The sequence below is a fragment of the Telopea speciosissima genome, chromosome 2 (assembly GCF_018873765.1).
Source record: "Telopea speciosissima isolate NSW1024214 ecotype Mountain lineage chromosome 2, Tspe_v1, whole genome shotgun sequence".
Taxonomy (NCBI): Eukaryota; Viridiplantae; Streptophyta; class Magnoliopsida; order Proteales; family Proteaceae; genus Telopea; species Telopea speciosissima.
In genome coordinates this window covers 21137735-21209823 of record NC_057917.1, presented here as the reverse complement: position 1 = coordinate 21209823, position 72089 = coordinate 21137735, and the positions used below count along the sequence as shown (strand labels likewise).

The following is a 72089-nucleotide window of genomic DNA, read 5'->3' as shown; positions in this document are numbered from 1 at the left end:
AAGGATCTAATTTCCAGTATCAGAAGTAAAACAATAGATCTAACAGAAAAAAAGTGTAAAGGCAGAAAAATGTTCTCCAGGAGGGTTAAAAAAACAAGTACATGGTCTCTCTTAAAAAACATGAAAATCAACAGCTCAATTCATGATTGTCCTTGAACAACAAATAAAAAACAGCACTGAGAACCTCAAACACAGAGATTCACAAATAAAGTTACTGAAAATCAAGTCCAAAGGGCAGGATCGCAGTCAAGCCCCAAATAAGTCAAGAACCCCAGTAGGAGTACATGTAAATAGTCTCTCTAAAAAAGTCACAATGAAATTACAAAGACCCATTGTACTTAAAAATGTTACAAACAATCTATGACCCTGCACCTTAATACGAGCCCAACCCCAAGACATAATTGTAAATCCGAAAGACATGGTTGCAGCATCTCTTTGAAGTTGGCTCCTCAGCTCAAGATCACCTCACCATACCTACAAGTGATGAAACAAATTCCAAGTGACCAACTATACTTAAATAAATGTTAAATGTTTGTTTTAAACAAATCAAGTTAATCAAGTTTTACACCCCATTGATAATTAGTAGGACTTATACCATTATTGTTGTGGGTTTGCTCTTCTGAATGCTATAACCTTTGCAGACTTGGCAGCCATTTTTCCCTTCACCTTCTCTTGTGCACACACAATGTCTGAAGTTGTAGTAGATTGCTGTGAGAACCTCTGTAAGGACCTGGTTACCCTCTGTGAAGAGGTAGCATCATCATCCTTGCTGTTTCTCTTTTTCTAAAAAAAGGCAAGAACAAAAACATTACATTCTACATAGTTTTATCATGCAAAACTAAATATGACATTGAGTATGTTATCATGCCATACCTTAGGAGCACTGCGAGAAGTGGATGGTCTCTTGTCTTTATACTTGCAAGTCCTCTTGTTATGATCAGTACCTCCACAGAGTTGACATTTGATACTCCTTGTCTTCTTCCTTAAATTTCATGGGGCTGCCTCATCTGGTTCTCTTCTCCTACTCATACAAGGTCTGTCAATCCCCCTCTTTAATATTGGAGGAAGCAAGTCAGTCTCTTGTAGTGTACTAAGATCACTCATTGGGTAAATGATTTCTTGATAGGCCATTAAATATCTTTCTGTGGTGTAAGCTGGATCACAATAGTCCTCTAAAGTTTCCCTATAATTTGGAATGTAAACTCCAGCATGTTTACAAGGTAACCCTGTTGCTACCCACACCCCACACTCACAAGTTGACTCAGTCATGTTAACAACATATCTTAGGCCAGATCCATCTTGTATCTCAAATAGCTCTCTACCTACTAAAATGGGTACATAGTGCCTCATACCCTTCCGTACTGCCTCCAATTTCTCACAAATTGTTAGAGTCAGCCTTGTGACACTGGTTAAGCCACTCTCATACCTTTTATGTAACCTTTTCATCATCTTTACTCTAAGACAATCCACCAAAGTAAGGATAGGCTTACTCCTCAAGGGTCCTACCCAGTGATTGAATGACTCAGTACAGTTGTTGGTGATGTGGTCACTTTTGGCTCTATGATCAAAAGCATGTCTTGCCCACATCGGTACTGGTGCCTTCATCAACCAATCATAGGCCCCTTCATTATCTTCCTTCATGTCATTCATAGCCTTTTGGAATCCATAGGCATTATATGATTTGCATGCAGCCTAGAACTGACTCCTCAGTTGAATGTCACTACCCCATCGTAACTTGAAGTTATTGTATAGGTGTCTGTAGCAATGCCTATGGTGTGCCTCAGAGAATAATTTTACAATAGCTTCAATAAGACCCTATTTATGAAAAGAATATTCACTAGTCAAAAACCTAAACATCATGTCATAAAATCACAAATATAATGCCAATGATATTAGTCATACCTTCTGTTTATCTGTCATAAATGTATATGGAAGTCCTGTAGGTGTGACTAGACCTATGGCATCACGTAAGCAACTGAGAAAGAATAACCAACTGTCAGTGGATTCATTCTCAAGCACACCGTAGGCAACTGGATGCATGCCATTGTTTCCATCCATTGAAATAGCAGATATAAGAACTCCACCATATATTCCCTTCAAATGATATCCATCAAGGCCCAAGAATGGCCTACATCCCTTCAAAAAACCTTGAACACAAGCATTAAAACATACAAATAAACGCCTGAACTAACGATCTACTCTGTATTCATCTCTGAATAATTCACTCTCTACCAGTCCATGTTGGAATCCATTCTGATATTCTATCGCTACTTGATTCCCAACATTTGCTCTCATTATCATGTCTGCATAACTTTCCAATCTCCTAAATGCTTTTTTATGACTTGAACTATCTTACCCTAGGGCAATCCATTTAGCCCTATACAATTGCATATTACAGGTGTCCAATGAATACTGATCACTCAACAGTTGTTCCATGGTTTTCAGACTCATATCTGGGTCTGATCTAATTTTGGACCCAATCTTTCCTGCTATCCAACGTGCACTTTCTTCCTTATTTCTAACCAATTTCATATACGTGTGAGTGGGAGTAAATGTCTTGATAGCAAATGTAATGCCATCTTTTAAACGTGAAGCATATATCTTCTATGGATACCTTTTTCCTGCACAAATTGCACTCACCATTTTGCCCTCATTTTTTATCTTCAATGTCTTAAAATATTCTTGCACTTCATAATCCTTCAGAACTTCTCTGAAGTGCTGCCCATTCCTGAACAATTGCCCAACTGTCAAATGGATCCTATTGCTTGGATCCCTCACTGTATCAGACTGAGTGTCATAATCCTCTTACCATTTGATCCCTCTTTACTGTTCTCTTCCTCGTCTACATCACTTCCAAATTCTTTATAGTCTTCATCACAACTCTCTGAACTGTCACTTAAATCATCAGATTCTCCAGCTAAATAATCAGAATCTGATGTGTCATTGTTCACTTCCTATTCCTCACCCTCAAGTACCCTGCTAGCTGATCGATTGGTTGGATCAGGTGATGGAATGATTGCATCATTACTTCCCAAATCTATAGTGGTAGTAGTAGTTGTAGTAGATCTCACAATACTAGCTCTCCTACACCTACTAGACATACCAACTTCAGCAAAAGCAACCCCACTATCATGCATAATTGCAGAACTCCTATTGTCAAATGTGACTCGGTTATGAGATGCACTAGTTGACCCAAGAACAGCAGTCTGACTGCTATTATGCATCAGAATAGCACCACCCTTCTGAACATTCATGTCACCATCCCTTTGAATGTTTTTGCCACCATCCCTTTGAGGATTACTGAGGTCACCCCTTCTTATATTAGCTTTTAGCCTAGTACTTGTAGACATATCAGTAAGGGGAACAACTGGATATGGTGCTCCAATCTCTAGTCTATTTCTTGCAGTATCACCCACAAACTTGACATGGTGTCCATTGATGGTAACATTATCAGTGTTGTTACCAACTTGGACATTGTAGACATACATGTAGATACAATCCACCTAAGTACCAAGCATATCTACCATTTCCATCACATCTTTATCTGTCTTCACTACCATATCTTTCATCTTGTCAACTGTCAAACATTTGATATTGAAGTCCACAGATCTCCCTTTGGGAACAGTACTCAAAAGTGAGTTATATATGTCAGATATCATATCTAGGTAACCATATCGTTCAACATCAATAATCTTTATAAATGTGCCTTGAAGATAGTGGTAATGTACTTCAGTCGTTGACATCTTGAAGATTAGAAACTGTTTTGCTGCATGGTATATGGATTTTATAGAAAAGTGGGAGAAGCAACAATTAATCACATTAGTCAAGAACAGTCATTAAAATTCAAGTTTGACAAATTACATCCAAGTATCAATATTATTTGATAAACTTCTCAACTAAAGAAACAAATATAAGATTATCCATTAAGTCAGGTACAAATTTATATAAAGTTCTTCACAACACTAAATGGAAAAGAAGGGAAGACGTCAGGGCCATTTATAAGTCACACGAATGGTATATTTAGGTTGTGGTAATGTAGGACAGATTTGATTATTGGGCGTAATTGCATCTGAGATCCAAATCTGGATTTTGAGATTGCATTACATGTTCTTAAAGACCATGGAACAACCTTACTGAAGGCCATGTTGGCATTTTCCTGACCCACTAATTACATGATGAGAAAAATGCATCTTTCTACAAACTGTAAGATGCATCAGCATAAGAGAAAGACCAAGAGAGAAAAAAAAAAAGAGCATTTATCTACTTACAAAGCACACAATCTATGCACACTCATGCAGTCCAATGTGTAAATTATCATACTAGTAACCAAGTTGTAGACTTCCTCTCAAGATCACATACATGATTCCAGGGAGACTCAATAGAAAAACAAAACAACAATCCTAAACACAACAAAATGCAACATTCAGAAAATTTATCATTGCAATTATCTCTTATCATTACTGTGTTAAACACACAGTAATCTTCCAATCATTCTTAGTCATGTCCACAAAGAGAATCAACAACTAGATTAGCTTCTATTTTCATTTCTATAATTCTAATAACCTGTAGTGCAACAAGGAAAGTAAAATTCCCCTCCCCCAATGGGAACTTGGTGGAAGATGCAAGATGAAAGGGAAATAAGTGTTATAAAAAAGAATTGCCAGTAATACTTGCATATTTGGGTGCAACCAAAAAAGCTAGAAGAAAAAGGAAAAGAGTAAGCAAGTCCTAATCGCGCAGCCACATCAAGCTCCAAATAAATTTCATTCATTCCATTCCAAATGAGAATCATTGGCTTACATGCTGTAATATAGAATCAAACAAAAGAAGTCCTAATCCTATCCTAAAACTGAAAACAAAAGTTAAAATCTCAACTCCTACGGTATCCAAGTTTCTAATTGCAATTACAAAATAACTAATCTATCTCCTACAATTCTATCAACAAGAATATAATAATAAAATTAAATTTACAAAAATCTCTAATTAATCCATCGTGTAACTACATCTCTTATCTTTGTATTTCAGTTCAATTAAAGTTTCAGGGTAGTTCCTTCTTGCGCACCATTTTTTTTTATTTCTGATTTAGTTCATTCAAGTTTAATAGTCTTGTTGCTATTTTGTTTTAAACATCATCTAGTTTCTGTTATGGTTATGATCTTTAATCACTGATTTGTTGACGGTAAAAAATTCCTATTTTCTTGGTGTGATTTCAGGTTTCGTAGCTGAGATCAAACTCTTCTAGAAATCTTAGATTCTGGTTCTGTTTTAAGATCTATTTTCTGACTTCATTTGCAGATCAGATCTTAGGAACGGAAGCAACCAGTCGGTGACAATTCATTGAAAAATCTATATTTACTGTAACATAAATACATAATAACTCAGGCGCTGCGGGCCATCTGTAATCTAGTGGTTCACACCCACTAACCGAATAAAGGTCCCAGAAGAATGGAAAATCAAAGTGACAGAACATTAAAGTTATCCATTGAACCATTCTCATCATCCTGGGTTCCTTTTCAAGTCCAACTTCTATTCGATCAGCTCACCTTGAACAGAGGCTATTAAATTGGGGTTTACAAAATAGAACAAGACTACTCCCAAATAAAGCAACAGCGAGACTTCTACAGAGTAACAGATCACCTCAATTGACAATAAATCTTTTCAAAAAATTCAAAACAAATAGAAATTTCAGTCGAAAAACCTTAGTTCTTAGCGAGTTTGAGCCGAAAAATATACCTTTGTCCTTGCTCACTTCTCTCTTCCCTTCTCAGAGAGCAATCAAGTGCGTTTTTTCCTTCTGTCCTGCTCCGAGAGCTTTAACGGTGGCACCTCTCTATCCTTTTATACTCCTGAAGAAATCATGGCCTGAGAAGAGGGTTGAGACGAACTCCTTCTTCTTCCTCCGGTTTGTAGTAGCAGGTGAAGCGCAGAGGATGAAGTGAAGAAAAAGTGAAGATATCCTTCGAAATAGGGTTTATTTCACTACTAAGGGCATTTTAGTCCTAACAAATCTGTGACAATGGTTTATTTCACTGGTAAGGGTATTTTGATCCTAATAAAATCGTGACAACGGCAAACCGTCACGACTAACCCCCACCATTACGGGTCTGTAATGGCAGGGGCCAGTTGGTTATTAGTATGCAACACGGGGGGGTAACAGTTGTTTCAAAGTTTTGGGGGGGGGGGGTAACGGTAGATAGTAAAATTTTTGTGATGGTAATTGTAAAAAACCCTATAGTTTTTAGCATGTTTCTATTCTAAAAACACTTAAAAAGAATGGCAACGCTTCTATTTTTTTTTTTTTAGTGTTTTTGGGTTCGACATAGCTTTATGTGTTTCTGTGTTTTTTAAACGTTTCTAGGTCCTGAAATGCTATATGGCAATACTGAAAAAAATACATTTCTAAAACTTAGAAGAGACAGAAATATGTTTGGGTCGTACATACGACTTAACAGAATCATTTTTGTTGTTCAAAAATTACGTGATTGCCACCTACACCATGGCTTTTATACTTATGGTTTTTTAAGCAAAAAATAAATACAAACATCACAATTAAAAACTACTTAAATTGTTTTGGTAGTTCATGAGTTTAAACAAGGTATTACAGCTGAATTCTAGAAGTGAAATAAAACACAAAAAAGAACAATTGATATGATCAAGTTCCATATCAACAAAAAGGTTGCAACATAGAATACAAAATACTTCGATCGATTTCCTCTTGGTGGATAAGTATGAATGTCAGTCTTGAGAACATTATCATGGATGCGCTCATCAATATCCTCCTTGGGATTGTGAGCGTCTACCCACTTGAAATGTCCTATATGATCTTCATTTGCGGGGTATTTGAAAAACCATTATCCTAGTTCTGTCTATGCGAGACATCTTTAACACCACTAGACCCTGACCACAAGGATACATAGGACCTTCCCCTTTCATCTCTCCGTATGATAATTAAAGTTAAAGATATGGAATTTTGGATTACTCTATAAAAAGCGAAAATTGTACATAATTGAAATATGAATTTTCAAATAAAGGCTTTTTAATAAAAAGAAAAACAACAAACAATCAAAATGATAGCATAAAGTAGACATCAATGTCCTTTAATCTCCAAAATTATCACAAACTATGAGTAAAGTAATGTGGTGCAATCCATGCTTTGTTGCTAACTCGTTTGCAATCTGTTTGAGTTAAAATAAAACTGCAAGCGTACAAGTCAATCTTAGCTACGGGTTGCACACGAGGAGATATACGCCACTCTATTTAACTAACTTAAAAGTAATGCAAAGTGAACCAAATTAAAGTGTTAAATTAAACTAATTAAACTAACGAAAATCAATGCATCCTAACTCATAAGCATCTAACAAAATTAAGGGATTAAATCGGCGTCCTAACACATGAGCATCTAACCTATCAAACTAAAGCAAATTGAAATGAACAAAAATACAACCACACATACTAACCACATAAAAAGAAATAAGGGAATAAAAATGCATCCACAAACCACAACCATATAAATTAAAATAAAAGAAATAGAGGGAGAAGAAGAAAAAGATAGAGACAGAGGTTAGATAGTAAAACCTGGATGTGCTTGCATGAATGTAATTGAAAAGCTTGAATACTTGTATAAACTTACCATGGCCTTCTCTTTTAAATTTTCAAGTCTTGTCATCAACTTAAGAACTTAGACTAGAAGGCTTAAAACCTAAACTAGAATTCAGAAATTACAACCCAATTGAAGATTTAAATTGAAATTAAAGCATAAACTAAACCTATTATAACCATTAAATGAAAATCAAAAAAGCAAACTAGAACTTTATAAAGCCAAAAATCACAAATTAGAAGGAGAAGAAGAGAAGAAATTTCTCTAAACGAATGAGCTAAAAACTACTCTAAAAATTGAATTAAAATTGAACTAGAAACTAACTAAAAACTGAACTAAAAACTAACTTCTTACAACCCAAAGAGCAAGGGGTATTTATAGGGGAAAGAGAGGAGAAGAGGAGAAGAGAGAAGAGGGAAGTGTAGGAGAAATATTCCCTAAGAAAAAAGAATATTCTCTTCTCCTTCCTCCTTTACATTGCCTTGAATCCCAAGAAAAAGGAAAAAAAATAGAAAGAGGGAGAGAAAAGAATCCTAAATACTTAAACCTTCTATTTATTAAAAAGTAACTTTCTAATTCTGACTTGTGCTTCCTTTTCTTTGTAGATATCTTCTCCAAGCAATGAGAATAAGGCATCTTTGACTTTTCAACTTTCCATAGGTGAGAGAATATCTTTCAAAATAAATCTATCCCAAGTAGAATTTCAAAAGTGCCCTTGGAAAGTTGGAGGAGAGAGAGAGAAAGGGTGATGAATAGGATTTTCACTCAATCAAATAACACAATGCCCATCATGTCCTCAAGTAAAATCGTGGAGCACTGGGTGTAGCCCAATAAAAATCGTGGACAGTAATGGGCCTTAAAAAATAATGGAATCTAGTGGCAGTGTGGGTCCCTCCATATGGGTAGCAGTCCTTTTGTCTCTTCAAAAATGAGAAATTATCGTAACGGTCCTGTATTTGTAATAGATCTCCACCATTGCTTAGAAATATCTTCTATAATGTTAAAAATGCCCTTGAGCAGTGGTAGAATGACTATGGGCTTGCACTACAACTCCTTTCTGACCCATTATCCTTTCTTGGGCTGAAAAGAATAATCAACTGCATGGAGGCCTAAACAAATGCGTACTTACATTCCGTCACATCCATCTTGCTCCAAATTTAATCCTCTTTACCGCCATGGAAAGAAAAATGATAACTTTACGTGTAACTTGGGACATGCAGCTCCCGATAGTCTAGAATAGCCCAAAATAGCCCAAAACCTGAAAAGCACAAGAAAGCACCAAAGTAACTCTATCCAATGTGGTAAAATGTATGCTTTATGCCCAAGATTTCACACATAAATGTGTTCATCACAATCCTCTACCTAAGTAATCCCATCTCTGTTGCCCTAATACGTTGACTGGTAGAAGTACTCTCAGGTGGGATAACATCATCTTTCGGTTATCTTTTCGGTTCCTAATCTTCATCTCCATACTCTTCAAATAGTTTGTCTTTCTCTTATTCGTCAAGAATGAAGTTGTGAATAGCACAACATGCAATGACGATGGCGCTTTGAGTTATTATAGGATACCCACATGGCATTTTGCTCAGTATAGAAAATCTTTTTTTCAAAGATTCAAAGCTTCATTCGATGACATTCCTAACTGAAGAGTTCCTATGGTTGAATAGTTCCACTACTGTCCTTTGTTGTCTACCGCTACCTCTAAAATCTTGCAGATGATATCTCTGACCCTTGAATAGTGTTAAGAATCAAGTTGTAGATGGGTATCCAGAGTCAACACATAATACTTGTTTAACATTTATTGCACAAACAAACAATCAATACAAGTATACACCATAGTTGGAAAACTAGGTTTTGACTTGGCCGAGTCACCCAAATCGAGTCAAAAAATTAGAAAACCTGGTCAAGAGTCATGGAGACTCGCCACGCTTAAAAATGACCAGACTCGGTCTCAGTCCAATTTTTGTTTGACTAGGTATTTTTACCCGAGTCATGCATCAACCACGGAGTTAGGTCATTTTTAATTTACCATTTTTGACAGTTAATCAGTCCACAGGTTCAAATTTCTTTGTGGCAACTCATCAAACACATTTCTTACAAAGAACGAGAGAGATTCAAAGAAAGAAAGATGTTAGATTTAAGTTAATCGTCGGAGATGGATGCAGAGAAAATAAATGGAGGAGATGGGAAAACAAATATTACAGTGGGATTTCATGAAACTTGTCAGATCTATGAAATTAGGGATACAAAGGAAAAGCATATACGAAGATTGAGAAGGAGAATAGAATAACCAGGGTACAAAAATTTTGGATGTAGTCGTCTATAGTTAGGAGACCAACATGCACAGCTCGATGAAGACCTATTGTTGGGGGAGATGGATCACTTTGAGTTACTGCCTTACTTGGCTTTCATGTGAAAGTCTTCATTGAGAGATTTAGGTAAGATTTGAGTTACCAGTCTGTGAGAGAAGAAGAAGAAGAAGAAGAAATAGTCATAAAATAGGAATTGAATGATCAATGAAGGGCCTTGGTGGGAAATTGGAGCCTGGCAGTTTAAGTATTTAAGAAGTAAATCAAGTAATGATGAGACCTGGTGCCATCATTGCAATTTGCTCCTTATTGAAATTTGAAACACCACAAACGATTTTCTATAATCAGAAGAAGTTTTTGTTTTTAATGGAAAAAAAAAAATAGAATACTCATATTTACCCTCAATTCTAATATTTAGCAAAGCTTAATAGTAGGTGCAATACTAGTAATTCACCTAAATCATTTCAAAAAAAAAAAAATGTGACTCACCTTGACTAGGTTTGACCAGGCCAAGTCACCAGGCTTTCTAATAGGTGAGTCAAGTCACAAAACCTAGTTTTTCAACTATGGTATACACAACTAAACAATTAGAATAAAAAATTAAAGCGACCTTGTATTTACCTGGAGGAAGGTGAGAAAATCCTAGGCTTGAATCTGCCAAGGCCATAGCAAATATCCGACAATCATTTGCGGAGCCCTCCCAATCACTATATACAAATGTGAATTTCATGTCATGTGCACATGCACACATGACATTTTATCTAGTGTCTTATTTTCTGCATCTATGGGGTATTTGTTTCTTAACTGATACAGTGACATGACTATGAGTGTCATCAATGGCATCGATACAATCCTAATATAATTCATAGAAACAATATCATCAAATCAAACTACCTATAAGATTGATTAACTAATAAATATAAATTTGTAATTTGTTAAGCATACCTTAAAAAATGGATAGTTTTTTTGGATTTTCATATATCTTTTTTACAACACAAGTCAAGTTTGGAGGTCTCATATTCTCTTCTGCCAGCTTTGAGAATGTCTTCAACACTGTTAAACACTATGCTTATGGTCTTTGGAGGATGTTGGAAATCTTCCGCTATGTCTCTATACCGATCATTATGACAAACTATAGACATAAACATAGCTAATTGATCATCAACTCTAACAAATCTAGTATTTTTTAATCATCCGCGCTCTTGCATTAAAGATTTAAGATTGAGGAAGACATATCGTTCCATCTTATATTGTTCAAAACATCGATCTACATGCCCATTTAACATTTCACTGACATGTTCTGGTCCTGTTAAAGCAATATCTCAAATAGGTTCCCTAGCATAGATTGACTCATGTGTATGCATTAAAAGAACCATAGACAACATCACTTCTTCTTCTGCCTTCTTTTTCTAATTCTTCTAAGTACTCACTAGACACACAACCATTATGAGCCATTCCTAAATATAGATATCAAATGAAGAGGTAAAAATAAAAAAGAGAGATTAAAATTAAATTAAAAAATCATTCAAAATCCAAAGCATCATACCATCCAAAGCATTAGAAAAAAAAAAAAAATAAATAACATCACAAGTTCCACCATTGTTTTCCATCACCATGAGCAAATAAAAGAAAAAAAAATTATCCTTAACATACATCTTTCAAAACCATCCATAGAAAAAACTGTTATCATTTTAGAGTACGAAGGAGTATGGACTTCCTATGTGTGGGGGCATGAAATCAAAGCTTCTCTCCATTGCAGGTCAGACATCACCCTTTTAGGTGTCTTCTCATATGTAATCTCATCCAGTTCATACACTGTCTCAAGCACTTCCAAGGCCCTTGTAACACTATAAAAGTCTGTTGTATGTTGGGTTGATGCACTAGATAGGGATGCATCTCTCTTTATCCTTGATCTACTCATGTCTTACCTTCATAGCCAGTGCCCAATCACCGAATCTGCTCTTCCTTCTTTTCAAATTAGGAGTCCTATCATGCCTGTGGGTTGGAGGCTGGCTTCAAGCCGGTGTGTGAGTAGGTTCAGGTTGAGTGTTGGGTATCTCATCTATCCCATCAGCTGAGCTAGATCATCAATAGACTCATGGTCATCCCTATCCATCTCAATTGCCTATATATGACCAAATGCATTTTGAGGAACCATCCCTCCATCACCACTTGCGTATATATCTCCAAAAATCATGTATAACTCTGGCCACTGTGGAAGTCCATGTTTCTTAAACTTAACCCATGTAGGGTTTGCCTAACATACATTAGTATTCAAAATCAGCTACATAATAGTAAGGCATATCAAGCCATTCTATTTTTCTTTAAATATTGATTTAATAGTAAAGTTATAATCATACCTTTATATGCCTATCCCATATCGAGTTATCATCTGTAATGACGCAGCCCCTCTATTGGCATGATATTATCCTCTCTGGGCCAATGGGCCTCAAGGCTTTAAAACGCATCATACCAAGTAGAGGAGGCTACTCTAACGGAATGGGGGCATGTGTTAATTTAAGAACCTCAGGGTGGCATGTAGAATTTTTCAAAATTGAGGGGTGTTTTTGTAACTACGTGATACCTCACGAAGGTACATGAAAAAAAAAAAATCAAAACTTAAAGAAGAAAAGACACACAAAAACCCTCCTTGAACCCTAGCCTCCCTACTGCACCATTCCATTCATCTTCATCTTTGCATATATCGGTTTTGGCTCATCCACCACCTACTCCTCCACCTCCTCTCTTCATTCCAGAATCCATTGCCATCATAGGTTCGTCAACCTTCTCTTTCTGTTTCTTCCACTTTTCTTTTAATTTCTTATATTTTTTTTCTACTGCATTTTTGGTTTTGGTATTTGGTTTTGGGAATAACAGCTTGGATCAACTTTATGTGATTGATTATATTTGCTTCTGAGTAAATGGTTAATGTTTGGCGATTCTTTAATTCTACCACTAAAGAAGATGGAATATCTTATTTTGTGTTTGTACGTTGTAGCACTTTGTTCTACTTCATTCTAGTTTTGAAAGGAAGAATCAGTATTTCTTTTCCCTAAACCAATTGACGAATGAATTAAGAATAGGTAAGGTCTCCTCTCAAACACCTCTCTCTTCACTCTTCGGCATCTTAAATCGAACTTGGTGATTTTCTATTTGATCCATCTCTGTAACAATGAATTACCACTATTTCTTAGTTATTCACTTATTCCTCTTCTATACTTTGGTTTGTTTCTTTGAACTTGAGTTTCCCGAAAATGGTTTGGTTTTAGCAAGAATGTTCTCTTTCTTGTTATCCAGCATTGGTTGTTGATTTTAATGAGAAAAAGGGTGATATGAGGGTATTATTGTGTTTTTTGTTGATTTTGATATAACAGTGACATCTTCATTTGGATGGTACTTCCACAACAAGAAAGGAACAATTTTATTCCTTGGATGCTAAAATTTTGATACTTTGATATAACAGTATGAATGCATCTGTTTCTGTGTTCTTTGTTTCCTTTGAGTTTATTGGTCATTCTCCCTCTACCTCGTTGGTAAAGCCCGTCCTTCACAATTTTATTCCTTGGATGCTATTAACTAGGATTCTGTTGTAACATGTGCTCTACTTAACTAGTTTTGCTGATCTTTTTAATAGGACTTTGATATGTTAAATGATAATCTTATGAGAAGTAATAGGGTTTCTTTTTGATAAAATCATTGTCTATAGCTATTATTTTGTTTATTAGGTGGTGAATGTTTGTTATATAGTGAATATATGCCCGTATTTTTGCTTATAAAGCGGCCGTATTAAATATGTACCGTATCATTGCCATACACATTTTATTATGCCGGATTTTTAAAAAGTATTATTGTCGTTTGGTCCATTTAATTCCCGTACATATCCGTACCCATTTGATTGCCGTTCTTGAACTTACTGACTAAGCATGTGATTGGCTCTGAGATGTACGTTCACCTGCACGTACGTGAAGACGATCCATGACTCGAACCCCCTGATGTAGAAGCCAAGCTATTTGGCCAGAAATACAAGAAGGGGACTCATGGGAGAAGGGCTGGTTCACTTCACCAATCGATGGACCCAACCCCATGGATCATAGGGCCAACCAACTTTAAGTTGAGCCAGCCCAACTGGGTTGGGAGTTGTTGGGTCTCTCAAACTCAGAATTGTGAGGGTATACTTGTCAATTTATTAATAAGAATTTTGTAACTTCAAGTAGGGTCAAATTGCACTTGTAGTGGTCCCCACTTGAAGGTATGAGCATCTTTTATGTTCTTAAATTAGATAAGTCAAGTAATGAGAAAAGGTTCTATTTTCTAGATTGAAGTTAATTAGTTAAGTTTCTATTTTCTTCGTTCTTGAGGAGCAAGCTTTGCCCTCTATATATTTGTAATGGCTTTTAGAAGCCCCCCATGATTTTTGAAGATGAATTAAATTTACTTTGCTTTGTTGCAAGTGACCTTTCTTTCTCAAGTTGAGTGTTAACTTGAAGGGCTACAGGAGCCTTACTGGGAGAGCTGAATCCTTTTATCCCTTTACCTTCTATTTTCCTATTCCTTTCTTCCAACTGCCTCCTTCATCCAATCGAGCCTACTGTAGCTGTGTTGCTGAAGATTAGAAGAGTACCACCATTCAATCAATTGATTGCTGCTGTGATTGGGTCTTTATCCTCTCAATTTACCTGCCTCTCAATTTCCTCAGTTCCATCTAATAGGGGGTGGAAATGACCACCCTACCCCTTGCCCGAACACACTGCCTGGGTGGGTCCCCTCCCTCTATTAGAGGGAATTGAGGAAATTGACGGGCAGGCAAATTGAGGTGATAATTTTCCGCTGTGATCACCACTAGAAGAAGAATCGAGGGCCACCTCTACAGGTCCTTTTCTGCTCCTGCGGTCCAGTCTGGCTGCTGTAACTTTTGAGTGTGATAACTCCTTATCCCTCCATCAAACCCTACTGGGTTTTTGAACACCATACCATCCCACCATCCACTCCATTCCACTGGTTGGATCTGGCCTGCACCTTAACCTTCTAGTTTGGGATCAACCTATAGATCTCTCAATCACACCATCAGAATTGGCTGGGATCTTCTGCAGAGCTCCTTTCCTATACAAGCACTACTCGACTTGAATTTGGCTCTCTTCTACTGGCTGATTTGACTCCTATAGATAAATTCCTTTTACTTTCTGATTTGGTGTCCTGCTGGTAACTTGTGATCAAGCCACCCTATTTCAATCCTGTTTGGAGGGCTGGGCTTACTGGTTATCCTAAGACTCACACTCGACTGTGATATTAGCCCCATTGAGTGGCTAGATTTGGTTATTTAACTAGGTCTTATTTTTGAATTTCGGCCTTTGTGCTAGCCTGCTGTTGAGGGTCATTTTAAGTTGAGTGCATCCAAAAATGTATGTAAATAAGAAAGACAAGGGGTGAGAGAAAGAGCCTCAAAGATCTTGGTGGATAAGAATCATTGAGGTTGGCAAACCCCATCAAGAGTAGCAAGGGTCGTTTTAAGTTGACTGCTGAGTATTCTTGGGTTATTTGGAACTAAATCTAACTTAGATCGGTCATTCACAATATCAATAGATGGCTTAAGGACTTGAATAGTCATCCCCCTCATATACACCCATTACCTAACCATACCACTGAGCGCACACATCACCTCCCCATCTACAATTTGTCACCTACTAACTGTAATCCCCACTTACCTGGTTTACTGATCGCAGGAATTTTTGAACCCGCATCTAAATTAGCTCAGTGGGCTGTTTACCTTTTGATAGATGGATATCGTATGCTAATAGATGCAGGTTGCTTACGAACCACTGATTGTCTAGAGGCAGATCTCTATGGTCTTTCCAAGGGGTGGCAGATGGCAAATGAGGAATGTGTCCAATTGCGAATCATTTGGACTACCAATCAAAGTCTTTATGATTTGCTTAAAGCTCCTTTCTCTATCCCCATCCCCTGGACTTCGATAGGTGTTTATTGTGACTTACTTGACCACTTCATGAACTTTTCTAGACTAGGTATGCATCACATAATTTTAACACCGCACACTCTATGCCCAGGTAAAGTTCCTTAAGCTATGTACTTTGTACCTCCTTAAGCTATGTCCTTTCCTTTTGCATTCTAATATATTCTATTTTCGTATAAAAAAAAATATATATAACTTAGATTAGTTTTACATTATTCTCCCGAAAAAAAAAAAAAAAAAAAAAAAAGGCACAAACCCTCGGCCTCCCCTATTTGCATCTCGCAAGAGCAAAAACTCTTGTGCGAACTCTAGGAGACCTAGTTGCCGCCCCCTACTTCTTCTCTGCCTCCATTCTCGTTTGAGTTTTCTGGCGGCCGGCGAGTCTTTATCCAAGGCTTAATACCCCTGTTTCCTACTTCTTCTCCGTCTCCGCTCCCGATTGATTGCAACGACGGAAAAACAGTATTCGAAGCCGATTGCAGCGGCGGAGTAGTGCGGACACACTCTGTTCCTCTTCTTCTTCTTCTCCGTCTATGTTGGGCCAGCGATTGTAGCGGCGGAAAAACGATATTCCAAGGCGATTGCAGCAGCGGACACACTTTGTTCCTCTTCTTCTCCGTCTCCATTCGGCCAGCGTTTGCAGGGGTGAGTCTCTTTCTTCTCCGTTTCCATCTGTAAGTCTTTTCTCAGAGAATGCCAAGTTATACATTGGTTTGTGTCTATTTGCCTGTATTTTATTTTTAGGTTCAAGACTGTTGTGGATTTTGATATGACTATTTTTACGATGACATTTCATGGGTTTTTTTCCGATTAAATTTTACCATATAGTTGTTGGAAGGTTCTAATTTTGCTTAAAAAATATCGCCTTCCTGTGCATTCTCCTGTGATGAATTCAAGTCAGTTCTAGGCTTTGGTTCTCGAGGGGCAGAGATTGTGTTGAACAAATTGAATACTGCTTATATTTCTGAATTAGAACCTGTGCAGTCTTCTAATTTTGCTTAAAAAAATATCCCCTTCCACCTGTGCATTCTCCTTGAAGGTTTTAATTTTGCTTATATTTCTCTTTCCTGATTAAAAGAAGTTGGTCAGTTTTTGAATTCAACCTATTCAATACAGCTGTATTATCTTTATCAAGTACTGAATAGGTAGACCTGAACTTGTCCTACAAAATTGCCGAACGGTTTTCCTGTTTCTGAATTCCACCTATTGAATACGGTTGTCAAATAACATTTAAAGAATAAACAAGGAGATGTAAAACAGTACTGATTTTAGACAAAACATACAGGTAAATATACAGTATCTATTGGGATTTGGGACCTGAACTTTTTATAATATCCCCTATGATAATCTTATAAGATGTAATAGTGGATATTATAATGTGTTTATTTTAGTTTTCAGGTTTGCTATTATTTTGTTAGTTGGTCAATGTCTGTTACATAATGAATATATACCTCTGTATTTATGCTTATGCGTATCGTATCATTGCCGTACATGTTTTATTATGCAGGATTTTTGAAAAGCATTATTGCCGTCTGACCCGTATAATTGCCATACGTATCTGTATTATTGCTGTTCCCGAAATTAGTAAGGTCTGGACTCTGAATTGCCTTAACCTGCCTCTCTCTCTCTCTCTCTCTAATAAGATTTGGTTTTTGGGTAGAGATTCCATGGCAGACGAAGAGAAAGTATCTCAGAACATGCAGTCCCTGTCGGTGAATTCAGCGGCTCAAGAGCCATCTTCAAGCAATTCGAATCAAGGGACTGGGTAAGGAGCTGAAGTTGATATGGGTTGCATTTTATTTTATTTTATCTTTTTAGGTGAGGTTGGAGATTACTTATTTTGATGCCAAATATTGATTACAAAGTTTGAGATTTCTGTGTTTCATTTGCTCAGGATGACATTAGAGGAGAGATTTCAGATTATAAGGAGTATTGGAGAAGAATGTATACAAGAGGATGAGTTGTTGAATCTGCTCGCCAAGAAGCCAGGAATTATTTGCTATGATGGCTTTGAACCCTCTGGGAGAATGCACATTGCTCAGGTTTTTTTTTTTTTTTTTATCTTTTTTATAGATTTACTCATTTAGTTGTTTCTTTTAAATGTGTTTATCAGAATCAAACTCAGTTCTATTGGTATTTATTTTTTTGGTCTTCTGATTGCTGTGGAGTTTCCCTTACTTTCTTTTTGTGTTACTGACTTTTTATATTACAATGGATGGATGTGTTTAGCAGTTAGATTTAGAATTTTTTCCCCCTGATTGTAGTTCTTGTAGAATTCTTTTAACCCATCGAACAAGTCCTCGTAATTCAAGTTGAATCAGTTAATTAGCTGCCTGAACTGCAATTGCTTTACTAATTTAGTTAGTAGTTTACCCATCTATTTATGCCAGTAGTTACCCATTTGCTTTGCTAGAAAGTCGAATGGGTCTGAGTCATTTTCTAGAATTCCCATTATCATCGTGAAATCCAGAAGAGAGACCTTTAGGAAGTGTTTGGTTCGGCGAACCAATTGGTGGTTGCATTGATATTGGTGAGGAACCAATTGGTGCTGCACCAATAGATCCATTGTCCTGACAGATTAACTGTTTGGTTACCCTGAGTCTGTTAGTTGAATCTTTCTGAAAACTGTTTGGTTACCCTGAGTTTGTCAGTTGGATTCTACTTGAATTTATATGAAAAACTGTTTGGTTTCCCTGATTCTGTCAATAGGATTCTGATTGAATCTGTATGAAAACTGTTTGGTTTAGATAGATCCTATCATCACATTGGCTACTCTATGGTTAGAAAATGAAACAATTATGAAGAAATTTGCATACAACTAATGTTTAAACTTGAATTAAAATGACAGTTAATAGAGTTCATATCCAATAACTGTCATTGTCATCCATTATATGAATAAAATATAATTAAAAAGAATCCTATAATAAGAAATGGTCCCAATATTTTGTAGCAAAGGAGTTTGGGCCTTGGTGGATTTGAACCACCATTACCCTTGGAACATGCTCATGTTCCAAGTGCTCTACCAATTTGAGCTAAAGACCCATCAAGTAGAGATTGGAATTTACAAAATAATGAAACCATCAAGGCTTATTGTGGGTGAGGTGTAAAGAAGCCATCAAGGCTTGGAAATCTGAAAGTGAACAATTTCAATATTTCTGTTTCACAAACAGTCTCCCCTTGTTGTTCTCTTCAGTACTGATTTTATTTTGTTTTTGTTTTGTGAATATCAGTTGCAGCTAAGACAATTATTTTCCTGCGTTTCTGGTAAGCCTCATCGTTCCATTGCTCATTATCCATATATTCGCGGATCTACATGTTCACAAATATCCCAATTAGTGACTCCGAAAAACCCAACCTCTGTAATACCACCACCATATGCTGTTCCTAACTCATAATCTAAACTCTAAGCTAAGAAAATAAAAGTAAATAAATAGGAAACCTAAAATAATCCATCTTCCACAAAGCATTCAATTACTTCAATTTCACGCTCAAATAAAACAAAGATACGTGATCAAAATTTATCCACATCAACTTTATGAAGGAAGCAACTGCCAGACGAAAGTAACTGATCAAGTAAATGCCAACTATAGGTATTCTTAATGAGAAGTACAATAATATTCATCCTAACAATATGAAAACTGAATTGAATTATCAATAGCAACAAGAAACTGAAGGTTTTCAGATTTATAGCATAACATGAACTTAAGAACTGACTTGTTGCAGGAATTAAACAGTGAATAAGAAGGATATGACTTGAGATTCATGCCGAAGCCACCGACCCACTTAGCATCCCACTAGGTAGCAGCTGCATGACAGCATCCCACAACATTAATCGAAGTCTCAGAGTATTGAGCAGCAAAACCACGTTTTTTTCATAATAAAATCTGTATGCCTTAATGGCTGGTTACAAAAGTATATATAGACCCTCCAAATATAACTCATAACATGACTAGAAATAGCCTAAACCTACTAGTATTCAAATTGGCTACTTAATTGACCATTAAAAGACTTAAAACAACTCCTAAACTGACTAAAAAACCTCCAGCTGTGTTAGAGGTCCTAAAAACCAACTAGGACTTGACATAATAAAAAAAAATTCAACTCTCACTAATACTACCTGCTGATACACAATTTGTAATCCCAGTAGGTACAGGTTTGGGACCACTGGATAATCCTTCTATTATGGAACCAAGGGCATTCCAACACCAGCTTGTTCCTTGTCCTATCAACCACCTGAAATAATGGATTGTAGAATCCTTACCAACTCCTACCTCATCTAAGATTTCCCCTCTTCTTTATCAAATTCTTGGAATCATTCAGGCTCAATTGTGACTCAGGCTAAGGTAAGTCATTAAGCTAACAAATCCTAATAAAATCTTTTAAGGGTATTAGGTTTTAAGCTACCTCGACCAAACTTAAAGGGACTAGTTTTTTTTTTTTGTGAAGTGCAACTGCAAGAGTAGGCTTGAGTCATTGGTAACACTTGAGTCAAGCCATAGACTTAGCAAAGCCTTCTTAAACATAAGTCAACATGCTAGGAAGAAATTCAACTAGGACATTGAGTTGAATCTAAGTCGGAAATCTGAGTTCTCACATTAACGAAGATTGAAGGAAAAGTAAGTAGGTATACCACACAAACCCATTTGCAAATAAAGTTATAAGGAGGCACAAGTAGGCACATCATCTTTTCATTCCCTTATTAGCAGAATATATGGTAGTTGAAACTACAATTAAAATAACCAATAGAGAACAAGTTACCAATAGAGAACAAGTTATATCCCTAACAAATGAAATATTCACCAAACCATTCCACATACGTTATCATAAGAATTTCTGTATCTTATATTTTTAAAGATTTATCTAGTTTCAAATATTCAAAAATTATGCCTATAGAAGCACAAAGTGCATGTGATATTGGAATGAAAAAAAACAGAAGCAAACATATGATTTGAATTTACAACAGATCACTAACAAGTGTTACCACAGATCACTAACAAGTCTACCAGTGTCAAAAACACGGCTACAACATAAAGCCCACCCCCCCTCTCAGGCCCTAAATGCATGCAGCCATACTACAAGCAAATATAGGCCGACAGATGTTAATAATTCATATGTTCTAGGGTTTTATAATACCTCTGGTATGGAGAACTCAAGACTGAAAATAGACTAAGCAAGAACACACATCACATTAACCTCTAAGCCTACAATAAATCTATCATAATATGTAGACTTTACAAAGTAATTAAAATATAATAAATAAATTAATAATACAATGTGATAAAGTAGAATCAGAAATAAAGAACTAGAATAAAAAAATAGCAATCGACTAGCCAGAATGACCTAAAACTCTGGTCGGGTGCTCTTCTTGAAGGGTAAATTCAGCTTGCAAAAAATCTCAGAAATTGCAACTGATGTATCTAAGATACAATCCTGGTAAAAGCTAGCAGTAAAAAAGAAGGTTGAGGAGATAACATGCCATACGAAGTGAACAAGCATGTGTATAGTGCACAATAGTTGGGGAAACAACAACAGTTTATCTACCTCTTCTTGAGCTTCTAATAATCCTAGTCTTATCAACAACCCAGATTTGACCTGCAATCCCAAAAAGCGAAACTCAGATCTACATGGGTTAAACCCTAGTTAATAAAATCAAAGAGAAGGCGAGAGAGAGAGAGAGAGAGAGAGAGAGAGAGAGAGAGAGATGACCCTCTTCATCTCTCGAGCTCATTAGAAGCGATCTTTCTCCTCTGAGAGAGAGAGAGAGAGAGAGAGAGAGAGAGAGAGAGTGAGAGAGAGAGAATCAGAGTGAGAGATCTACCTCAGTTGCAGGTTCCACAGCCTTTGTTCTCCCTTCGGCAACGACGAATAGCTGTCGCGAGTCGAGGACTTTCGTTCTTCGGCTCGATAGGTTGGGATCAAGATAGATGCATGAAATAGAAAGGATATTTATACTAGGGTAAAATTTCCTTGAATCAAATATGGGTCCACCTCTATAGGTGGAAATAATTCACATTTACATAGAAAAAGGTGAATCATGTTGATTCATGAACCCGGATCAGTTCACCAACATTTTTAACCAAGCGGATTTTTTAATTCAAAATCATGAATCCGTTAATACAACACCAATTGGTTCGCCGAACCAAACACTTCCTTAGATTTTTCATAGGACGAGATTCTTCTAGGAAGTAGTATTGATTTTCTTCTCCGTTTCTCCTTGAATCAACAGAGTAATCAGTTCATTTTCTCCCAGCCATCTAAGGAAGTGTTTGGTTCGGCGAACCAATTGGTGCTGTATCAACGGATTCATGATTTCGAATTAAAAAATCCGTTTGGTTGCAATTGTTGGTGAACTGATCCGGGTTCATGAATCCACATGATTCACCTTTTTCTATGTAAATGTGAATTATTTTTGTAAGTGGACCCATATTTGATTCAAGGAAATTTTACCCTAGTATAAATATCCTTTCTATTTCGTGCATCTATCTTGATCCCAGCCTGTCGAGCCGAAAAACGAAGGTCCTCGATTCGCGATTGCTGTTCGTCGTTGCCGAAGGGAGAACAAAGGCCGTGGAACCTACAACTGAGGTAGATCTCTCACTCAGATCTCTCTCTCTCTCTCACTCTCTCTCTCGTTATCTCTCTCTGTCTCTCTCTGCCAGAGGAGAAAGATCGCCTTCTCGATGAGCTCAGAGAGATGAAGAGGGTTGCATCTCTGTATCTCTCTCTCTCTCTCTCTCTCTCTCTCGTCTTCTCTTTGATTTTATTAACTAGGGTTTAACCCATGTAGATCTGAGTTTCGATTTTTGGGATTGCAGGTCAGATCTGGGTTGTTGATAAGACTAGGATTAGTAACAGCTCAAGAAGAGGTAGATAAACTGCTGTAGTTTCCCCCACTGTTGTGCACTATACACATGCTTGTTCACTTCGTATGGCATGTTATCTCCTCAACCTTCATTTTGACTGCTAGCTTTTACCAGGATTGTATCTTAGATACATCAGTTGCAATTTCTGAGATTTTTTGCAAGCTGAATTTACCCTTCAAGAAGAGCACTCGACCTGAGTTTTAGGTCATTTTGACTAGTCGATTGCTATTTTTTTTTCTAGTTCTTTATTTCTGATTCTACTTTATCACATTGTATTGTTAATTTATTTATTATATTTTAATTACTTTGTAAAGTCTGCATATTATGATAAATTTATTGTAGGCTTAGAGGTTAATGTGATGTGTGTTCTTGCTTAGTCTGTTTTCAGTCTTGAGCTCTCCATAGTCCATACCAGAGGTATTATAAAACCCTAGACCATATGAATTATTAACATCTGTCTGCCTATATTTGCTTGTAGTATGGCTGCATGCATTTGGGGCCTGAGAGGGGGTGGTGGGCTTTATGTTGTAGCCGTGTTTTTGACATTGGTAGACTTGTTAGTGATCTGTGGTAACACTTGTTAGTGATCTGTTGTAAATTCGAATCGTATGTTTGCTTTTTTTTTTTTGCATTTCAATATCACATGCACTTTGTGCTTCTACAGGTATAATTTTTGAATATTTGAAACTAGATAAATCTGTAAGAATATAAGATATAGAAATTCTTATGATAACATATGTGGAATGGTTTGGTGGATATTTCATTTGTTAGGGATATAACTTGTTCTCTGTTGGTTATTTTAATTGTAGTTTCAGCTAGTATGTATTCTGCTAATAAGGGAATGAAAAGATGATGTGCCTCCTTATAACTTTATTTGCAAATGGGTTTGTGTGGTATACCTACTTACTTTTCCTTCAATCTTCGTTAATGTGAGAACTCAGATTTCCGACTTAGATTCAATTCAATGTCCTAGTTGAATTTCTTCCTAGCATGTTGACTTATGTTTAAGAAGGCTTTGCTAAGTCTATGGCTTGACTCAAGTGTTACCAGTGACTCAAGCCTACTCTTGCAGTTGCACTTTAAAAAAAATAAAAATAGTCCCTTCAAGTTTGGTCGAGGTAGCTTAAAATCTAAAACCCTTAAAAGATTTTATTAGGATTTGTTAGCTTAATGACTTCACCTTAGCCCGAGTCACAATTGAGCCTGAATGATTCCAAGAATTTGATAAAGAAGAGAGGAAATCTTAGATGAGGTAGGATTTGGTAAGGATTCTACAATCTATTATTTCTGGTGGTTGACAGGACAAGGAACAAGCTGGTGCTGGAATGCCCTTGGTTCCATAATAGAAGGATTACCCAGTGGTCCCAAACCTGTACCTACTGGGATTACAAATTGTGTATTAGCAGGTAGTATTAGTGAGAGTTGATTTTTTTTTATTATGTCAAGTCCTAGTTGGTTTTTAGGACTTCTAACACAGCTGGAGGTTTTTTAGTTAGTTTAGGAGTTGTTTTAAGTCTTTTAATGGTCATTTAAGTAGCCAATTTGATTACTAGTGGGTTTAGGCTATTTCTAGTCATGTTATGAGTTATATTTGGAGGGTCTATATATACTTTTGTAACCAGCCATTAAGGCATACAGATTTTATTATGAAAAAAATGTGGTTTTGCTGCTCAATACTCTGAGACTTCGATTAATGCTGTGGGATGCAGTCATGCAGCTGCTGCCTAGTGGGATGCTAGGTGGATCAGTGGCTTCGGCATGAATCTCAAGTCATAGCTTCTTATTCTAATCTTCTTCTTCACTGTTTAATTCCTGCAACAGGTCAATTCTTAAGTTCATGTTATGCTATAAATCTGAAAACCTTCAGTTTCTTGTTGCTATTGATAATTCAATTCAGTTTTCATATTGTTAGGATGAATATTATTGTACTTCTCATTAAGAATACCTATAGTTGGCATTTACTTGATCAGTTACTTTTGTCTGGTAGTTGCTTCCTTCATAAAGTTGATGTGGATAAATTTTGATCACATATCTTTGTTTTATTTAAGCGTGAAATTGAAGTAATAGAATGCTTTGTGGAAGATGGATTATTTTAGGTTTCCTATTTATTTACTTTTATTTTCTTAGCTTAGAGTTTAGATTATGAGTTAGGAATAGTATATAGTGGTGGTGTTACAGAGGTTGGGTTTTTTGGAGTCACTAATTGGGATATTTGTGAATATGTAGATCCGTGAATACATGGATAATGAGCAATGGAACGATGAGGCTTACCGGAAACGTAGGAAAATAATTGTCTTAGCTGCAACTGCTTGTGCTATAGTAGTTGATATTCACAAAACAAAAACAAAATAAAATCAGTACTGAAGAGAACGACAAGGGGAGAATGTTTGTGAAACAGAAATATTGAAATTGTTGTCACTTTCAAATTTCCAAGCCTTGATGGCTTCTTTACACCTCACCCACAATAAGCCTTGATGGTTCCATGTTTTTGTAAATTCCAATCTCTACTTGATGGGCCTTTAGCTCAAATTGGTAGAGCACTTGGAACATGAGCATGTTCCAAGGGTATGGTGGTTCGAATCCACCGAGGCCCAAACTCCTTTGCTACATATTGGGACCATTTCTTATGTTATAGGATTCTTTTTAATTATATTTTATTCATGTAATGGATGACAATGACAGTTATTGGATATGAACTCTATTAACTGTCATTTTAATTCAAGTTTAAACATTAGTTGTATGCAAATTTCTTCATAATTGTTTCATTTTTTAGCTGGGCATAGAGTAGCCAATGTGATGATAGGATCTATCTGAACCAAACAGTTTTTCATACAGATTTAATATGAATCCTACTGACAGAATCAGGGAAACCAAACAGTTTTTCATATAATTCTAAGTAGAATCCAATTGACAGACTCAGGGTAACCAAACAGTTAATCTGTCAGGACAATGGATCCATTGGTGCAGCACCAATTGGTTCCTCACCAATATCAATGCAACCACCAATTGGTTCGCCGAACCAAACACTTCCTAAGACAAGGGATTTAGCATGTATCTTATTTATTTTGCCCTTGGAGTTTGGTGCTGGTTGGTATAAGGTCTGGTCTTCTATTAAAGCACAATGGATTAAGGTTTTGGGAATTACTAAATTAGTTCCAAAAGTTTAATTAGGGGAATGGGACACAATACTGTCTGAATCTTTGTTCTGATTCCTGAATGGAGCCTTTTCTCTTTGGTTTTTATTTATCAGGGGGTTATGAAGGCAATAAATGTGAACAAACTAACATCTGCTGGATGCAAAGTAAAGATATGGGTTGCAGATTGGTTTGCACAGCTAAACAACAAAATGGGAGGTGATATGAAGAAAATTAAAGCTGTTGGAGATTACTTGATTGAGATTTGGAAATCTGTGGGAATGGATCTCGAAGGAGATAAGGTGGAATTTTTGTGGTCGTCAAAAGAAATTAATGCGCGGGCAGATGAGTACTGGCCTCTTGTGATGGATATAGCTCGGAGGAACAAGCTTCCAAGGATATTAAGGTATATGAAAATCTCTGGTTATCTTTGTTAGCTGGATCATCTCCTAAATTAAAACCTTATGCATGGCAATGTTATGCCCCATTTGCAGGTGTTCTCAAATTATGGGTCGTAATGAGCAGGAAGAATTGACAGCTGCACAGATTTTTTATCCATGCATGCAGTGTGCCGACATATTCTTCCTGAAGGTGCCCACACCCTCCTCTTCTATTTGGATCATGTAATGTATGAATGCAGTTCTGCTGCTTAGGATGTGTAAGGCTATACGTGGCACTTTCTTATTGGGTTCAAATATATGTACATTTCTTAAGTTGTTGTTGGTAGTATTAACAACACCTTCAGAGGCAGAATATGGGGTTGTTCTGCCTAGTTTTTTCTCAACTGGGTGAACTGCCCACCAGAAGAAAATCTGTTTATTAACTTGGTCTTGATATTAATACTTGTTTTATTTTTGTCACTATTTTCTCTGTTTTTTATGAATAATTTCTCTTTTTCATTTTACAAAAATAGTAAATTTTAACAGTCTGACCAAAGTGTGCTGATTTTTCTTCTACAAATTATTATTTCTTGAACAGGCTGACATCTGCCAGTTGGGCATGGATCAGCGGAAGGTAAACATGCTTGCCAGAGAATATTGTGATGACATCAAAAGGAAGAACAAGCCTATCATCTTGTCACACCGTATGCTTCTACTTGGCCAAACTTTGTGTTTCTGTATTATTCTCTGCCTCTGATTATTTAGCTTTTGTTGTTGGTGACTCGCAGACATGCTGCCTGGTTTGCAACAAGGGCAAGAGAAGATGTCCAAAAGTGATCCATCATCTTCAATCTTTATGGAGGATGAAGCGGTATGTGATTTTAGTATACAAGGGAAACTTGAACATGTAGTCAAGTTTAGTAAAGAAAGCGATCTCTGTTAGTCCTAGGCAAATAAAAATGTTATTATGTTGAAAGCATCGGAAAGTTAACCCTGGCGCAGTCGTAGATGCACCAACTTGTAATTCAGCTCATCTTCATTGTTTTTATTGACGAGTAAGCCTAAAGCTAGAGCCAACATTAGGCGATTTTATGGGGCCGAAAGCAGCAGCATTCATCTTCCACTCCACCCGTGGCTCGGACTTCCCAATCAAACACGGACAACGGCTACCAATATGTGTATGATATTGGTGTACCCGCTATAGAGAGAGTTTAGTCATGGAATTCCAACAATTTCTCCCGCTCCTCAGAAGCCCACAGGGACGGAGTTGATGCTCGGAGAGTGCTTTGATTTCGCTATTCACAGTCTGTTATTTTTTACTGCACGTAGAATCTCTAAATCTGATGGCATTCATACTTGATTTTGCAGGCAGAAGTCAATCTGAAGATAAAAAAAGCTTACTGCCCCCCGATGGTCGTTGAAGGGAATCCTTGTTTAGAGTACATTAAGTACATAATCTTGCCATGTTTTGGTGAGTTTACAGTAGAGCGAGATGCAGCAAATGGTGGGGGCAAGTAAGTATATTAAGTTTGTCAGTCATCTACCTTACATTTTGTTTTAGATCCTTCCGTGAATGCTAATTCTAGTTGGTTGGAAAGACAAATATAATGGCAGAAATTGTAACATTTAAAATAGCAGTCGAAAACAAGGGGAAAAATCCTTATTCATTTCTGCAAAAATCTAAGGGTATTTGGTTGAAAATTGTCACAATTTTGTAGTGGCCACTGCAAATTTTTTTTTAAAATTTTTGTTAAACTTTAGTCCCTCCATCCTAAAAAGGACTGTCTAATTTGGAGTCCTTCAAAGCCTCAATTCATCCATTAGAATATTAAATGCTTTGAAATTTTCTTGCTTTTCCATATTACTCTTAACATGTAGTGGCCGCTACAAATTTGTGCATTAAATATTTAATGAGTTAGTGAGGAAGGAGATTTAACATAGTTGGCATAAATTTATGAAGGGTAATTTTGAAATTAGTCAAAATACTAGGTTATTAATGTAATGACAAATTCTTCTTTAAAAGTTAAATTTATCAAACTTGACAATCATTGCGGGACGGGGGGTTTTACACCACCATTTTACATTTAATCAGATGGACCCGAACGTAAATCAGCCTATAGGTTTAGAAGGAACTCATGCCTCTGTTTTTTCACACATCTGAAGCCTAAAAGAATTCTGAGACATTACTACTTATGCAACTTCAATCATAGTGGATTATGTTTCATTACCATTTTTCTCAGGACCTTCAAAAGCTATGAAGAAATTGCTACTGACTATGAAAAAGGAGAACTACATCCAGCAGACCTCAAACCTGCTCTATCAAAGTCTTTAAATAAAATTTTGCAGGTGAGCTCATTTCTTTCACTCTTTTCCAGTTCTTAGACATGCTTACTCCTAGTTATGAGTACTGGTGTAATACTACAATGTACCCCTTTAATATCTTTGCAAAGAAAGAGAAGCATGCTTACTGGCTATCCTTTATTTTATTTTTTTTTTAATGTCATTCTAAATACACTTATCCCCTTTCGTTCTTTCCCTTTTGTATTTACTGGCATTTTTTCTTTCTTTCTTTATCCCTAAGCCTCCTTTTGTTTCAATGGAAAAGTATACTGGGAAATCAATTTATACTTATAAATTTATTTTGTTTTCACTGTCATTTGGGAAAGAATGATTGACCCAAAAAAGAAAAAAAAAAAATCATTTGATTGGGGGGTAGTGTCCTTCAGTGGCAATTGCATGATTGACCAAGATGCTGTAACTTTTTTTTTAACAGCATCCTGAAAATTATATTGGAAGTTGCTTTCCGAATTTTTACGTTCTATTTCAGTAGAATAATGTCTGTTTTTTCATTTGTATACAATTTTCTGTTGTTTTTAAGGCATTCCTGGAAAATATTTTCCTATGAAACAAATAATCTAGGAGAATGGCTTAGTTATACTGTTTTGAGTCATCTGAAGAAATAATGTTTCGAGTCATCTGAAGACCAAGTTCTAGAAGGCATAAATATGACCTAAAAATGGTATGGCTATCTATAATTAGTGCACGTATAGATAGTGGTGATTGGGTCATTGGATCCTATTATTTTGACATCTCCAGTATGCGCTTCTTCTACAAGAACATGGACATGATTTGGTGGTGTTGATCATCTGATCTCTCACTTTATTTTTGAAGTCTTAGAACAAGTCGTGACTAGGAAGTTCATAACAAATCTTGATGTCTAAATAATTCAGCCTTGGGCTCCTTATGTTGGATCTGTCTCCTGTACTTGATTGAAATGTATATTAACAATAATGTACAAATACTATGAGTAATTTAGAAGTCCTTTATATTTATTTAATGCAGAAACAATTTGGAACGTCATTCTGAAGCGCTATCTGTAGTTGAGGTCCTCATTGAAATATAAACTTCTTCAGTTACTGGCTCTTTGAAAGCCTTTATCTAAAGGGTGCATCTGTTTGTAATCAAGAAGGTTACAAACAGAATTTGTAACCGGACTATTTTCCCCTCCGCATAATAATGTGGTGATATAATAGGAGGGTTAATTATATGATTTTGCGAGAGAGAGAGAGAGAGAGAGAGAGATGCAGGAAGTTGCAAACGAGGGTGGAGCCGGGGCAGGGTATTTGCAGTGGAGAGAATCTTCAGAACCTTTTCTTCCTTCTTTCTGGAAGAACAAATGATAATGTAGAAGAAAAGTAATGTAATTCCAGATGGATATAAATCCAACTAAAACCAGAACTAGAATCTGCTTGGGTTTAATGCAATCGGCTAGGGCTGAATGGAGGATTAGATGAAATTAGGGTTAGGGTTTAATGGAGTTAGGATTTGATGGTACGGATAGGAGAAGAAGGGTTTGGGGGGGATTGGGGTTAATAGGCTTACTTCTTGTTGAATGGATCCTTGAACTGATAGCAGATCTGAATAACTGATCTATGAACCTTCACACAATCGGCAGTAGCAACTTGACAAACTTGAATGCACTCGAAGGAGAGAAGCAGTGAACCAGTGAAGGCTATCTCAGCCTCACCTTCACAGCCTATTTCAGGACAGTGGAATGCATTAAAGCAATATTCTTCTTCATTAAATCGCGGGGGAGGGGGGGGGGGGGGAGGGTGCTCAATGGAGCTCTTACATTATATAGCCTTTAAGGCTGGACAGAAAATAAATCCTAACTATGACTAGGACTCAAAATAGAAATAGGAATGCCAACTAGGACTAGGACTCAAAATAGGAATGCTAACTAGGACTAGGACTTCTAATTAGGATTCAAATTTGCACTAGGAATCCTAATTAGAATTACAACTCAATAAAGAATAATAAAAACATAATAAAAACAAATACTAATTTAAATCTCCACGACTGCTGCTGGTGTAGGGAAGAATCCCTACACCTACCTGATGGTTACTTATGCTGGTGTAGGGAAGAACCCTTACACCTGCGGCTGGTTTTAGACAGCCAGTTTACATCAACTCCCTCCTCAAAAACATTCGTCTCCGACGAATGGATGAAAGACATATAGCGCTCATAGAGATCAGGATCAGGGTGCCTGAAGTCGTCGGCGTGAATTCAGGTACTGTCACTATCAGGACGATCCTTCCATTTAACAAGGAAAGAGTAATAGCCACGACCACTCCGCATAGTAGTAAACTTGTTATCAAGCACATTTTCAATGACATCAGCAGTAGGAGTGGTAAACTGTGGGAGGCAGAGAGCATGTGCAGTATCACCGTCGTCCGAATGGTGGCCGACATAGAGAGTGAGATCGCCCACGTTGAAAACATTGCTAATCTTCATGGGCGGAGGAAGCTTGAGCATATAGGCATTGGTCCCAATGCGTTGTTGCACCTTGAAAGGACCCATTTTGCGAGGGTGGAGCTTATGATTGGTTCTAGGAGGAAGTCGCTCAGGAGAAATACGGACCATCACCAAATCACCAGGTTGGAATTCCACGTATCGGCAATGACGATCAGCTGCGGCCTTGTAACCTTCATTGTTAATAGCAATGCGTCGGCGAACGTCGGTATGGACCTCGGTAATGTGGCGGAGGAACTCATCGGTGTCCACACTAACACGAACATGAGGAGGAAGAGGAAGCAAGTCCACGGGGCGCTTGGGTTGCATACCTAAAACAATCTCAAATGGTGTACGGCCAGTGGTCGATTGACAGAACTATTATATGCGAACTCGGCAATGTTAAGGATAGAAGACCAATCTTTCTCATGATCACGAACAAGACAACGGAGGAGGTTGCCCAAATTGCGATTAACCACTTCAGTCTGCCCATCTGTCTGAGGATGAAAGGCGGTGGAGAACTTCAGCTTGGTATTGGCTTTCATCCACAGGGTCTTCCAAAAATAGCTAGTGAATTTTACATCACGATCAGAAAAAATAGACTTGGGTAGCCCATGAATACGTACTACCTCTTTGAAGAAGAGTTTGGCTATGTGACTTGCATCAAATGTCTTCCGACAGGGAATGAAATGAGCCATTTTTGAAAACCTGTCCACCACCACAAATATAGAGTCATGACGCTCCCGTGTAGATGGTAGACCCAGAACGAAATCTATGCTGATATGTAACCAGGGTGCATGAGGCACGGGAAGAGGTGTAGAGGCCCGTGTTTTGCTTATCACCCTTGGCAAGCTGACAATCTCGACAACGCTGTATCACCAGTTGGACGTTGCGCTGAAGATGTGGCCAATAATACAAATCAGCAACTGCAGCATATGTCTTGCTAATGCCAAAATGCCCTCCCATGCCACCGCCATGCAGTTCCCTAATGAGGTGTTGCCGAAGGGATGTGTTAGGGATACATAGGCGTGCCCCGAAGAAGAGATATCCATCACGTAGGGAGTATTTGGCATCAGTTCCGCCTTGCTGTAATGTAGTATGAATGGGAGAAAAATCAACTTCAGCTGTGTACTCATCTCTGATATGTTCGATGCCTGTACTGTGAATAGAAGAGGTGGACATGGTGAGTACTTTCCTACTTAGCGCATCAGTGACCTGGTTCTCTTTGCCTGCTTTGTACTTTAGAACGAAATTAAACTCTTGGAGATAGGCGATCCATTTAGCATGGCGGTTGCTTATGGATCGTTGAGAATGGAGATACTTAAGGGCTTCATGGTCAGAGTATAGAATAAATTCTTTGCCCACAAGGTAGTGTCTCCAATGCTTTATAATCTGGATCACTGCATAAAGCTCCAAATCATAGGTAGAATAACGCCGCTTAGCATCGTTGAGTTTCTCACTATAGAAGGCAATGGGATGATTTGATTGCATGAGAACTCCTCCAATCCCAACATGGGGATGCATCTGTAGCCACCTCAAATATGACATCAAAGTTTGGGAGCTGTAGAACAAGTGCCTTGGTCATCTTTTGCTTGATCAAGGCAAACGCTTTGGTAGCAGCCGGTGTCCACTGGAATTTGCCCTTACTTTCTCTCATGCATTCAGTAATGGGTGCCATGATGCCGCTGAAGTTCCAAATAAAACGCCGATTAAAAGATGCTAGGCCGTGGAAACTCCTAACCTCTGTCAAGGTGTGTGGCACTTGCCAGTCGACTATGCTTTGCACTTTCTCCGGATCAGCTTCAACCCCGGCTGAAGATATAATAAACCCAAGGAAGATAACCTTAGGTAACATAAAAGAACACTTTTTGAGGTTGATGAAGAGTTTCTCCATACGTAACACTCTCATCACTTGCTTCAGATGATCGAGATGCTCCTCGGGGGTGTGGCTGTAGATAAGAATTTCATCAAAGTAAAGCACAAGAAACTTACCGATGAATGGACGACGTACCTGTGTCATTACACGCATGAAGGTGCTTGGAGCATTTGTGAGACCGAAAGGCATCACCTTCCATTCATATAGACCATCCTTTGTCTTGAAAGCAGTCTTCCACTCATCCCCTTGGCGGACCTAGATCTGATGATATCCGCTCTTTAAGTCAAGCTTTGAAAAGATGGAAGCACCCGTAAGCATGTTTAACATGTCGTCAAGTCTTGGAATAGGAAACCTGTACTTGACGGTGATCTTGTTTATTGCCTTGCTATCAATACACATCCTCCATGTACCATCTTTCTTTGGAGTAAGTAATGCTGGGACAGCACATGGGCTCATGCTCTCAACAATGAACCCCTTGCGAATCAGGTCATCCACTTGTCTCTGAAGCTCGCCATGCTTAGTAGGGCTGAGACGATAAGTGGGTAGATTTGGTAGCACCGAACTTGGTACTAGATCAATGGCATGCTGAATATCCCTCATAGGAGGTAGCTCATCCGGAAGATCGTCTGGTACTAGATCTGAGAAGTCATCAAGCAGATCTTTTATGGGCTTGGGATGAATAGTAGTAGGGGTTGGTGACACTACTCTCATGACCAAGGCTAATATCAACCCTGTCTCTTCACTAGTAGTAAGGAATTCTCGATGGGGCAGGGACAGAATTCGTTGCTCCATGGGTTGTGCTTTAGTAGTACTAGTACTAGCATGTGGTACCTTGCTGCTTGATCCTCCTTTCATTGGCTGTTTATTGTCAATAGTCTTCAAAACCTGTTGTCGCTTCAGCTGGGCAGCTCTAAGCCTTGGCTTCATCAATGGTACATTGAGTGGGTTGAGAACCAGTGGTTTCCCTTTGAAGTTAAAGAAACACTGATTTTTTGTACCTCCCGTCAATACATTGTTATCATACATCCATGGTCTCCCAAGTAAGACATCAGTCAGAATCATAGGAATTATATCACACCAGACATTCTCCTCGTAACCAGAAATCTTGAGTGGCACTGAGCATCGCTGATTAACCTCTAAAGTATCATTATTAAGTAAGGATATCTTGTATGGTTGTGGGTGAGGTTCAGCTTTAAGCTTCTCTTCAATGACAAAAGCTTTAGAAACCATGTTGACACAACTACCGCTGTCCACGATCACTTGTGCTGTTGCTGGCCCACTATCCATCAATGTATAAAAGATGCAATGTCGACGCCAGTCCTCTCCTTTAGATTCAGCAACCAGAATGCGGGTTACTACATTTACCTCATAACTTTCATCTTCCAAAGTGTCATCATAGTCTTCTCCCTCAAGGCCAGCATTAATGGCCCAATTGTCATTAAACTGTGGGTCACAAACTTGGACATCTGGACTAGTTTCCATGGCTGCAATCACTGAATTGGACTTCCCTCTTTGTGGGCAGTGCCTTGCATAATGACCATCTTGTTGGCAATGGAAACACTTGTTAGGTGTTTGACTACCCATGGGTGCCTTACCCTTTTCCTCTGTAGTTGGTGGAGCTCGGGTAGGGAAACCACTAGATCTATTAGGAGTAAAGGTCCTCCTAATATCACTGGACTGTGGTGTGAACCTTCTTGGGGCAGCTTGATTAAATCTTCAGCATCCATAGCCTTTTCAAAACAGTGATTCAGATTATATATTTCAACCACGCCTATCTTGTCTTTAATGTCTACCCTCAACCCCGACTTGAAACGGGATATAAGCTGATCATCATTCTCATCTACACTCGTACGTGAGAGCAAGTCATTGAATTTATCAATATACTCTTCAACTGTTAAGGTACCTTGTCGTATAGTGTTCAGTTGATCATGCAAATGCCTCTGACAAGTAGGTAAGTACTTCTCTTTGAGAATCTCTTTCATAGCTGCCCAAGTAATTGGTTCCATGTGACGACGGATCAACCTGTCTTCATGTGTACACCACCAATGTCTAGCTCCTTCAGTTAACTTAGTCGTGGCCAGCTACATCTTTCGGTCTTCAGACAACCGAAACCACTTGAAGTAGTCATCTAGAGTACTTAACCAGTCATGGAATGCAATAGGGTCATGTTTCCAATTATATTCCTTTAGATCCAGTTTTACGTTATGCTTATCATCACGGTAATACTGATTTCCATCGTGATCTGCATCCTCTTCATTGGCAGAATTGTTGTTGATCCTATGTGTCTGTTGTGTGGGAACCCTCTGTGGTAACCTACGTGGATGTCGGTTGTTAGTGTATGAAGCAGCAGCTTCAATTTGTGATATTTGTTGTGGAGGTGCAGTAGGACCTTGTTGTGACAATACATCAACCTGTTGCTTGATGGTCTTCACATCTTCAGATAAAACCTTGACTATCTCAGCCAGTTGCTGTAGAGTGGTTGGATCACGTGATTTTGGAGAACCCATAGCTAGGCTCTGATACCAAATAATGTAATTCCAAATGGATATAAATCCAACTAAAACCAGAACCAGAATCTGCTTGGGTTTAATGCAATCGGCTAGGGCTGAACGGAGGATTAGATGAAATTAGGGTTAGGGTTTGATGGTACGGATAGGAGAAGAAGGGTTTAGGGGGATTGGGGGTAATAGGCTTACTTCTTGTTGAATGGATCCTTGAACTGATAGCAGATCTGAATAATTGATCTATGAACCTTCACACAATCGGCAGTAGCAAACTTGACAAACTTGAATGCACTCGAAGGAGAGAAGCAGTGAACCAGTGAAGGCTATCACAGCCTCACCTTCACAGCCTATCTCAGGATAGTGGAATGTATTAAAGCAATATTCTTCTTCATTAAATCGTTTTTTTTATGGGGGGGGGGGGGGGGCAATGGAGCTCTTACATTATATAGCCTTTAAGGCTGGACAGAAAATAAATCCTAATTATGCCTAGGACTCAAAATAGAAATAGGAATGCCAACTAGGACTAGGACTCAAAATAGGAATGCAAACTAGGACTAGGACTTCTAATTAGGATTCAAATTTGCACTAGGAATCCTAATTAGAAATACAACTCAATAAAGAATAATAAAAACATAATAAAAACATATACTAATTTAACTCTCCACGACTGCTGCTGGTGTAGGGAAGAATCCCTACACCTACCCGATGGTTACTTATGCTGGTGTAGGGAAGAACCCCTGCGGCTGGTTTTAGACAGCCAGTTTACATAAAAAAGGATAGCGAATGAGAGTGGAACTCCCTGGAAGCTTGATTTGCCTGACAGAGAGAGAGACCCTGATCGGTGGAGTTGCAGTGGAGAGAGAGTCTTCTGAACCGTTTCTTCCTCTTTTCTGGAAGAACAAATGATAATGTAGAAGAAAAGGATATGCGAATGAGAGTGGAACTCCCTGGAAGCTTGATTTGCCTGATAAGGTAGGGACTAGGGACACCATAATTATGGTTACAACAGCGAGGGAGGATTGAAGGGGGAAGGAATTACAGGGGCACATCTCGACATCAGCATTCTGTCGTAGGCTCTTTGCTCATCGGTTGTGTTGAGACTCTGAGAAGAGAGACTTTGAATAGGTAAACAAAGCAATTTGTTGTAGGTGAGATTGATAGTGAGAAGGCCATCTGTCGAGATGTCAATATAAGTCTCCAATCGAAGAAAGCTTGGAACCTGCGACTCGCTATTTGTCTTTGTCAGTTGCTACACTTCTCTGGGTTTTCCTATTCAAATTTCCAGTGTCTATTCCAGCAAGGATGGGGAAGGCACAGGACAGAGGCAGGGGGTGGGGGCAGGGGAGGTTGTGTTGGGGCCTTGAGAGAGTTATTTTTATTGTGTGAAGGGATGCCACTCTGATCATTTGATATAATGACTTCAATTTTGTCCATTGTCAAATTTTGTTGTCTGCATCAAATTTCATGTCTACACAGTCTTAATCTTTGAAACAAAAAATTGATTTTTCCATACAATCTTGTAGGCATCAAATGGCATAGTTGATGTTGTAAGTAAATTGGGGAAACGATGACTCAAACTGTACCCAGAATTTGTTCCTGGAATAATTTCTCAATCGAAGAAGCCTGCCCAATAGTCCGTCTCCTCTTTCAATTTCTCTCGTGTCTGAAACGCCAGCGATGGAGCAGTGGTAGCATCGTGAACTTAGCATAAAAGCAGCTAAATGTTTATATTTTGTTTTATTAATGTATGGGTTTTCTAAACCCTGCCCCTGTTCTTTTGCAATCGGACTGCAATCACTGGGTGGGTACTTGGGAACAGGGTCAAGGACCGGACAAGCAAGGAGACCGTGCTTCGAGGTCATGTCTTCATGGCGTCCAGATGGTTATCATGTATCGTGAGCAACAAATTTTGTCCGAGGGATTCATCTGCTGCACAGTGGGGAGAGGCATTGGGTCGCTGCCCATGGGGGCGGAGGAGTTGCTGAGTGGAGTGCGGGTGCGGGGAGAGGGAGAGGAAAACTACAAAAAGACCCTATCTAACAGAGGTTGGAAGTAATGTACCTAGGGCAAAAAAGAGAGGTTACAATAGACTTTTGTAACCTGGTTAGTTACAAACAGATTAATCTTTATCTAAATTATATATTTTTTCCTGACATTAAGTGGCAGGTAAAGATGCCAATGAGCTAATTTATGCTTATAATGGACAATGGACTATCCTGTGATCAAGCAAAAGGTCTTGTTCTATTTACTAGTACCAACTGCATTCTAAATTGTATAATCCTATACCTTTTCACAGCCTGTGAGAGATCATTTTGCAAATGATGCTACTGCCAGGGATCTACTGAAAAAAGTTAAAGTAAGTGTTAATTTTGTTTCCATTCCATCACTCCTGTGGCAAATACCTTGTTTGTCCTTAGTTACTGATTTTTGTGGCTGAGAACTCACTGAATTTCCTATAATTTGCAGTCTTACAGAGTAAGCAGGTGATGAAGTTGAGAGTCGAGATACTTGTTTGGGTTGTTGCTCCAAATTCAAAACTTATGATTTAACCAGCCAGACATTTGAATTCCAAATTTCCATAGAACTTGAGTTTAATTTTTGTAAAAACTGGAGATATTAAACATATATTGACAAGCCAGGTGCATTCTAGATTAATGCAAAGGGAGAATTGAAGTTCAGGTTCTATTTCAATTGTGATCCTAGATTCTTGGTTGTAACTTATGTTGCTTTGTCCAAAAAGAGAGGTGGTTTCCCTGATAAACTGTAGTTATTCATCTTTCCCAAACAAGCAGAGAACAAGTTGTAAACTAAAATTGTGTTTAATATGCATTCTCAGAATAGATTTTCGGTCTAGAGTGCATTCTGAACACGATTTTTTTCTATTTTTTCGCTTCAGAATGCATTCTAAACCCAAAATCTATTCCTACAAGGCATACCAATCACATCCTAAGACAGCTCCTGCCATTGCATTCTATTTCGGCAAAGCCATGCGTTTCTGGTTACTTAGCATGGCGCAAGTATGGATAGTGATCAATCCTACCACAAATAGCATAAACTTGAACACTACTTGCATTGTTGATGGCATTCAGATCATTGTATTGTGCCGTTTTGGTGTTGTGCATTGATTACCCTAAATCAAAGTTCACATAGATTAGCTTTGATATGAAAACAAAAGGCAATGCTTTGTGTTTTGAACTTTTTAAATAGTCATATAGAATAGATCCATTAATAGCAGGAGAAACTAGTGATTCTGGTTGCATCATTTTGACACACTAATACGGAATGTGGATAGAACAGACTCATTAATAGCAATGGTTTTTGTGATTTTGTCCGGTGCACTCAAATTTAACCTGCAGGACTTGGATCTCACTGTCATTCTGGCAAGATCCAGCCTCCAAATCAGATTGCTTAACCGTTCAAATATAGACAACAGGTTATGAGTTAATTTGACTTGTTTAACAGTGACAAGGTCACCAAACTGAATTGAGAGGCAATTTAGTCCTCATAAGATTGATTAAGTTAAGGCAGTGTTTTTCATGAAAACAAAGTTCTAAAGGGGTGAACCATTTGAGTGAAGTGGGTTCAACAATAAGAAGATTTGAAGTGATTTGGGATTGGGACTAATGAATGATGAATGTATTGGGATTAGCATAATCAATCTTCAGCTTCCTAGTCCTCCTCACATCATCATCATTCTTTGCTCAAGATCGAGGGGAAGGACAAGCAAGTCAAGTATGCTTGGCAGTGGATTTCCTAAGAAGCTTAAGCGTTCGGACTTGAATAGGAAAGTATTGAATTATTTATTTTTTTATGAAAGTGTAACCACACAAACCACACACAAATCCTAAAAAGTTAAAACCGACTTGATTGAATTGATGATGAGAATACTGGGGAGGATATGGCGGAAATGGAGATCATTCATCAATTTGCATCTTATATCACACTAGTAAATTGGTTAAGTCTCTCTACCAAAAAATAAAAAAGAAAAAAAGAATTTGTCAAGTCTCCAACTGAATTATCTGAGAAGCTTTGGGCATGGGTTTGTGAGCTTAAATAGAAATGCTGGAATTTTTATTTGTTTTTAAAATTAAAGATTTCAAATATTTTTTGAGGATTATGTTGTTTCTTCATAGATATCAATAAACACCTAAATAACCAATAGGTGTGACTATTGGACAATTTGTTTGAATGGTCAACAAACAAGTATTTTGGGAAAATACATCATGTTAGGGCATGTTTCTTGGAGATACCTCTTGGTGGCGTTTCTTCCTCTGTATTGCCCAAATCTCTAACATTTTTTATGGAGACAATCTCGCTTTAGTATGCTCTTGGATTTCTCTATTATTTCTGATTTTTCGGTTGCATTAAAATCATTCTTCAAAACCGTTTAGTAGGTCTAGCCTTGCTCTCTCATATCAGTCAGAGTCTCTGTGCAAAAGACATTCGATTATTGTTTGAGTTATCTTGGAGGTAAAGCGCAAGAAACCCTTCTTGCACTTATATAGGGAGCGTTTCAGACCTTAAGGACAACATCTACTTTGGTGCATCTCAACCAGTTTTTTACTATTCATGTGCTACTACAACTTCGCAGTGTTGTCTTGCTCAAGAGGTCAAGTATCTTTGCATCTTTCATTGCATATTCACAATTGCATTTGCAAGAAGTAAGTTGGGACACTTCTTGCCTTGGTATCTTCTACCTCAATCTCTTTTGTTAATTGCTTTCCTACTCTTGAGTCAGGTTAACTCTAGATGAGTAAGGTTGATCTTACACTTCCTTCGATTGTACTTAGGTTCTATAAGAGATTCTCTTATCCTTAAAAGATTGTAGGATCCTCTTATCCTGGTAAAAAGATTTGTAACTGTGTGTTTCCCCACCTATTGTATTGAAAGGGAAAAGAGTAATGGAATTCTGTCAAGGTTAAGGAGTGGATGTAGACTCAAGGTTGAGTCGAACCACTATACATGCTTGTGTCTCTCTTACTTCAATTTATCTCATATTACATTGGCTTGGTAATTTAGTATAAAATTTAAAAAGACTTAAATTCTGCTAAGGTAATCTATTCATTTTCCTCTAGGTTATCTAACACTTGATATCAAAGCGAGAGCTCAATTTTAGAGACTGAAAGATCAATGGGATCTCAATACTCCACTCCCTTTGAGGGGTTGAATGTATCAATATCCACCTCTGTTGAATGGAGATAATTTTTCATACTGAAAAATTAGATTTAGGAACTTCATATGTGCCCACAATCTTAATGTATGGCATGTGATTGAAAACGGATCATATAGTTACACCAAAATAGTAGATGGTGAGACTGTTCTAAAAGACACATCCGAACTCACTTCCCTGGAAAAGGAGAAGGTTCAACATAACTACAAAGCTATTACTTTTTGCAGTACTCTTTAAGTGATTCTGAATTCAATAAGATAGCTATGTGTGAAACAGCAAAGAAAATTTGGGATACACTTGTAGTTTCATATGAGAGAACCTCACACGTGAAAGAATCCAAGATAGACAAATTTGTCCATAAATATGAACTATTTAAGATGTTAGAAAATGAGAATATTGCTAATATGTTTTTAAGATTTACTAACATTATTAACAAGCTGAAGGGGTTTGGAAAAACCTACACCAAATCAAAAAATGTTCGAAAGATTCTTAGATCACTTTCTCCTAAATGGAGACCAAAGATTACTGCAATAAAGGAAGCTAAAGATCTTGGAAAAGTAAGTATAAATGAATTATTAGGATCATTACTAACTCATGAAGTTGAATTGAATGAAGATGAGAAGTACACTGAGACAAAAGAATCTAAAAAGAAATTCATTGCACTCAAAATGACAAATATATCCGATGACGAAAGTGAAGAGGAAGACAATGTCACCTTCTTTGATAAGAAAATATTCTTGATAATAAAATTTTTTTAAAAGTTTCTCAAAAAAAAAAGAGGAAGATCTAAAAACAAAGGAAGCTCTTCTAAAGAATAAAAAAGTAAACTCTCATCTAAAGACAAAACTGTATCTACTAACAAAAAGGATATTGATTGCTTTAAATGTTGAAAGGTAGGTCATTTCAAAATCGAATGTCCTAAAATTGGAGAAAAGAAGAAAGCCTATGCTGCAGAAAATTCTTGGGACTCTAGGGAGGAAGAACAAGAAGAGGAGTCCGATGATGAACAAAGTAATCTAACCCTTATGACACTTACTCAAGAAAAAGAGGAAAACAATAATGAGATAACATCTGAATACATAACAACATCTAAATATAGTGATTTATGTGATGATATAGATACTGATAACATTGATGAAAATGACATTGAAAAAAGATTCGAAGCATTGTATAAAGCTAATCAACGACTAGAAATAACCAAAATAAATCTTGAAAATGGGGTTGTTGCCTTCCGTGATAAAGTGGATGAATTGTATTCTTATATTGCAAGACTTGAAGAGGAGAATGAAAAATTGACGACTACTTTACACACCTTCACCAAAGAAAAAAAAAAATCTTGGATGCTCTTCTTGGTACAACACAAAATGGACCTCAGGACAAAGATGGACTATGCTATAATGGGAGAATCCCATATCAAGCCAAAGGTAAAGAAAAAGTTATATATCAAGAAAACAAAAGACTCAATCAAGGTCAGACATCAATTTCTCATGCTCTTCATTCAAGAAATAGATGAAGAAATCAAAGGTATGGAAGACAGAACAACTATGCCTTTTAATATGCATCTCAAAGAAAAGGTACACTCCAAAAAGGCTATGCACCTCAAAGAACCCAAAGGCAATACCACCAACCTCAATCTCCATATATGATGAGAAAAAAAGGCTTAGACCTCATCATACTCATAGGTCATATATGACTTATCATCCTGAACAATATGGCTACTATAAATTAAATACATACCAAAGACCCCAACGAGGAAGAAGATCTCAAAGATATTTTGATAATCAAAAGTCAAAAAGAGCACCAACTCCATTTGACATTTGTGACCCTAGATATCAATGACCTAAAGGTTATATTCCAAATACAAATAATAACTATAAAAAGGTATAGGTACCTAAAGGAAGACTTGACTCTAACACTGATGGATCCATGAAGCCATGGGGACCAAGTTATGATTGATTGTGATTTGTAAGTGTGCTTGAAGAGCAAAGACGAAATTGAATGGTATATCAACAGTAGTTGCTCCAAGCATATGACGACAAACTCCAAATTATTTACTAAACTAAAGAAGCAAGATGGTGGATGGGTGACTTTTGGAGATAATGAAAAAAAAAAAATCATTGGTATTAAGAATATTGAAATCGGAGGTACAATTATTTCAATTGTTTATCTAGTAACTAAATTAGCATACAATTTGTTTAGTGTTAGTCAATTATGTAGTGTGGGATATAAAGTAAACTTTGATGCTTCTCACTACTTAGTAGTTAATTCTGAAAATGAAGTAATGTTGAAAGGAACTAGAAAAAATAATATTTATACATGCTTGATTGATGAATCTAACCTTAACAATACCTATCTCATTTCTAGTATTGAATCTAGTATATGACATAGGAAGCTTGGACACACAAATGTAAAACAAATTAAGACCACTGCTTCCAAAAATTTGGTTAGAAACCTTCCTAAACTAAATTTTGATAAAGATCACTTTTGTAATATATGTCAAAGAGGTAAAAAAACCAAGGTATCACACAAGGCCAAAACATAGTTTCAACAGATACACCTTTGGAACTATTGTATCTAGACTTATTTGGATCAATCACAACATCTAGTCTTGGTGGAAAGAACTATACCTTTGTGATAGTCGACAACTATTCATGATTTACATGGACCTTATTTTTTAGACATAAAAATAATGCCTTTGATGAATTTGTATCTTTATGCAAGAAAGTTCAGAATCAAAAGGGCTATATAATTTCAACTATTCAAAGTGACCATGGAGTAGAGTTTGACAATCAAAATCAATTTTGAAAATTTTGTGATGATTAAAGGATCACACATAACTTTTCTACTCCAAGAACTCCTCAATCAAATGGAATAGTTGAAAGAAAGAACAGATCTCTTCAAGAAACTACTAGAACCATGTTAAATGAATACTCCTTACCTAAATATTTCTGTGTTGAAGCTATAAATACAGCTTGTTATGTACTGAACCAAGCTTCTATTAGAAAAATACTCTTAAAGACACCATATGAGCTCTATCATGGAAAAAATTCCCAAATTTGACTACTTTCAAATTTTTGAATGCAAATATAGTATATTGAATACTAAAGAAAAGTATGGGAAATTTGATGAAAAGTCAGACGAAGGCATATTTCTTGGATACTCCTTTAATAGTTGCGCCTATAGAGTATTTAATAAGAGAAGTTTGGTTGTGGAAGAGTCCATAAATGTTAAATTTGACATCTCTCCACCAAAAGAGAATTATAGACCTTTGGACAATGACGATAAAGATTTGTTAATAGAGATAAATAAGAAATTTGAAAATACATTTCTAGATGAATCACAAACTCAGGATTTACCTAGAGAAGTTATTCCTGTAAAAGATCATCTCTTGAAACAAATTCTTGAAAATCTTGATATAGGAGTACAAACAAGATCTACAATTCAGAACACTTGTAACTTTGCTGCTTTTATATCTACCATTGAACCCATTAACATAAAAGAAGCACTTAATGATAATGACTGGATTCTGGCTATGCAAGAAGAATTATATCAATTTGAAAGAAATGATGTTTGAAAACTTATACCAAAACCTAAGAATAAAATAATTATTAGTACTAAGTGGGTTTCAAAAATAAACTGGATGAAGATGGAACAATTGTAAGAAATAAAGCCAGATTAGTTGCTCAAAGATATAATCAACAAGAAGGAATAGATTTTGATGAAACCTATGCTGCTATTACTAGACTTGAATCCGTAAGAATGCTATTAGCCTTTGCTTGTCACAAAATCTTTAAATTATTTCAAATGGATGTCAAAAGTGTATTCTTAAATGGATTTATAATGGAAGAGGTCTATGTGGCACAACCCCCTGGGTTTGAAGATTCAAAATTTGCATCTCATGTCTTTAGATTAAAGAAAGCATTATATGGTCTTAAGCAGGCTCCTAGAGCATGGTATGACAGATTAAGTAAATTCTTTCTTGAAAACAATTTTTCTATGAAAAAAATAGACACTACATTGTTTGTTAAGCATAAAAATTCTGATTTAATCATTGTTCAAATTTAAGTGGATGATATAGTCTTTGGTGCTACAAATGATTTATTATGTGTTGAATTTAGTACTTGTATGAGCAATGAATTCGAAATGAGCTTGATGGGTGAGTTAAATTTCTTTTTAGGACTTCAAATAAAACAAACATATAAGGGAATGTTCTTGAATCAATCTAAATTTGTGAAGGAATTGCTGAAAAAATTTGATATAAACTCATAAAAATCATCTAGCACTCCAATGAGCACATCATTGAAACTAACAAAAGATGAGAATGGTATATCAACTGATGCTACTCAATATAGATGAATGATAGGAAGTCTACTATACTTAATTACCAGTAGACCTGACATCATGTTTAGTGTCTGTGCTTGTGTTAGATTCCAAGCAAATCGTATGCAATCACATGTTAGTGTTGTGAAGCAAATTTTTAAAATACTTGAAATGGACGATTGATGTTGGCTTATGGTATCCTTGGCATAATAATTTCGACCTTATCAGCTTCTCTGACGCTGATTTTGCCGGATGTCACGTTGATCGAAAAAGCACTAGTGGTACGTGTCATTTCCTTAGCTCATCTCTTGTTTTATGGTTTAGCAAGAAACAAAATTCCGTTGCCCACTCCACCACTGAAGCCTAGTATATCACTACCGATAGATGTTGTGCTCAAGTCCTTTGGATGAGATAGACTCTAATGGACTATAGAATATCCTTCCCACCATCAATAATTCATTATGATAACACCAGTGCTATCAACCTTAGCAAGAATCCCATTCTTCACTCCAGAGCAAAACACATCGATATCGGACACCACTTCCTAGGAGATACAATCCAAAAAGGTGAGATAACTCTTAACTACATAGAAATCAAAAAACAACTGGCTGATATTTTTACCAAACCCGTGCCAGAAGACAGATTTTACAATCTTAGGACGGAACTAGGGATTTGTAACCCATTTGACTAAATATCTACCCAAATTAAACTCTAGATTAGGGTCTCTGTCCAAATTCTCTTTTTTTTTTTTTTTTTTTTTTGAGTTTTCACTCAAACCGATCGACCTCTTTGATCGTACTGGTCGATAGGTAAGCAGAAAATCTATTTTTAAGTGAATCCGAGGGCTCATTTGTCTATCCCATCTTTTCTAATTTCTTTGCTCTCTTTTCTCAAAACCCTTGGAGAACGAAAATAGGGCAAAATCTTGTCAAATCCCCTTGAATCCTTGTCTTTCTCCATCAAATGTTATCTCTACCTCTCCAAACTCTCATTTTCTTCTCTCAAATGGCTCCCGAAGAAGGTGCTTCCAACAAGAAGAGAAAGACCCTTGCTCAAAAAGGGAAAACTAGGGCTTTCAATGGCACTCTCTTCTCTTCACTTGAAGCTTCACTCTTTTGGCCCAGATACTTGGAGAGAAAGGTCATTCAAGAATGCCATGTACGGACTGCCCAACTACAAACCGGTAATATCTCAGATTTCTACTCTTTCCTTGGTTGGGATTCCACTGTGTACCACAATAATTTTTTCTATCTTGCCCTAGTCAAGTATTTCTATTGCAATATGGAAGTTGAAGGTATGGATGAGGACTTGAGAATCAAGTCTGTTGTCAATGGTACTCCCATTTCCTTTGCCATGGCTAACCTAGAGGACATCCTCAACATTTAGGGCTTTTGGTGAAAGGAAATACTTCAAGACCAAACAAAACTATGATGAGTTTATGAATGAGGCTGAGTTATATGGGAAAATCATGATTGAATATCAAGGCACCTCCCAAAAAATCAAGGTTGTCCAACTCTTTGACACCCCTAGGATTATGTGCCTCACCAACTCCTACAATCTTCTTCCCAAAGGAGGCCATCGGGATGCTGTCAAGCCTTTGGAGGCTTTTCTTCCATGGTGTTTGGTGACTGGAACCCGAATCAGCCTATCCTACCTTATGATGTGGGTCATTGAGACTGCTTCCAAACTAACTTCCAAAGAAAGTTTTCCTTATGCTCGCTCTTTTACCATCATATTCCATTATTTCAAGTCAATTGCTCAAATTAAATTCCTGAAGACAAGCCATGTGACATTGATGCTACCACCATTAAGAAAATGAACCTTTCCATTGTTCCTCCTGTGATTCCCTCATCTGAAGCTCGAAGGAAGCGGGCTACTCAATCCAATGCATTTAATACTGAAGAAGAAGATTATGATGCGGGCAAAGATGACGATGAGGATTACAATCCTTAAAGAGGTGAAGGATCATTTGCTGATCATTAGCTACTGATGGATTACATGGAGAGGACTGATGGACGGCTCAATTCGATGAACCAGAAGCCTGATTCAGTGCTTTTACAGCTCTCTCGCATCACCAAGCATCTCTATATCTCTGATGACCCTTCTAACTAGATTATTCTAGTTATTTATTTTGAACAATTTCTATTTGAGTTGGAATGCTTTTAAATTTCTATGCACTCTTCACATTTCCTGCATTTCCATCCTTGAACTTAACATACTATTATGGTTTTAATTGCATATTGGTATTCTACTCTACTCTTGTGAACATTATTGTTATTTTTTATGCACACTCTTAGGGGAGTATGCCTCCATATATGCTGATACTCATGCTTCCGTAATAACTTGGATTATGTACAACCTTGGCAATATTGTTATCTTTGCTATTTTGCTTATATTCTCTAATGCAGGGGGAGCACTTCTTCTCTCTTTTTATTGTTGACAAAAGGGGGAGAATATATATACTGAAATATGATATGATTTGAAAATTTGAAAATACACATTGTGGATACATATCAATTAAATGTCTTATATATATGATGCACTTCTTGTTTTGATTATTGCATTTTACTCTATACATGCATTTGCCAAATCATAGGTTTGTCATCATCAAAAAGGGGAAGATTGTTGGGAAAATGCTTCCTTTCCTCCATAATGGTTTTGATGATAACAAACGTATTGGCACAAGACCATTGTGTATTATTGTGTTAACAAATTTGATGATGGAATCAAACTAAGAATTAAAGAACTTAAAGCTCATAGATGTTCAAGATCAAGACTTCGAAGACATACAAAGTTTCTAAAGAAGACCTGGACAAAGATCTTTTTGAAGATTGAAGAACTTCACTTGAAGAAGTCAAATTCAAGCCAAGACTGATGATTTAATGTATTAGCAACACACACTCCTATACAAAATGTATTGCATGAATATTAGTGAAACTTGTATAACATTCATTCATGCATATCTAAAGACCTTAGAAGGTTACTTACAAACCCATAAAGATCTTGGTATAAACTGGAGCCAATACAGGTCAGTGTCTGCCAAAGACAGACTGTGAAAAAGTAAAAATTGTTAACCGATTTCACAACTGGTTGACAGGCTGATTGGCCAAATCGACCGCCACAAACAGTGGCTGAACTAGTTTCACCTAGCTGAGGAACTGATGGCCCAACACCTATTAGTTTCAGAACCAATCAACCAATGATTGACCGGTTGCACAAAGTTGCCTCAACGGCTCTCTCCAATAGCTCTATTTCCCATAACAGTCATATTTAGCGGTCGATCGATTAACCTAAAAACTAGCCGTTTTATAGCCATTAGAGCTATTTTGAGACATGATTTTTGAGATTTAAATGCTGCCTATAAATATCAAACGTGTTAGACCATTTCACCATCACTGCAATCTAAAAGATTACTTTATTGTGAGGTGAAAAGTCAATTCATGCTCTTATTGCCATCATCATAAGTCAAGAAGAAGTCTTAGTCACTCAAGCTTGACTTCATTGCTCAACACCTTATTCTCTTTTAGCATAAAGCTCAAGAGGTCAAGCATCTTTCATTGCATATTCACAATTGCATTTGCAAGAAGTAAGTTGGGACACTTCTTACTTAGGTATCTTCTACCTCAATCTCTTTTGTTAATTGCTTTCTTATTCTTGAGTCAGGTTGACTCTAGATGAGTGAGGTTGATCTTACACTTTCCTAGACTGTACTTAGGTTGTGTAAGGGATTCTCTTATCCTTAAAAGATTGTAGGATCCTCTTATCATAGTAAAAATATTTGTAAAGGTGTTTTCCCCACCTATTGTATTGAAAGAGAAAAGTTTAGTGAAATTCTCTCAAGGTTGAGAGGAGTGAATGTAGACTCAAAGTTGAGTCAAACCACTATAAATGCTTGTGTCTCTCTTGCTTTAATTTATCTCATATTACATTATCCTGGTAATTTAGTATAAAATTTGAAAATGCTTAAATTCCACTAAGGTAACCTATTCACCCCCTCTATGTTATCTAACAGGTATCCCCTTCTTTGATGAAATATTCATTGAGGGTTTTGAGATAAGATGTGACAATGCTTACCTCGGATTTTGTGTTACTTAACTTCTTAACCCTCTTGTACTTTTATGGATCCTCCTTTTGTAGCATCTTTAGGTAGACTTCATACTTCTTTTGTTTCTCTTTCTGGACCCATTTGAAGAGATCCTCTTTGGTAGGGGTGTAGCTTAGACCGTAGTACTCTTTGTTAGCAAATGTTAGTAAGAGTTTTGACATTCCTTGGTGAAATTTTCCAAGGTCCATACCTGAAAAATAACCCATTTTCTTGAGCATGTTAGGGACTGCTACATTGTGACTATTCAGGTGTATGAGAGGAAGTTTCTCTCTAAGGGGTTGTGCCGGGTATGTGGCACATGCTGTATCAAACTAAAATCCGACTAGCTGAGAATTTGTTCATTTGCTGGCTTCCACGTTGGCCAACATGTTTCTCACCTCAGGATCAGCCAGGATGGTAATGACCTTTTCGTCGAGTATGAACTTGATCTTCTGATGTAAGGAAGACGGTACTGGCCCTACAACATGAAGCCATGCCCTTCCAAGGAGCATGTTGAAGGATGAAGGAATGTTGATGACTTGGAACTCAACCTAGAACTTGGTTGGGCCTATGGTAATTTTAGTGCTCAGAATCCCAATCATATTCCTTCTAGTATTGTGGTAAGCTTTCACTCCTTGTGTAGAGGGTTGTAACTTATATGTTGGATAGTTCATAGTGGGAAGACATTCAAGGTTGAGCCATTGTCTATTGAGGCTTGAGGGATTCAACTTCCATTGCAGTCGATCGTGACACAGAGCACCTTTGTATGGTTGGATCCTTCAGGTTGGAGATCCTTGTCTGAGAATATGACAGCCTTAACCGCATAGACGGCCCCTACTATATTGGCTAGTTGGGCTGGTTCAGTTTTGATTGGTACATGCATGCTAGCCAATGCTTTTAGGACTGCCTACCTAAGATTTGAGAACCGGTTAACAAACCCCAAATTGAAATGTTGGCTTGAATCTTTTTGAGTTGCTTTAGGACCTCATTTTCCAGTTCAAATGTAGTATGATTCTGGTTCTGATTCTGGCACCTTGCCAACTCTGTTGGGCTGTCAACATTGAGTCGGGTTGGCTTGAAATTCTTCCCACTTCTAGTATTTGCATTGTTACACTCCTCATCAGACGGGAAGAAAAGCTTTTAATCAAACTAGGTTAGAAGGTGATCGACATCCCGATCTGATTCGTTTGATTCTCCATCACTTATGATGATCATATTGATTTTGGGTTCATCGACTGTCATCCCTAGTTCCTGTAGCTTGTCACAAAGTTTTCATACTAAGGCTTCAGTGGTGCGCGTCTCTTCGTCGAGATCAAAGATGTCGTCTTCCTGGCTAGGGAAAGGTAACCTGGTTTCTCGCCTCATACTTAGGCTCAATCTTCCAGACACGTTTCTGTGAATGTAAGCATTGGTTCCTTGGATCAGTTCATTGATGGCATCGACTTGATCTCGGACATTGTTCCAAAGGTCTGTATGCCGGTCCCATAGCCACCAATATCATTCATCCATTCTTTGGTTTTTGGTTCGTAGAGTCTCAATTTGCTCCTTTTGGGCTGCTATTATATTTTAACCCAATGGACTTATGTTCCTTTCTCTATCCCGACACTCTCTAAGGAATGCTTGCATGTGTCGCTACCCATTGAGCATGTCCCTGGAATGTTCCCTGATGAAATGGGCCAGATTTTTTAGTTCTTATTCCATCCCAGGTAAGGATCTTATGTCTTCTACCCGTTTATATTGTCTATAAGCACTCCGACTGTGGGGTCCAAATGGGTTGGGACTTCTAGTTACATAAGTTCAAATGGAGGTGTCAGCTTCTTTTATGACCTGATATGTCTCTTTTAGAATGATGTATAGCCTTTCGTCTTGATCTTGGTGATCATATCAAAGTGTTGTGATGATGTTCCTCAATTATTGGATGATTGAAGCAAGTTCGTCCCTTTCTTGGGCCTGATCTATCGGTGGATCGCTCTAAAACAAGTTGCTAGTTAGGCTATCAGGCCGATCACTCTATCGTTCATCAACGGCTAGGTCAACAAAGTTATTATCATGGTTCTCCAGTTCTTGCAAATCCTCAGGTATGGACCCAATTGGGATCTCGTTCTCATGACTGGAGTGATCACTGCCAAAGTCATGACCGTCTTCATCCTAATAAATCCCTATGTTTATCATGATCACATCATCGAAAAGTGTTTCCACTAGAGTAGTGGCAGTTAGCGCTTGGATCAACTCTTTAGTCCATTATGTGACAGGCGAATCTTGTTGACCCTTGACCAGTGTTATCAAGGCTTGTAGATTAATGGGCCGATCCTCCTCTTCTAGGTTATTGATGGACTTAGAATTCCCATTGTGTGTGGAAGGGGATTGGTCTACACATTAGGTTGGTTTGATTGGATTGTAAACTTTTCCTCATTAAGTAAATCCTAGACTGCGTGTTTCAATTGACAATATTCGTTAGTCGCATGCTCATTTTTTTTATGGTACTCGCAATAGAGGTTGTTGGACTTGTACCATTTTGGTAATGGGGTTGGGAAGTTAGTCGGCTGAATCGTGGTCAATAGTCCCTTTTGGATCAACTTTTTAAGGACTAAGCTCACTGGCATGCCTACATCTATGAATTGTCTCTTTTGTTGGTTCACCCCTGCCTTTGGGACATTGTTCTCAATCAAAAGTGGAGCTTCTATGGTTGGTTCCACCACATTTACCTTAGTGCCCTTACTTGGAAAGGTCTTTTTCCAAGCCCCAGTTCGCTCGTTGTTGAATGTTAGACCTTGTTTAGAATTTCCTGAATTAAATCAGGAGGGCTTAAGGTATCTTTAACTTGCTGACCTGCTTCAAATAAGGCCTCAAAAGTGGTCAAGGGTTAGGCAAACAAATGAGTCTTGTAAGCCATCCGAAGGTTCTTGATGATCATTTTGACTTGTTCTTTTTCTGTGGGCCGATCCCACATCAGTGTAACCTCTTACCTGAATCTCATCAGGTATTGGGTGAATCCTTCGTTAGTCTCTTGCTTAGTGGTTTCTAGATCCCAACGAATTAACTCAATCTTAGTGTTGTTTCTTGCGGTAGTGTTGGTGTAGTGACACTTGGTACCATCTTGGTCACTAGGCTTACTAGGAGTTGCATTTTAGCCTTCAGCTCCTCTATGTCCATACGATTATTTTCGGTATCGCCCATTTCCAGTTTAGGGGAGCTTGAAACGCGAACTAATCTTCTCCCGATCCTAGTCCAACTAGTTGTAAAACCGGTATTCTGTCGCCCCAAAGTAATGGTTCCTAGTTAAGATAGGGTCACAATTAGACCAAAAGGGAATTAGGAGGAACTTAGGCCCAAAACAAACCTCATTACCCCAAATATGTTACCCTAAAAGAGGTATGATATGCAACATAATGCGCAAGCAATTTATCAACATGCACACCAATCCCAAACAAGGGTAGTAAATGTGGGCGCTAAGTTGATCAAGTTCTAGGTTGGCCCATACATCAAGGGTCTCCTATTGACGAAGCAAGCCCATGATGAGATTATGAATAATCAGGTCGGTTAAGAACAACGTCAACAAAGTGCCGATTCGGTTCTCAAACAATATTACAGTTAGTGTGTCGTGACCTACGCGTTGGGCTCTAGATCCTTAAATGATGCATGCTGGTTTAAGGATAATAGGATAAAAAAGGGTTCCATTAGCAAGGTGTTCCTATATGCCTCTCACTACTCCTATGAGTAAGATGATCAAGCGGTATGGCGGTGCAAGCCTCTTTGATATATCAAATGACATGGTGCTAAGAGTTCTGGTTTCACCAAAGGATAAGCCACGTGTCTACACATTGAGCCCAAGGTTACGTCACGAGGTATAAGTAATGGGGTTAAACCATCCATTGTTGGATGACCAACGGTGTGTGATAGTGTATGCAATACATAATGCAAGTTAGCACATAGAAGTTAGCATCCAAAAGCATATAATGAAAGAAAAAGCATTTTATAACAGTACAACATATATGCCTAGCACATTAAAAATCTAACCTATTTTACACAAGTAAATATAGTCCCCAGTGGAGTCGGCACTGTGAGGATAAATGGCCATGGCGGGGGATCGTCACTTGTCCTCCACTTAATCTCTCTTTGGGGGGAAGAGAGAGGTGAATTGAATGTTGGAGTTGCCACCTAGAGGAAGGTCTAGGACCCAGAATTGTAAATGTATGACCCTCATAAAAATGCCCTTTTGGGGATAAATGGTCTGTTAGTCTGGGTATAATTCAAGTTACTATCCGGGAAAGGTATTAGGCTATTTGGGTCAGGCTCTGTGTTCGGCCAAGCCTATTCCAAGGGATCTGGGTCAGGGCTAGCATTTTCAAGGGATCTTGGAGGGCTTGGAGGCTCTGATTTGGGCTTTGTCAAGGGGTATCAACGATCGGTAAATGGATTCGACATTACGCACTGACGCCTCATCCACAGATACAACGACTCTATGCCTTGAAGGGTTCTCATCATCGTCACTGGAAATCTCCAGGGGGGAAAGAAAAAATGAGGTTTCTACACGTGCACCCTGATTCCCTGAGAGGTTTATGTTCTTCTCTCGGGATTAATGCCCATAAGAGCCTTGGCGGACAATTACCTCCTCCTCAGTGTGAGGAGAGAGGAATCTCGTCTTGTTGTTATTATCAGGGTCTAGGACCCATAAGAGTCTCTCCCATTTTAGGGGGAGGACTATGTTTGAAGTAATGATGGATATGACAAAGGTCTACACTAGATTTCTGGGTAAGTTCAAAGTTATGGGCTATAAAGATGTTAGGCACCCCAGTAACCGCCCGATCGATGGGTAGTCTCTTTCTATTGACCCAACGAGTAAGCTAATTAGTCATACTAACTAGTCTAGATACTAACTTGCATAATAAGTACTTGTAGAGATTGCATTTTGACACATGGAAGAACGTTACACCAATGATGATCAAGGTCCGACTAAATGATGTGGCAATCAATTGGAAAAAATTATCATTTTACCCCTAACCTATTTATACTCCCAAACCTTCCCAGATAAAGCCTAGACCCCTACGATAGCCTTATATAACCATTTTGACCTATGGGTAAAGTTTCATGCAAATTCAGTACCTTTTACAAAACTTATTGTTTTACTTTGATACTTGTCTCAATACTTCGAACAACCTCATTTGGCTATTTTAAGCTCACACACGAAATTTCGATATTTTTTGGACCTCGAATGACATGAAATACCAATTTTGTAGATTCTTCAATTTTTGTGTCACTTTTTTGGTGAAATTTGATTATGTCTGCCATATGGATGGAAAGTATTTGCCGAGAGCTTCGCAGGGATATGTGGCGCGTCAAAATCGATCGCACGAATTAAAAGTTGGGTTTTAATCCCAAACACTAAAATAGAATAAAATAATAAGGGAAAAAGATCTCTACTGGTGGTGTTTCCTACACCCTCTCATAGGGCACCGTTAAATGATGTCTCTACCTCCTGGGTAGATACAATGCGAGTCAGCCATTCTTCTTTCGGACCTACGTGTTTGAATGATCGTGAACTCTACCCAGTTGATCAGTTACGTGGGTCAATTGTCTTGTTCTCAAAGCATGAATGCTCCTTCATATTGGGATTAGTGCCATCCTTTCGATTCAACCTGAGAATTCGTCCTATCAATTCACTTCAATCGTCTCTAAGGCTGAAATAAGTTTTCTACTGACTCTACGGGCATTAGCTCTTTACTTACTCTAAATGGCAGGCCAAAAGGCCTCTTTCTTTGTGTTGTAGTAGGGCCGTTACTTGCATTATAGTAGGTCCATTGTTTGTTGGATTGTTGGTCCGCAGGCCTGCCCTATAGAATGAATAAGGAGAGGCCTATCGATGATCGAGCCACTCTGATACTACTCCTTACCTCACCCAACAAGCGAAGTCGTTGAAGTGAGTCTAAAGGCCAAAGAGTGATCTTTGAACGAGGCTTTCAAGCCAGCCTTACTCATAGTAGAGTGTAAGGTCGGTTTGGGTATAGTAGTACTTGAACCTGCGACCATTAGGTTAGCCCAATGCTCTACCAACTGAGTTATACACCCAAAAAAGAAAATCAAACTTTTGAATTAAAGGAAGGGAATTGCATAGGAACGCTACCGATACTTGAAAGACTCATCCTTTGGCAAAAGCTATTTTATCACAGCTAAATCCTACTCCCTTCATTTTTATATGTGAAGGCACTTTCCTCGACCAAAAGGGGTATTTGTACAGCTCGCTATAGATACACTTTTTAATCATACTAAAGAAGAGAAGTGGCAGATTGAATTCCTCCCTTTTGATTTCGAGCTTTCAAGTAGCCTTTGGAATGGCAGGATTCGATCCATCATTTCCTATTTCTTTCCCTCTTTCTATAGAGATCTAACTAAAAGGTTCAGCAATGGCCCCATTGGCCCAGACACTTGTGTAGAGACCATGCGACCAAGTAGACATTTCCTACCCAAATAAAAATAGTTAAAATATTCTATTTGGGTCAACCCAAGTTGACTTCGGTTGATCCGAGTTGACCTGAGCTGACCCAGCCCAATCGAGCAAGACTAGTCCCATGGCCTAGCCAAGGGCAACCCAGCCTAACCATGCGCCCCATGCATGCGCAAGGAGCATTTAATGCCCTACCCTTTGTGTGCCATGCACCTAGTCCTACCACTGCACGCGTCACTTCGCATATGACCCTTGCCCAAGCACTAGGGCCATTCGGGCATTTTATCACACCCAAATGAAAGCTATAAATAGTCCCCAGTTGAGCCCTTTACAGAGGTTGGAAATTCTGAAATAATTTTTACTAGGAGTTCTTATAGCCCTCTTTTTTATGCACCATCCCCTACCTCCATGCTATGTTCCAATAGTCTAAATTCTAAATTTGAAAATTTCTTTTGGTGTATTTTAAATATTGGAGTCCCAGTCAAAGCAATTATCTTCAAATGGATACCGATTGATTCACTTTGTGTTTTTTGTGGATCCTGTGTGGAATCCCACTGGCATCTTTTCTTGTCATGTGAATGGGTTAAGCTAATTTGGACTGCCGGTCTGGTGGGACTAAGAATGGAATTCTTATCTTCTCCTTCTTTGGATAACTTTTGCACTCTTACTTTAGTTGCTAGGCCGCTGGACAAACACTGTCATCGTTGGTTCTTCTCTGTGGGTATTATTACATGTTATTTTTTTAGGCGTCTTCAGAACAATGTGGTTCATGGATTAGCTAAGCTAGACCCCACTAGGTTCTTTAGAATGTTACTAGATGGCTATCAGACTGAAATATTTATCCCCTACCCTTGCTCTACCCAATGATGTATATATTCACTTAAATGATTCCAATACTAGTCCTTTACAAAATGCTACATTACCTGTATTACACTCCCTTGTTTTGATCTATGCAGGAACTACCGATCCAGCCTTGAATAGATCAGGATAGACTTATTGGTTTTTTGTTAGAAGGGCGCATAACTTTGGTGGCTGCAGGTTTTCTTGATACAGGATAGAGTTTGGAAGCTAATATCCCATGCATTGCTAAGGGATTGAAGCATGCCCTCCAGTTGAATTTCAAAATTTAAGAAATTTGGAGTAACAAAAAAAATGTCCCTCATCTTCTTCCCTCGCCAAATGGGACTCCTTGGCCTTGGCTTCTTACCCCCAAGCTTTAATTTATTTCTGCTAATTCCATTGGAATTCAATTCATAGAGCTGACTGATACTAGCATTTTATCTTGTTAGTTCACATAAACCAAGATCTAAATAAAATAGGGTTTGGATCATACCTGAATGTGTACGGAAAGGTAGTGGAAGAAGGATCAAAAGCCAAGCTTATGGTTACAAGCACACGCACAAAGCACCACGATCACAATAGGTATATCCTCAGAGAACTCCACACCATAAATCACTGGGAAGAGATGGAATCCCAAAAGAAAACACAGAAAACTAGAAGAGAGGAAGAATTTGGTTTCCACGCTTATGGCCTTAGGGTTTTAGTATGTCTATATATAGAAGCCAAAAACCCTGAGGCCCCTATCCCTTTAGATCTCCACTGGGATTCTCCAAAGAGAGAGTGGATAGAGTCAGTCACTTAAGTGACCACCACTCTACCTCGTGCGTGGGTTTGGCCGGTCTGCCCCTTGTGGGTGGTTTGGACTGGATCCGTGGCCCATATCGATTAACATCTCCCACTCGCTCGCATAGGGCGCATCAGTTTAACTATACATTCAAGTTCTCTCATTCTGTGCTACCCCTCCATACGGGAAATGGGGTATGCGACCTGACGAGATAATACATGATAGGGAGTACTATATCAAGCTTCCATCTAACCAACACAGTACATCACTCAAATAATCTCAAAATACCCAAACAATCTAATTACACCAGATCTAGCACTTTAGATCCCTCATGATGAGCAGTGCTAACTCTTCGTATGTAAAGTACTCATGACTACGTCGATCACAAATACGACAAGTTGTCTAGGCAATGAGTCACAAAATAAAGGTGTAATGTGATGGTTTTCCCTGAGCCCCTCATGTCAATCCAATTATCTCAAACAACTTTCCCAATCGTTTCCCATTGGACCGCATCATCCATGATCCTAAGGAGAACGTCAAAGTAGCGTCATTGGATGTCCTCTTCATGACATTGTCTTAGGTAATAAGGGTACTGTGGAATTAATATAATCCATGTGGATCACATAGTGACAAAGCAGGGATCCATTCAACCACTCTCACAGTAGGTCGGTATAAGCACATACAGTATGATATGCATGCTATGACGCAACTCCCATTGAGGTGGGCATGTCACTCACGAAAAAAAATAAACGCCATACAGATCTTAGTCTAGTAGCTGCTGCAAGCGCCTAACCCGAGTTTCTAGCACAGTCACCCCAATGGTTCCTGTTTGGAATCTCACATCTGGCTTTTTTATAGGCTACTTATAAGTGTGGTATCTTCCAAGTTGGACCAAATAAGCTAGGTCTCATTTTAGCTCTGACTAAGGCGCTGTCAAGCACATATGCTTATGGGCTCATGTCGCTCACTATCCTCAAGCACCGAGGCGAATCGCCCGTGTGAGTGGGTTGATTCAATGCCTAGTAACATCTTTACAATAATAAATGTATACACACAACATTGCTCAAATAAATATATTCACATTAATAAATGTAAGAGTAATACAAATAAATGACCATCCATAAAAGTGTTCCAAAAAATACACATCAAATCCACCTAAGTCCCAGGTTCCTATCATGAACTAGGAAAACATCTCTGGCAATGGGCTTTGTCAAAGGATCACTCAACATATTGCTAGTGGAGATATGTTGCAGAACAACTTCACCTTGAACGAGCATATCTCGACTGTAGTGATATCATATATCAATGTGCTTGGCTCTACCATGAAACTTGGGGTCCTTCGTTAATGCAAGCACTGTCGTGCTGTCACAATGTATAAGCACAACATCTCTGCAAGAACCTTCTGAGCCAAATGGCCTCCTGAACTGCTACTAAACATGCGACATACTCTGACTCCATCATGGATAGGGCGATGTAGATCTGTTTCTTGCTACTTCAAGTAACAGCTCCGCCTCCTAGGACAAATGCATACCCTGAAGTGGATTTGCGTTCGTCTCTATCACTATCCCAATCAAACATCACTATAGCCTCTCAGTCTCAAGTCTGAACCACTGAAGGTGAGCGAGAGGTCTGTAGTGTTAGATTAAATCGATCCAAATATGGACAAAATCCTAAAAGCTAGGATCTCCATATGGCGTTCAACAACACAATCAAATAAATAATAGAAAATAGGGATAGAACCACCAACCTTGTTTCGTATCCATAGTGATGATGATTGCAGCGGAAAATAAAGAACAAAGATCTAGGTACTTTTCCTCTATTCCCAAAGTAACTGGCTTGATGAGAATACCGAATGCACAGGGACGATGAACACTGAATATCTCCCTCTCTTTCAAGAATGCACTCCTCAAAAGCAATTGAGAATAATAAGTTGTGATGGATACAGGGGGGACCTAGCTCTCCTTATATAGTAATCCTTATAGGGTCTGACTCATCACAGTCCCAATAGGAATCTATCTGCCCACACTAAAGCCAGTCCACATAGGATTCCTAATATAACTCAATGGCCCCCTTAATTAGACCAATACCATAATTAGCCTGAGTTTTACTTTATTTAATATTAGTCCATATTAGGGAATATGGAATTATATTTCAAATATAATTCTAACATTCTTCCACTTGGACTTATATTAAATCACTCATTTTTAAAGAGATTTAAAAATGATTTTGACCAAAATAAATCACAGGCTAACAACCCTTTAAGAAAACTTTATGTGCACATTTTAAAAACAAATTGGTATAGAGATCGTAGTAGAAAGTCAATCCTGTCCCATAGAGTTTTAGACACTAAATCATGGCGGTAACTGCATCTATGATCAAGCGACACAGAGCCTTCCATGGTCACGAGAGCCCTCAACTCTACTAACATGGATGTAATGTGGTAGTGTGGCAATGAGATAATACTCACATAGTGATTCCTTATGTATTATCCATTTGTCAGTCCAAAATTTCTCTTCTTTAAGTGGCACAGGCTCACTAGAGAAATAATCTTTATGATTCTAACGAATCTGTATGTCTCATCTTGAATAACTCAAGTTTTACTTTGTGTTACAAGACATATCTTTAGGCTAATAACTTAATGCCCCAGCCTTACTTAAGGTTAACACATTCCTTAAGTTTTTAAAATCAGATACATATATATCATGTCAATAAATGAAACACCCATGTGTTCAAAAGAAACTTGCATGCAATGACAACTGATATATATAAGCCAAAGTTTACCACACGGTAAAAATTACAGATGAAAAGAAACTTTATTGTACAATGGAACAAAAATAACTTCCACTAACCAACTGCATCCCATGATGCACCTAAGCCCATATTTATGACATGTCTTTCAAAACACAAGGGCGAAGACCTTAGGTTAGGGGATCTATAACCATATTATCTGTACCAATATGCTCCACTATAATGTCACCTTTCTTTACTGTCTCCTTTACGGTCAAATACTTGACCTCCATGTGTTTAGACCCTCTAAGTCCTTTATTGTTGTTTATGACCAACACAGCAGAGCTGTTATCATAGTATATCTAGAAGGATTTATCAACAAAATCTAAAATGGTCAACTACTTTATGAGATTCCTGAGTCAAATACCCTGAGTAGCAGTCCCATGACATACTACAAAACTCTATCTATATAGTTAAAGTGGTTACTAATGTCTGTTTTGTACTGTTCCATAATATTGCCTTTCCTGCCATCAGGAAAACATAACCAGATATGGATCTCCTATCATCCTCACAGTCAGCTAGGTCAAAATCTATATGACTTAGTAGCTTGAGTTCAGGAACGTGTCTGTATGTTGCATATAATCTTTTGTCTCCTTCAAGTACCTTAATACTTTCTTGGCAGCAACCTAGTGGCTAAGATTAGGACCTTACTAATATCTGCCAAGAAGACCCATCACAAAGATAATATCCGATCTGGTACAGACCTGAGCATACATGATACTATCTAGTGTGCTAGCATAAGGCACCTCATTATTTCATCTTTCTCAGCTTCATTTTCGGGGCACTGTGTCGAGCTCAGTTTGTCACCCTTGAGAACAGGAACATTTCTAGGTTTGTAATCCAGCATACTGAACCTCTCCTGAATACGATCAACATAAGTCCTCTGAGAAAAACTTAGTAAACGGCGAGAACGATCCCTATAAATCTCAATGCCAAGGACAAAAGAAACCTCACCAAGGTCCTTCATGTCAGATTCCCTAGATAATAGTTGCTTTCAGTTATGCAACATCCCTAGGTCACTGCTAGCAAGTAGGATGCCATCCACATAAAATATGAGAAAATAGAATTTGCTCCTACTGACCTTATGATATATACACTGATCCACTTTGTTTTCCACAAAATTGAATGTAGTCAAGACATTGTCGAACTTCAAATACCACTACCTGGAAGCTTGCTTAAGACTGTAAATAGACTTCTTGAATCTACATAAGATGGTCTAAACCATCCACTGTAAAACCCTCAGATTTAATCAACAAGCTCCTAAACAACATTATGTTCCATCGATTTCACCTCATCTCTCATTACATCTAACTACAAATCTAACTGAGGATTAGAAACAACACCCGGATAAGTAACTGGATCAACCACATAACCTATGTTGTAGTCATGTTCTCTCAGATAGATCTCATAGATAGATGGTATAGCTGAATTTCTCTTCCTGATGGATTTTCATAATGGTGCTTCTACTGCCTCACCCTGAATCTGAGGAATCTCAACTGGAACTGCATTAATGATAGGATCCTCAACCGCATCCTGATTAAGAGGAATCTCATTAGGTGCTACATGAATGTCAGGGACCGTATCAATATCAGGTTCCTGAACACCAGTAGGTGTAACCAATGACGTAGTATGCCCCACATCCGTCTGAATAGGTAGAAGAACAGGTAGTGATGTACCAACCATGTCACTATCTAGAACAGTCTGAGAATAATCATTCGTTTTGGTCACATCAAATTCCAAAAACTTCACTGTCTATGAGTCCACAATCCTAGTACCTCCGCAGGGATTATAAAATTTCTATCCCTTCAAATGATCTGGGTAGCTAACAATATAGTAACGAGTAGTCCAGGGATCCAACCTGTTCAAAGTCAAAAAATATAGTTTTCCTTCTGCAGGGCACCCCCAAACTCTAAGATGGTTTAAACTGGGTTTAATAGCTACATGATTAAGGATATAAGGAGTAGTTTTCAAAGCCTCTCCCATAAGAACTTAGGTAAATTTATCTTACTAACCATATTCCTCACCAGTGCGGTTATGCCTTTTGACGACACCATTTTTCTCAGGACTTCTTGGTATAGTAAACTGACTAACTATCCTGGAGTTCTCTTGGTATTTGGCAAATAGACCCTTAAGCTGTTCAGCATCGCCATGTCTGCCACAATACTCACCCCCACGATTGGATCTAACAATTTTAATAACTTTTCCCAACTATTTCTCAACTTCAGTCCCAAAAATCTTGAACTTGTCAAGAGATTCAGACTTTTCTTTAATTAAGAACAGATAGCCATATCGGGAATAGTCGCCTGTAAAAGTGATAAAATAAAAATTTCTACACAATGTGGCTAAATAGGGACCACTGATGTCAGTGTGAATGACCTCCAACAGGTCAGAATTATGGACTATAATTTTCTTCTTTATCTTGGTCATCTTTCCCTTACAACATTCTACACAAGTTTCTAGATAACTTTCGAGAGTAGGTAAGATGTTAGACTTTATCAGCCTTTCCACTCTTGCCTTAGAAATATGACCTAGCATCTTATGCCACAATGTGAAAGACCGTTCTTTAGGTAAGGGTCTTTTGGAAACAACGTTTTCAACATTATAAGAGGCGTAGATATCATTGGGAGATAAACACAGTCTGTATAATCCATTGGACATAATGTTAGAACCAACTTTACTTGAAACAAATTCACCATACTGTTCTTTTTTTTTTCAAAATGGTAACTACCAATGTCTAACACTGAAACCGAAATTAAATTTCGCTTGAGGATAATACATAGAAAATGTTCTTTAAAGTCAAATTAAAACTAGAAACTAGTAATAAAATGATATCTCCCATGAACTTTACATTAACATATACATCGTTCCCTACGACAAGCCTTGATTCATCCTGATTTGGCTTCTTCCGGATTATGAATCCCTGTATGGTAAAAGCAACATAGTTAGTTGCCTCGCCATCTAGCCTCCAAGAACTAGATGAGGCTTCTGATAGATTGAATTCACAAATAAAAGCCAAAGAATCAATACCTGATGGCTTGGGTTTTGATAACCAAGTCTTGTATTTATTGCAGTCCTTCTTTATGTGATCCTTCTTTTTGTAAAAAATGCAACGATCACTCTCTTTCTTGAAAGAGTCTTTCTTGGATCCCAAATTGTTAATCCGATCGCATTCTTTATTAGCAGACTTATGAGTATGGTTTTTAGACTTTTCACTCTCATGATTTGGAAGTAACATAGGTAGTGTGGGATTTATCTTTCTTTAGTTTCTCTTTCTCAGATACAACTCTAGAAATAAAGTCATTAATATTCCAGACACCATCCTGGGAAAAGTAGTTAGTTTTGATGCTGCCAAATTTAGAAGGTAAGGTATTAAGGACTTGATGAACAATCAAGTCATCAGGAAGAGCAATATTCAAGGCTTTGATTTTGGTTTGATAGTCAACCATCCAAATAATATTATCCCTAACACCACTAGAATCATGATATTCCATATTAAATAGCCCTTGTAGAAGTCTCCCAATCTCAGCATTCGATGAAACTTGGTATCTCTTGAAAATTGCATCCAGCAATTCCCTGGCAGTACATTTATCAGGCAGACCACTCTTTAGGTGTTCCGATATTGACCTCTTTATAGACAATACATCTAAGCGATTACTTTTTTCCCATGCAACATGCACAGATTTTTCATCCTTAGTACTATCAGTTGTTAGGTCCATTGATTTATCTATAACAAAGGACGTATGCACATTTGCCATCTCCATGGCAAATGTAATGTCCTCTTTCCACTTCTTAAAATTTAACCCAATAAGAATCTCAATAGTGACCATGCTATTGTTGACAGAAGAAGTGACTGAAAATTTAAACAATGAACAGTACAATAATCAGCATGATGCAAGTATAGCTTGAAACCTTATAAGCTAATGAAAATTGTACACACATCGTTGTGAAAATACCTTTAGGCTAAATTCCCAACATGCAATTATAAAAATCCCTACATACCAGTGGCCATGGGAATACAACTTAACTTTCAAAATCCACCACCTTCAGGTGTGCAGAATTCTAGGGTTAGCCTATTCACATGCATACTATATATGTACGCCTTCAAGTACCAATACATGACCACCACCTTTAGGTGTATGACCACAAATCAGATTTGAAGAACATCCCACAACTGTACGAGATCGATGTTTCACAAATCCAACAGGGAAGGTCGCTTTGGCGGTTGCATCCTGTCAAACCCATGGAATCCTCTCTTGGGATTTTCTAAAATTATTTACATCCTTAAAAAATTTATCATTTTATGATTTATGACAAGAGGCTTAAATGTCTTAAAACTAACACAAAAAGCTAACAATTCTGTTCATCAAGGTAGGTATTCCAGCAAGTCAAAAAATTTTGTTCGGTTCCTAATGGAACGAACCGACAAATTCTAAAAAAGGGCATGCATCAAAAGAATACCAAAAATATTTAAAATATGCATATCTGTTCAAAATAGAATATACCATTGTATAGAGCATAGAAAAACATAACCAACGCAAAAAACGGGATCCCAAACGGAGTCTCGTAGACCCTATAAAAGTCGGTCAAAGTTTTAGGCCAAAAGCGGTTGACTGTACTAGTTTGACCGGTCCGTATGGTCAAACTGGTTCAACCAAATCGAACCAATTTCGATTCAAACCGTTTCAGTTTTGGTCCAACCGGGGTCCGGGTCGCCCAACTAGGTCAAACATTTGGGTTACCGGGTCGGATCAGTGGGTTAGAAAATGGGTCGACCCGACCCGGTGGCACACATTAGCAAAACCCTAAAGCTGTTAGGGCGCATGATAGCAAACCCCCGAAACTCATTTTTTTTTTTTTAAATCCAACCGGAGAGTGAGATCCACTCGCCGCTGCAGTCGACTCATGAGGGCGCGTCCGGCGACCGGCGGTGGCGATCCACCCATCCAGTTGTTCAGCTCTCCGAGCTCTACATGCCTGTGTCCTCTGTTTTAACTTTCGCCGGGCTAAAAAAATCGATAGTAAGCCCTTGTTCGTACGGATTTTTCAAAAAATTGAAAAAACCCTAAAAACCTTGATTCGAAACAAAAAAATTTTGTTTCCCTTAATATGTTCTATTATTTTGAATCCATATAGGTTCAAGAACGGATCTATGGAGGCTCTGATACCACATGTTGATTAAATCGATCCGATCCGAATAGGAACAAAATCCCAAAAGCCAGGATCTCCATAGGGCGTTGAAGAGCACAATCAAATAAATAATAGAAAACAGGGATAGAACCACCAACCTTGTTTCGCATCCATAGTGATGATGATTGCAGCAGAAAATAAAGAACAAAGATCTAGGTGCTTCCCCTCTATTTTCAAAGTAACTGGCTTGATGAGAATACCGAATGCGCAGGAACGATGAATACTGAATATCTCCCTCTCTTTAAAAAATGTACTCCTCAATAGCAATTGAGAATAATAAGTTGTAATGGGTAGAAGGGGGACCTAGCTCTCCTTATATAGTAATCCCTATAGGGTTTGACTCATCATAGTCCCAATAGGAATCTATTTGCCCACACTAAAGCCAGTCCACATAGGATTCCTAATATAACTCAATGACCCCCTTAATTAGACCAATACCATAATTAGCCTGAGTTTTACTTTATTTAATATTAATCCATATTAGGGAATATGGAATCACATTCCAAATATAATTCTAACATGTAGTTCCACGTAGGTATGGAAGGATTCTCTTTACTTCCTACCAATGAACTGGTCCAGGGTTACTTCGGTAATGGCTAACCATGCCAACAACAAAGCATATATTTGGACGCGTGCACATCATTGCATACATCAGACTACCTACTGCTGCCACATAAGGTATTTTGGACATTTGGTTTCTCTCTTCATCAGTCTTAGGGCACTGGTCTAGGCTCAAAGTGCATACCTTGTCCATTGGGGTGTCTATGGGTTTCAAGTTATTCATATGAAATCGCTCCAGAACTTTCTTTATGTATCTTGAGACAAACTAAGAAGTTTCCTAGTGCGGTCCTTCACAATCTTCATGCCCAACCATGTTTCGTGATCTCAGTATTGGTTGGATCGAATTGGATCGGGATCAAATCGGATGATACGGATCAGGATTGTCCAAACTCAGACATATATGACACTTTTGTCCCTATTTTCTTATAAAAATTAATTGTTTATATTTTTACCCCTGTCCGTATAGCTGGATCGGATCGATAACGGGATCAGTCTCAGCCGATAGCGATCCGATCCGATCCGATACCTCAAACCATGCGCCCAATACAAAATTGGCCTCACCCATGTCCTTCATCTCAAAAGTAGTGGACAACCACTCTTTAGTGGCAACAATCAACTCAATGTCATTCCCAGCCAGCAAGATGCCATCAACATATAAGGATAGGTTAAGGAAACCTTCCTTGGACCGTTTTACACCCAATGGTCCTCTTCAATAATTTCAAAACCTATAGAGGTAATGGCATGATGAAATCTAATGTACACTGCCTGGACGATTGCTTAAGGCCATAAATGAAACATTTGAGATAGCATACTGTGCGCTCTTGTCCCTCCTTCTTAGAACCCACGGGTTGTGCCATAAACATCTCCTCGTCTAGTTCTCCATTGAGAAAAATAGTTTTAACATCTATTTGGTAGAGTTATAAATCCAACTTTGCGATAATTACTAGAATGAGGCATATAGAGGCCATTCTCACCATAGGGAGAACGTCTCATCATAGTCTACACTCTCTCTTTAGGTATATCCCTTCGCCATAAAGCGTGATTTATACTTGTCGATGGAACCATCAACCTTGAGCTTGACCTTGAGGGCCCATTTGTTCCTGATGGCTTTGCGTCTAGGCAGAAGGTTAACTAACTCCCAGACTTGGTTCTTACTCATAAAACTCAACTCATCTTCCATAGCAGCTTACCACATTTCCTTAGTTGGAGAGGAGAGCAGATCTCTTAATGAGGCTGGCTCATCCTCATCCCTTGGAACACAGACAAGGGCATCCCCTTCAATTTCAAAATGACAATGAAGAACGTGTCCTTGTGCGCTTCTACGTGCAAAGGGATCTTGATTTTCGGGTTGTGCGATTTCCTTAAGTGGCGCTCCCACTGGACTGATGATCACTCTCACCCTCTCTAGCGATCTCATGATGAGTTACTAATTCCTCACCCTTGTCAAGAGTAGGTGAAACGTTTTCATCAGTCTCTATCTCAAAGAGATCAAGATCTCTGTTTGCATCACTAATACTCGGGAAATCGGTCTCAAGAAAATCAACATCATGGGACTCAGTCTCGGTCATTCCTCCATCTTGATGTCCATCGTACATTACATAGCCTTTTGAGCTATCAGAATATCTTATAAATATATTCTTTTTAGCTCTAGGTCCAAGTTTTCCAAACTTATGAGAGGTACTATGAACATATCCCGTTTATCCCCATGGTTGCATATGCCCCAAAGTGTGCTTTACGCCTTTCCTTAATTCATAGGGAGTGGAAGGAACTGACTGTGATGCCACGTAGTTAAGGATGTAGGCAGTGGTCAAAAGAGCATCCTTCCAGAAAGATATTGGGAAGTTGGCTTGCGCTATCATCGATCTAACCATATCTAGAAGTGTCTTATTCCTTCACTCTGCTACACCATTTTGCTGTGGAGTGTAAGGAATAGTTAATTGCCTAATGATCCCTTTTTCCTCACATAGTTCTTTAAACTGGTCTGATAGATATTCGCGTCTCGATCAGTGCGTAGAGTTTTTAAACTCTTACCTAGTTGATTCTCAACCTCTACTACAAAGCATTTGAAGCAATTTAATGCTTCCTAGTGGTGAGCGATTAAGAAGACATAACCATATCGCGAATAATTATCTATAAAGGTAAGGAAATAAGAAACACAATGACGTGCCTTCACATTCATTGGTCTGTAAATGTTCGAATGGATAAGCTTTAGGGTCTGGGTTGTCCGAATTACCTTTCCAAAAGGCTTCCGGTGGGCCTTACCAGCTAAACAGGGCTCACATATTGGTAGGTTGATTTTAGCGAGTGGGCCAAGAATGCTCTCTCTAGCTAACCGTCTCATCCTATCTCGACCTATGTGTTCTAGTCTAGCATGTCATGTAATTGATTCCGAATTAATTTCAGTATTAATTACATAAGGTACCCACAGGAGTTATTAAGCCTAACTTAATAAAATCATTCTCAAATTTGTATTGTCCAAAAGACCTACCATCCAAAAGTATCTCAAAAGTGTCACCATAAAAAATAAATGAATAACCTAAAGTCAAAAGTGCAGTAAAAGAAAGTAGATTACGTTGGATTTTCGATGCGTATAGCACATCATGAAGAAGCAAGATGCAGTGCGCAAGGTGAGCTGATAGATACCAACAACTCCTCAAACTGCTTTACTCGTGCCATTTTCCATGTAGATGTTCTGAGCGCCATTCAAAATCTTTCTATAATCTACGAACCCCCTTGATCACGTGCTATGTGTCTTGTTACTCTTGTATCCACAATCCAGTCAAAATTGGGTTTGGGCAACCAAAACATGTGTACAGACAAAAGTACAGGGGGAGAGGGATAGAAATGGCACCTTCTTCGCTTCAGTGCAATCACACGCCACGTGACCCATCTTCTGTAAGTTATAACACTTGACCTTTGTAATATCTCTTTTTCTACCTTGCTTGCCACGTTTGCACTTGGCGGATTTGCCTCCACTTGGTGCAGTTTTTTGAGCCTGTCCCTGATTTCCTATGTTCCTTTGTCTCTTGCATTTAGATCCAGAAGTCTTAAGTTGCCCCATTTGGACTACAAGGACATGTGACGCTTCTAGCTCCACATGAGAGGCAATATCATTGAAAGTTTTGATATTGTCATTATGTGTGAGAACTATCTTCATTTGGGCTCAGGAATCAGGTAACGTCCTAATGACGGCTTGAACTTGCTGCTAATTGGTAAGATGTATCCCAGCATCATCTTCCGTATCATGTGTTTCACAACCCTAAGGTGTTCAACCATGTTGTTCGTGGGGTCCTTACGGTACATCTCAAACTTAAAACTCATGGCCCGCAGCCTTGTAGTCGATGTACCCCCACAGTCTAACTTAACCAGATCCCACATGGACTTGGCAGTTTTGCACTTTTCATATTGGCTGATGAGATCATCGTGCATCGAGCTTAACATAATAAAGCGAGCATTACGGTCTCTCTTAAACCAAGCCTCATAGGCTTCCTTTTCTTGACAATGATGTGTAGTTGTACCCTCATCGGGTTTAGCCATCTCAGAGGTCAGGTGTTCATGGTAATCTTGTTCATTAAGTAAGAACTTAATCTTATGATGGCACATGTCATAGTTGGTTCCATCCAATTTGTTGCCTTGGTTAAGGTTAGCAACAACGTTCTTGGTGCCCATCACTATAATGTGTAAGGGAGGACATTTAGTATACATTCACAAAAAAAAAAAAAAAATTTGTTCAAGAAACCCTAATTAAAATTAATTGTTCTTTCTTCCACACAGTGAGACCAAAAAGTTTGCTAGGATTATAATCAAATCTCACAATGTGTGGATTTGGAAACGCATAAGTTTAATTGATTTCAAACAACAAAATAGGAGGAAAGGACGTCTCCAAACCACAATTTAATGCGCAATACATCGGGTGCGCAATGGACTCACACAAGAGACCCAGATTGGTACTTGAAGTGATATGCCGAGTCGATATAAAGTCATGATATGCAGTGCAGTAGCCTCCCTTTACATGGCTTCTTAAAAATAAGGGTTTTTTATAATTACCACCCCAAAAACTTTACTATCTACCATTACCCCCCCCCCAAAAAAAAACTTTGAAACAACTGTTACCCCCCCGTGTTGCATACTAATAACCAACTGGCCCCTGCCGTTACAGACCCGTAACGGTGGGGGTTAGTCGTGAGGGTTTGCCGTTGTCATAATTTTATTAAGACCAAAATACCCTTAGTAGTGAAATAAACCATTGTCACAGATTTGTTGGACTAAAATGCCCTTAGTAGTGAAATAAACCCTATTTCGAAGGATATCTTCACTTTCTCTTCACTTCATCCTCTGTGCTTCACCTGCTGCTGCAAACCGGAGGAAGAAGAAGGAGTTCGTCTTAGCCCTCTTCTCAGACCACGATTTCTTTTGGAGTATAAAAGGATAGAGAGGTGCCACCGTCAAAGCTCTCGAAGCAGGACAGAAGGAAAAAATGCAGTTGATTGCTCTCTGAGAAGGGAAGAGAGAAGCGAGCAAGCACAAAAGTATATTTTTCGGCTCAAACTCGATAAGAATTAAGGTTTTTCGACTGAAATTTCTATTCATTTTGAATTTTTTTGAAAAGATTTACTGTCAATTGAGGTGATTTGTTAACCTATAGAAGTCTCGCTATTGCTTGGTTTGGGAGTAGTCTTGATCTGTTTTGTAAACCCCAATTTAATAGCCTCTGTTCAAGGTGAGCTAATCGAATAGAAGTTGGACTTAAAAAGGAACCCAGGATGATGAGAATGGTTCAATGGATAACTTTAATGTTCTGTCACTTTGATTTTCCATTCTTCTGGGACCTTTGTTCAGTTAGTGGGTGTGAATCACTAGATTGCAAATGGCCCACAATGCCTGAGTTATTATGTATTTATGTTACTGTAAATATAGATTTTTCAATGAATTATCGCCGACTGGTTGCTTCCATTCCTAAGATCTGATCTGCAAATGAAGTCAGAAAATATATCTTAAAATAGAACCAAAATCTGAGATTTCTAGAAGAGTTTGATCTCAGCTATGAAACCTGAAATCACACCAAGAAAACATGAATTTTTTAACTTCAACAAATCAGTGATTAAAGATCATAACCATAATAGAAACTAGATGATGTTTAAAACAGAACAGTAACAAGACTATTAAACTTGAATGAACTAAATCAGAAATAAAAAAAAAAGTGGTGCGCAAGATGGAACTGTCCTAAAACTTTAATTGAACTGAAATAAGAAGATAAGAGATGCAGTTACACGATGGATTAATTAGAGATTTTTGTAAATCTAATTTTTTATATTCTTGTTGATAGAATTGTAGGAGATAGATTAGTTATTTTGTAATTGCAATTAGAAACTTGGATACCGTAGGAGTTGAGATTTTAACTTTTGTTTTCAGTTTTAGGATAGGATTAGGACTTCTTTTGTTTGATTCTATATTACAGCATGTAAGCCAATGATTCTCATTTGGAATGGAATGAATGAAATTTATTTGGAACTTGATGTGGCTGCGTGATTAGGACTTGCTTACTCTTTTCCTTTTTCTTCTAGCTTCTTTGGTTGCACCTAAATATGCAAGTATTACTTGCAACTCTTTTTTATAACACTTGTTTCCCTTTCATCTTGCATCTTCCACCAAGTTCCTATTGGGGGAGGGGAATTTTACTTTCCTTGTTGCACTACAGGTTATTGAAATTATAGAAATGAAAATAGAAACTAATCCAGTTGTTGATTCTCTTTATGGACATGACTAAGAATGATTGGAAGATTACTGTGCGTTTAACAAAGTAATGATAAGTTTTCTGATTGTTGCATTTTGTTATGTTTAGGATTGTTGTTTTGCTTTTCTATTGAGTCTCCCTGGAATCATGTATGTGATCTTGAGAGGAAGTCTGCAACTTGATTACTAGTATGATAATTTACACATTGGACTACATGAGTGTGCATAGATTGTGTGCTTTATAAGTAGATAAATGCTCTTCTTCTTTTTTTTTTCTCTTAGTCTTTCTCTTATGCTGATGCATCTTACAGTTTGTAGAAAGATGCATTTTTCTCATCATGTAATTAGTGGGTCAGGAAAATGCCAGCAGAGCCTTCAGTAAGGCTGTTCCATGGTCTTTAAGAACATGTAATGCAATTTCAAAATCCAGATTTGGATCTCAAATGCAATTACGCCCAATAATCAAATCTGTCCTACATTACCATAGCCTAAATATACCATTCGTGTGACTTATAAATGGCCCTGACGTCTTCCCTTCTTTTCCATTTAGTGTTGTGAAGCACTTTATATAAATTTGTACCTGACTTAATGGATAATCTTGTATGTGTTTCTTTAGTTGAGAAGTTTATCAAATAATATTGATACTTGGATGTAATTTGTCAAACTTGAATTTTAATGACTGTTCTTGACTAATGTGATTAATTGTTGCTTCTCCCACTTTTCTATAAAATCCATATACCATGCAGCCAAACAGTCTCT

General features: G+C 38.0%; 2 protein-coding genes across 2 annotated transcripts; both read left to right on the top strand.

The window, feature by feature from the left end:
• Nucleotides 1-17491: 17491 nt before the first annotated feature.
• On the top strand, nucleotides 17492-38023 carry LOC122649490 (tyrosine--tRNA ligase 1, cytoplasmic-like). The gene is made up of 10 exons (XM_043842673.1): nucleotides 17492-17639; nucleotides 17769-17916; nucleotides 25988-26277; nucleotides 26366-26462; nucleotides 26850-26955; nucleotides 27040-27122; nucleotides 27620-27765; nucleotides 28492-28597; nucleotides 37719-37778; nucleotides 37889-38023. Exons 1-10 carry the CDS (start codon nucleotides 17542-17544, stop codon nucleotides 37907-37909), a joined length of 1155 nt encoding a protein of 384 aa, XP_043698608.1. The 5' UTR covers nucleotides 17492-17541; the 3' UTR covers nucleotides 37910-38023.
• A 2832-nt stretch (nucleotides 38024-40855) lies between these two features.
• On the top strand, nucleotides 40856-44166 carry LOC122650548. The gene is made up of 3 exons (XM_043843951.1): nucleotides 40856-41302; nucleotides 41486-41844; nucleotides 43683-44166. Exons 1-3 carry the CDS (start codon nucleotides 40856-40858, stop codon nucleotides 44164-44166), a joined length of 1290 nt encoding a protein of 429 aa, XP_043699886.1.
• The last annotated feature ends 27923 nt before the right edge of the window (nucleotides 44167-72089 follow it).

Excerpts from the sequence above, each read along its gene's own strand:
- LOC122649490 (XM_043842673.1), top strand. The coding sequence starts at position 17,542 with ATGGCAGACGAAGAGAAAGTATCTCAGAACATGCAGTCCCTGTCGGTG. Across the intron at positions 26,463-26,849 it reads CCGACATATTCTTCCTGAAG|GCTGACATCTGCCAGTTGGG; the intron begins GTGCCCACACCC and ends TTTCTTGAACAG. Across the intron at positions 37,779-37,888 it reads ATCTACTGAAAAAAGTTAAA|TCTTACAGAGTAAGCAGGTG; the intron begins GTAAGTGTTAAT and ends TATAATTTGCAG.
- LOC122650548 (XM_043843951.1), top strand. The coding sequence starts at position 40,856 with ATGTGTGAAACAGCAAAGAAAATTTGGGATACACTTGTAGTTTCATAT. Across the intron at positions 41,303-41,485 it reads AAAGTGAAGAGGAAGACAAT|GTAGGTCATTTCAAAATCGA; the intron begins GTCACCTTCTTT and ends AAATGTTGAAAG. Across the intron at positions 41,845-43,682 it reads CGTGATAAAGTGGATGAATT|TATATTGAATACTAAAGAAA; the intron begins GTATTCTTATAT and ends ATGCAAATATAG.